Source organism: Equus asinus, chromosome 4 (genome assembly GCF_041296235.1).
Source record: "Equus asinus isolate D_3611 breed Donkey chromosome 4, EquAss-T2T_v2, whole genome shotgun sequence".
In the NCBI taxonomy this organism is placed as follows: domain Eukaryota; kingdom Metazoa; phylum Chordata; class Mammalia; order Perissodactyla; family Equidae; genus Equus; species Equus asinus.
The window spans coordinates 76,376,201-76,448,289 of record NC_091793.1 but is presented as its reverse complement, the minus strand read 5'-3'; the positions used below and the strand labels follow the sequence as shown (position 1 = coordinate 76,448,289).

The 72,089-nt window shown below is 36.0% G+C and overlaps 1 protein-coding gene across 1 annotated transcript; it reads left to right on the top strand.

Annotated features, from left to right (window-relative positions):
- The first annotated feature begins 13,351 nt into the window (after positions 1 to 13,351).
- On the top strand, positions 13,352 to 69,391 carry ACTR3 (actin related protein 3). The gene is made up of 12 exons (XM_014859007.3): positions 13,352 to 13,492; positions 35,880 to 35,935; positions 39,351 to 39,475; positions 46,350 to 46,460; positions 49,465 to 49,560; positions 50,932 to 51,039; positions 56,091 to 56,234; positions 57,988 to 58,161; positions 63,342 to 63,434; positions 63,639 to 63,764; positions 66,953 to 67,036; positions 68,160 to 69,391. Exons 1-12 carry the CDS (start codon positions 13,449 to 13,451, stop codon positions 68,253 to 68,255), a joined length of 1,257 nt encoding a protein of 418 aa, XP_014714493.1. The 5' UTR covers positions 13,352 to 13,448; the 3' UTR covers positions 68,256 to 69,391.
- The last annotated feature ends 2,698 nt before the right edge of the window (positions 69,392 to 72,089 follow it).

Genomic DNA, 72,089 nt, shown 5'->3' with positions numbered 1-72,089 from the left:
TGATGACAATTACAATCTGCCAGGTATTGTCACCTGAGTGTGTGATATGGGGTCCAGTCAGAAATCAGAGCCCAAGGCAGGTAGTTCAGTTGAGGGAATTTAATACCAGGAACTAGTTACAAAAGTGTGGAAGGGCCAGAAAGCCAAACTGGGGAAGGAGGGGCACCCTAGAGAGGAGCAAGAGCAAGAAGCCTCTATCTTCTATCCCTAGGGTTGGACAGACCAACAGAGGAGCTGGGTTAACAGAGCCCTGGAGCCACTGTCCCTGGCTGGACCAAGAATGAGAATCATACAGGAGAAGCAGCCACCGTGGCAGAAGCTCCTTGAATCAGAGATGGGGAGAAATATCTTAATATCTTGGCTTCTCCTCTTCTTCTGCCAGTGTTGCTACTTTATCTTTTTATCTTTCATTGTCCTAAATCCTTTTGGGCATAGGCAAGTGAGTGTAGGAAATGGAGTTGGCAGGAATCAGCTTCCTTCCATACAGAGTAAAAGAAGGGCAAGGAATGAATGGATTTGAGACCAAGTAGACAAATGACCAGCACATTAAGGCTAGTGCAGTATTTGCATTGGGTTTGGGTAGCAAAAGGTCAAAGCAGATCAGAGAAGCCAAAACCAGAGACTGGGTAAAGCCAGTGAGGTATGATGGAAATTGCATATAGAATACAGGGTCATAAAAAGGAGTTGAGTCAATTTAGGGGACTAGCACATACACATCATAAGTTATAAGGAGAGAAGCATAAAACAGTCTCCTGGAGATTGGGGAAACAGAGAGTTATAGAATTTCACAATAATTAGGACATACCAAGGGGCTAGAACATCAACACACACAGGGGAGTAACAAGGGGTCAAATACGCTTAGAGAGGTGCAATTCATTATCTAGATGTAAGAATTCATTCCAAATAACCAGGGTGAAATGGCATTAGAATCCAAAAAATACTTTTTTTGAAAAAACTAAGAGTTTTTGCCAATATCATTGCTATTTTACATTTTTGGTTATCTGAATTTAATATCTGCTTGGTAACTATACTTTGGAATCTCTGATATTAGCTTGCCTACTTGTCATTGCTCTTTATCATGAGAGTAGGTTATAAAGAAAAGTTGCGACTATGTATTTGAGTTTCCTGTTGTTTTCAAACTCTTTAAGTAGGATGTTTCTGTTAGGTACTCAGAGCACCTAAAGTACCTAAGGTACTTAGGTACTTATCTGCAATGAAGGCAAGGATAATGAAGAATAAACAAAAAAGGAATCATCCAATCAATGAACAGAATAAAAGCTTATACATCAAGAGTAATGTAACTTTCAAGTTAGTCTTACACTTTCTGTCCTTACAATATTTGTTTATCTTTCATGGAAGTGACTCCTTTGGGACTTCAGAAAAGCCTCTCTTATTTATTTGATGTAGCATCATATGAGAAAAAGATAAACAGATACTTTAAAGTGATCATACTACTCTCTGGAAAAATAACCTCTATGCATCCATATATGCTTATCTGGATAACTGAACTGAAAATTATTCCTTATCTGTAATTAATTAGATTGAAAGTTCTTAAAATATATTTTTTTTTTTTGGTGAGGAAGATTTGCCCTAACATCTGTCGCCAATCTTCCTCTTTTTTTTTTTGCTTGAGCAGGATTCACCCTGAGCTAACATCTGTGCCAATCCTCCTCTTTTTTACATGTGGGTCACAACCTCAGCACAGCTGACAAGTGGTAGGTCCACATCCTGGATCTGAACCCATGCACCTGGGCTGCCAAAGTGAAGGGTGCCAAACTTAACCACCATGCCAGGGGGCCAGCCCTGAAAAATAATTTTTTATTAATCAAGCTCTTTTTGGTGGAATACAAATTAATATCTGTAGGAGATGGCTGGTTCACTCATTACATAGGCATCTTGCAATAATTAATGTTTGGAAGAAAGCAATGTATTTTGCATACTCTTATTCATCATAAAAATGTGTGTTTTGGAAAGAAATAAAAGAAGCACGTAGAATTACAGAAATACAAGTTTATATAATCACACACACACACAAATGAGGCACAAAGCCCATACTGATATAATGAGGCTGTTGTAGCTGGAATTATCTGGGTAATTAATAAAATTCATTCACCTAGAAATGTGAGCATCAAATGTGTGCAGGCACAAGGCTAGGCTCTGAGAACATAAGGACACACATAATTCCTAGCTTCAGGAAGTTTGTAAGCTAGAGAGAAAGCCTAAGGGCTACTACAGGGGCTATGAGAGATGACATCAGGCAGGGACCACAGGTGGCACAAAGATAGGAGATGTTCCCAGGCAAGGAGTCATCACCAAGTTTTCAACTTCCGGGTTCGAAGATCTGAGCCTCTGCATCTTGGATAGCCCAGTCCCAAGCCTTGGCCTCCTGCCCATGGCAAGCTCCAGCCTGGTCTCCCACCTTGAGCTAACATCACACTGCTGTACACACAGCCACGGCTGCTGCTGCTTACCTCTCACTCCCAGTTCTCAAGGGCACCCTTTACAAACCAGAATTCCAGCCCAACCCCCTCTGCCCCCCTCCACACGCTTCACTTCCCACATCAAACAGATCATCTAGTCCTGCGGATTACATTTCTCAGAAACACCTCTGAAGATTCACCTCCTCTGCACCCCCATTGCCTCTGCTACAGAGCAGCTGCTCGCCTTGTCTTAATTTGTTTTATCACAACGGTCTCCTATCAGGTTCCTCCAACTCCTGTTTGACCTGCTTTACAACATCTTTCCATTGGCAAAAGAGCTATCTTTCCAAAACAGGGTTATTCTCTTTCCCAGAACCTCTGATGCATCCCCATTGCCCACACACAGTGGTTCTCAGACTTGGATGTGCTCCAGACTCACGTAGGGAACTTTTTTTTAAAACAGATTCCTCTCGAACCAAAATTTCCAGAAGTGGAGCCTGGGAAATCTCTATTTTTAGCACGTTCTCCAGATGGCTCTTTACTGTCAGCCTGGTTCTAGTTGGGGGACCAGGGTTTTAGAACTGCAAGATGAAGTCCAAACTTAGCACACGAAGACACTCACACTGACTCTTCTCTTGTACACACCCCATACCACAGCCATAGTGGTAAGCCACTTTGGAAACTCCCACAGTTCTTTTAAGGCTGTGTGTCACTGCACATGTTATTCTTTGCAGAATTGCCTTTCACATCCTTCTTCACCTTGGAAAGCACTCCCTAAGCTTTCTCTGAAGGCTTCCTTATTCTCTCAGCTGAATGAGCTATGAGTCTTCCTCTGCTTCTAAAGTCCTGTGCAAATCCCTTCTCATGCTGTACTGTAGTTTTCACTTGACTGTTTCCCTTACTGCACTTTGACTTCTTCAAGGGGTAGGGCTGTGGATTACTCATCTTTTTAATCTTAGTGTCCAGCCTTGTTTCTGATTCATAACTGGCACATAACATAAATAAATGAACGAATAGACAAACGAATGAGCAGAATTCTAGTTACACAATGATAAAAATTGGCCGGGTATAGGCCATTCTCTTTATGAACTGAATAATTATAAGCTTTCCAATAGAAGTATTAAGTAAAGCTAGCACAAGCTCATCATCGTTTGAGATGAAATGGAAACCAAAATAAACACATGCTACTGCAAAGATATAATGATTGCTTTCTCAGTGCAGGATTGAGGGAATCATTAAACATTTAGATTAATGTAACGTTTGGCAGATATCCAACGTTTTTATTTTTCATTTGCTTTTGTGTTCATTTATGGGCTGACAATATAAACACACACATGCAATGCATCTTTTTTTTCTTGGCAAAGTCAATATTTTTCAGTGTATTTCTATTTTTTCCGCTTTTATGGTATTCTCTTCTTTAGTTTTGTTAATTTTTATTTTTTTTAATGAACATATCATGAACCCCCAACTACCAAGCAAGAAATTAATAGTTGTGTCAGTTTATAATTCAGTGTAAATATAAATGGGATTTTTAATGGATTTTGTGTTTGATTGCCTTACATTCATTACCTCTTCTTGAGTAATAAACACTTATTTTTCCCTTTGTGATCACTCCTTCTTCACTTTCTGTCCATGTGGTTCTTTTAGGGGGACTAATGGAAGGTGGCATGTGACCTAGGCTTGGCCAACTGGAGTCACAGCGAAGTGCTCAGGGAGGACACCTGATCCAAGCCAGCCAATGAGACTGAGACCACTGAGAAAGATGGAATCTCTGCACCGGGGTTGATAAACTGTTAGAACATAAGCCATTTTTGCCACTGTGTGAGTAAAGCTGCCTGAGAATGAAGCCTACACAGTGGCAAGCAAAGCCTAAAGAGGAGGAGAGGCAGATTCTGATATTTTTGAGCCTTTGCATGCAGCAATGCCTGAACCCAATTAGGAATTTACACTGGGGCTTAACCCTTGGAATTTACACCTATTTGAGCTCTACTCACTCTAAAGAAAAAATTCGTTTTTATTCTTAAGCTGGTTGGAGTTTGGTTTCTCTCATTTATTGCCGTCAAGTGTCTGGACCATAAGCCATTATGCCGGATTTTAAAGCAGCATTGAATTTGCTATATTACACAAGAATTGTGTGGATTTTCAATATAGACTTTATCTTCTATGAATCTCTGGAGATATATTTAAGTAGAAGTACTCTACTAGTTTGTTGTGAGACCTTAAATAAGTCACTTAACTCTCTGTATCCCAGTTTCCTCATTTGCTAAACTAGGGAGTTATACTAAGTCCGTTTCACAAAATTATTATTCTGTGGAGAAAACACTGACACTACCTTAGAGGAATTGACTGCTATTTAAGCACCATAATTCCCTAGGGCATAAATGCTGCGATGGTGCTTGGTGTGTGTCAGGGCTGGGGGTGGGGAGAGAAGGCAGGAGGAAAAAGTTTGATAAACTTCATTTTGGACAAACTCAAAACAGTCAAATAATTTATTATTTATCATATTATCATTGTTAGCTTCTTCTATAATTGGGAGACTTGTTCCAGAGAGGCGAGAATTGTCACAGGTTGTCAAATTTACCAAAGGGTAAAAATAGATGTGTCAGAAAAAAACAATCCAGTTTCTTCTCATCAAACTGGAACCGAATGCACAGTTTTAGATTGAGATGAGAAGCCTGAACATTTTTCAAATATGTGTTTTGAAGAGGATGGTAACGACTGAGAAAGAAGTAGAAAAAAGCAATGAATATTTAAAAATTGGAGCTGCTCTAAAACTAGAATCAATTTTAATAAAAAAAAACCCATGATGTTAACCTAAATGCAATGTATATATTGAACCACATTGTAATTTCAAAGAACTAAGAATGTACTTCTTTTTATCTTTTATTTAAAAAATAATCAAGGTACCATTTCCTGAAACATCTTTTTCTTCAACTGGCAGGTGCATATGTTTGTAAATGACTTCCGGGTCATCAACACCTAACAGAAGTCACTGCAACCCACAAAATGTTTGGGTTTTCCCTCTCAAATCTGCATTTTCTAGTTTTAGGTATTAATATTTAAATTAATGACCTGCTCCTGTGACAGACTGAACTCACTCAGATTGAATTATCCTAAAAGCTTTCTATGATTATGTTGTGGCATTTGCACAGGATTTCCAGTTTGGGTATCTTCTCAGTAATTTTCTTCCCACCTTATCAGATTTTTTTAAATAACAAAATTAATGTATATTCATTGTAACAAGACAGAAAATACAGAGTTCTAACACAAAAATTAATCTCCCCCTTGAATCTCATCCTTCTTCTAGGTCTCCATTGTTTCACGTGCAATCTTCCATATAGTCTCTCTGTTTACACCACATATAAATATACATACATACGAGCCCACTCTTCTTTCCTTTCTCCCTCTCTTACTCCTTTTTTGGTGTTTTCCCAAATATTAGATCACACTACAAATCAAATGTCACAAACTAGTGGCCCGCAGTCTAGATATAGTGGGGAAAATGTTTTGTTTGCAAAACACCGGGGAAATTTAACATGAAAAACTGGAAAATCTGGATTCACTTGCCTACATAGTAATGATATTATTGATGCAGTATGGGTTTTGCAATTTAACACGGTCCTCTTCATTCCCTATTATTTATACCTTTCTAATCCACCTTTTTATATTACTGGTTTACCACCTATAAGCATTTGAGCTTACAGCCTTCTGATATTACTTAGGAACTTGCTTTTTGTATTTAACATTATATCATGGTATTATCAATTAGAGTTAGATTTATCTGTGTATAATTGAAATGTCAAATTACAGTGGCTTAAACACTAAGTGTTTTACTCTCATGTAAAATAAGTCAGGAAGTAGGTGGTCCAGGGCTTACATGGCACTTCAGGGTCATAAGTGATGTGAGATCCTTCTATTTTTCTGCTCCACCTTCCGTAGGATTTGGCTTCTAGTCTCAAGATCAGTTAATCATCCATAATGGCCGAGGAGCTCTAGTCACTTTATCTGTGTTTCAGGCAGTAAGAAAAGTGTAGGGCAAAAACCAAAATGGTGCTCCTCCTAACTGAGTCAGTCTTCTTTAAAGATATTTTCCAGAAGTTTCACTCAGCTACTTCCTTTTATATCTCATTGATGCTAACTTAATCACACAGCTGGTGTGGACTCAGCTGCAAATGAGACTGAGAAATGCAGTCTTGTGTCTAGGCACATAGGCACCTGAATAAAATCCAGGTACTGTTATTAAGGAGAAAGCATAAATATCTATCTCTGTTACAAATCCCTGCAGGTCAATAAAGATACATGGAAGAGATGGCAAGTGTCCCTCGAGATCCAGGCTCTCCTTCTTCTAAGTTAAAAGAAACTTGACATTTACCCGGTCACAAAGGAACTTGAAATGAAGGATAATTTCTAAATCTTCAAACTTTTAAATAACTCTTCATGATCATAATCTTCTCTCTCTCCAACATCATTATTTTTATTTTTTTAGGATTCACCAAAATGGGATTCCTAAGACTAATATATACAAATTTTAAGTTTTAACAGATATTGATGGTTAACTTTGTAGGAGGTTGTAGCAATTCACATTCTTAGGAACAGGGTTTAGTGCATGTCCATTTTCCTATACACTTATCAGCACTGGATATCTTTTCTCCTTTTAAATGTTGTGAATGATGGGTGAAAAATGGTATCTGTCATGTTTAATTTGTAGTTCCTTTACTAGCAGTGATGAAAAGCCTCTTTTCCTATGTTAATTGGCCATTTAAATTTCCTCTGTTGGGAGTTTGTGTTAATACCCATTGCCAATGTTTCTGTTGGATTATTTGCCTTTTTATCATCATTTTTAACTACTGGAGATATTAACCTTTGTGATAGGTGATGCAAATATTTTCTTCTAATCTATAATTTCTTTTTTTTTTTTTTTGAGGAAGATTAGCCCTGAGCTAACATTCGCCACCAATCTCTCTTCTTTTTGCTGAGGAAGGTTGGCCCTGAACTCACATCTGTGCCCATCTTCCTCTACTTTATATGTGGGATCCCTGCCACAGCATAGCTTGATGAGCAGTGCATAGGTCTGCACCCAGGATCTGAACCTGTGAACCCCAGGCTGCCAAATGGAGCATGCTAATTCAACTGCTATGCCACTGGGCTGGCCCTAATCTATAATTTCTAAAAAAGTCTTTAGCCAATGGAAATTTAATTGTTTATGTAGTCAAATCTTTCCATTAATGGCTGTGGGTTTCTACTCCTACTTAAGAAAGTCTCCCCCACCTTGAGATAATACAAATATTTTCCTAAATTTTCTTCTAAAATATTTATAGTCTTGTTTTTATTAGTTCACTTATTCATTCAACTAATATTTGTTAAGTACTTATTATGTGCCAGGCCCTCTTCAAATTCTAGTGGGGATGTTTTCTAGCTAGGAAAGACAGACAATAATCAAATAAACCAATAAATAAATGAGGTATTTCACTAGATAATTAAAACATGGTGACATGGTAGAGTGAGGCAGGCTATTTCAGATTGGGTGGGTAGGAAAAGCTTCTCTGAGGAGGCAATATTTAAACTGATTCATGAATAACTAATAATTAGACGGGAAGTCCAGGGAGAGGATGAAGGTGGGAATGGCCTTGGTGTGTATGAAGAAGAGCAAGAAGGCTGATGTGGCTAATTTGTCAGGGAGGGGAAGAGACAAGCTGGAGTAGAAGGAAGGAACCAGGCAGGCTTAGCAGGCCATGACAAGTAGTCTGGATTTTATTCCACACTGAAGATTTGTAGTCCATCTGGAATTTGTTTTTATATGTAATATGATATGTATGTGTGAGAAGAAGTCTAACTTTTATTTTCTTTCAAATTGAGAGTTATATTTATATAAGTTTATACACAAATATAATATTTATATTTATGTGAATAAATAAAAATTATATTAAAATTTATATAAAACTTTAAATAAATATGTTTCTATTAATAGTTTATTCATTTTTTGCAGGCAGTGTGGGGGACAAGGGTGATAGCCCATAGAATTGCACCTCGTTTCAAACACTGTACAGATATTATCACTATATGAATATATTTTCCACTGAAATTAAATATACGAGTCTAATATTTTTTCCCTGGCATGTGGGCATTGAACAAAATCTTCTTAGAACTTCCTTTCTAGAACCATGGTCAGAAGCAGTTCATAAGTCATCTATGAAAACTAGTTATATTACTTCATAGTGACAACAAAGCTTTTGATCATGAAACATAGCCTTAGTTGATCAGCCATTTTATTCATTTGGCTTGGCTCTGAAAAAATGGCTTTTGGCCAATTCTAAAAATCGAATCTACCCAAAAAGTGCTGAGATTGGTCAACGAAGATATTTAAAGGAAGGTGCCATGGGCTCTGAAGGCAAGTCTGAAGGAGACCTTCTAAAGATATTTTGCACAATAGCAGCATTAAAAGAGTAAGCACGCAGGCCCCAAGATAACTTCTGTGAAGAGGAAGACAAGTGTTTGGATATTTTAGTCTGTATAAGTAATAAGTAAAAGAGTCATTGCTTTATAACTAAACCATATTCCTCTTGATCTGTCTGTAAGATCATTCTGTAATTTATAATATGCTTTTAAAAAATTCAAGCTTCATAACAACCCTATAGGTTAGTTATTCCTGCCAATTTTATAGATGAAGAAACAGATTTAAAGAGCTCATACTCAAGTCTCTTGATTCCACATTCAGTTCACGGTCTACATACCAAGTTAGTTGTCTAAGATCATACAACTTGAGAAGGGAGAAGCCCAAGTTCACAGCCACCCCCTCGGATCACAAGGCTATGTGGACATTTTGACCATTTATCTATCTGCCTTAATCAGTGTCCTCCGTGGAACTGATTGGTCTGCTAATTTGCAAATAGTCATCCTGCAGCAAGCACCTAAGTTAATTTTTTAAAAAATAATAATGTTCTCCATTTTAAAATAATGGCGATTAAGTGACGTGAATTTCTTGGACATTTTAAGATTCAGAGCATTTGCCAAAATGGCCTTAAAGCACAGGAATGATCCAGGAAATCTCACGGTAACTGGTAACTAGTATATCAGTCAAGATTAAACAATGTTTGTGGCATTACAGCTAAAGGGTCCTGAAAAGGGGTCAGAATTGGGTTTTGGTCTGCACTGTGTTCCGTGGTTATTCTAAGGTAGTGGGAATATCACAAACATTTTTTCTGGGCTTCTGTATCACTTAGGGTTCTTAAATTTGATGCAAGTAATAGAAACTGATAACTACTAACTTAAGCAAAAGGGGATTTATTGGAAGGATAGTGCAAGACTCCCAAATGCTTGAAAGGTTGGGGACCAGCTTGGAAATTGACAAGAACCAAGCACCTGGTTGACCTGAACTGAAAGGAGATCAGGGTGCTATTAGGGAGGATGGATATAGGGCAATCAAACAAAACACACTCATCCACCACTGCTTTCCTTTTCATATCAAACAAGACAATCTCTAAGAGGCTTTCCTAGCTCTGACATCCTCAGCTTCTCTGCATTTGGAGGAGGGTGAGCAGGAAGGGCGCATATGCAAACAGGGTGGTCAAAAATGCTTTGGCCGGATGTGCATCTGAAGGCTCTGCACAGTTGAGGAAGGCTGAGCCACCGCAGCAGTACAGATGCTGACCAATTTGGCATGTAGCAAGCAGGAAGTGGAAAAGGTCTTAAGCAAGCAAAGTGTGTGGGTAGACATATTATGAGGAACAAGCACAAATGACACTTCTAACAAGTGTCAGAAGCTTCTAAACGCTTCTAACAGTCACAGCCTTTACAGACAAAGACAATCTTGACTATGCAAAAGAGACTATGGTTGAAGGTTTCTTCATGCCCATGAAAGTGAGATATAGTACCTAGTGCCGACATGAGCTTCATATTTGAATGCAACACACAAGTAAATGTTAAACAGCCTTTCAAATCAAAAGTTGAAAACTGGCAGCCCACAGGTCAGATATAACCTTCAAAGAATTAGTTACCAACAGATAAAAACACAGATTTCCAACTATACTCGAAAAAAGGGAGGCTCTGGCAACGCTGGGCCTGCATTCCCGCATAGCAACAGTTTCCTACTGTCATCTGCTGGGATGTGGGCTTGCCACATTGCCATACCTCCCTCATGGCCCTCTTCACTTGTAACGTCACCTGCCTGGACCCTGGGGGCATTCCAGTTTCTGACCCTGAGGTAACTTCCATGACAACCCACCCAAGGCCAGTGTGTGGGCAGCCATCTTGAGGATGTACCAGTGTGGGCTTCCCTGAATGACTTGTTCAAGTTCCTAACCTCTGTCCTTGGGACCCCTTTGGTAGGATCCCTTCCTTCCTGCCTTACCACCTGAAAGGCTGGAAACAACCATTTACTCTACCCCAACCAAGCCACATCTCCCTTTTCTGTCAGAACCAATCTTCAGGCAAATGCCCTCCCAAATGACCTTAAATACCTGAGGGTGGAAAAGGCAGCAAAGAATGCCCATTCAGCATCTTCTAACATGTAGGGGAAAAAAACTATGCATCTGAACGAAGAACCACTTCTGTTTGACTTCTTGGAAGACCATCCCTGAGGAAAGCCTTCCCTGAGGATTATTTATTTATTTATTTATTTATTTCCTGTGAGTAGCTGTGGATGTGCTAGGCACTCATCGATGATGATGATTCCCTGAAGTGAGTCTCCTCCACATATATCTGATGCCTTCTGGATGCTATTCCTCACATAGTTCTATCCCTAAACTACAGCACACAATGCGTGATAAAACCATTTGCTTCACTGTTTACTTTGTGGGATCCATTCCCTACAAAGCAGCCACAACATTTCCTTGCTTAAATCTCTTTGACGGCTTCCAAGTTGTTTTTCAGGCTAAACTTTAAGATGCTGAGAGAAGTCTACAAATCCTTGCGTTGTCTGATTCTTCCTTCTCTCTCAGGCTTCACTTCCCACTGCATCTTCCCTGGCTTACTTCACTTTGACCACTTGGGTCTTCTTTCCATTTGTGGAACAGGCCAAGTTCTTCTTCACCTCAGGGTCTTGACGCTTGCTGTTCTCTCTTCCTGGAGGCCTCCCCTTCTTCCTCACCCTTTCCCCTATTTGCTATATCCTTTAGTCCTCCGCTTTTAAATGCCACTTTGTCACAGAAGGTTGCTCTATCTTCCGCCTCCCTCCCATTCTCCCACCCGTAATCCCCATTTCTCATAGCTCTCTGCTTTCCATTGCTCTTCACACAATTTGTATGTTTCTCCACTAAACTGTAAACTGTATGAGAGTAGAGACCTTATCTATTTTGCGCCTACTGAATATTCAGGGTCAGCCTAGTCTCTGCCATAATAGAGCAGGTGAGCAATACTTATCCGTCAAATGAATGGAAAACCCATAGTCCATCCCCCAGGTAGACCTAACACCACACTAGGTGATCTTCTGGAGTGAATTAGACATCCTTGGTTAGGAAAAATATTTTTATTTTCAGCCTCATATAAGCAAATCCATGAGGTTTATCAGAAGATAAGCCTGGTGGAGAGGAAAGCTATTAACCTTCTCGTTTCCCCATGTCGGGTCCCAGATCACGACCTGGGAACTTGGTAGAAACGAAAATTACCAGGCTCCACTCCAGACCACCTAATCAGAGAACTCTAGGGGTGTGGCTCAGCAATCTGTGTTTTTTTTTTTTTTTAATTTTTTTTTAAAGATTTTATTTTATTTTTTCTCCCCAAAGCCCCCCAGTACACAGTTGTATATTCTTCGCTGTGGGTCCCTGTAGTTGTGGCATGTCGGACGCTGCCTCAGCGCGGCCCGATGAGCAGCGCCATGTCTGCGCCCAGGATTCGAACCGACGAAACACTGGGCCGCCTGCAGCGGAGCGCGCGAACCCAACCACTCGGCCACGGGGCCAGCCCCTCAGCAATCTGTGTTTTAACAAGCCTTCCACAAATTCTGATGTACGCTTAAGTCTGAAAACCATTGCTCTAGGCTTTCCAGTTTTTAACCTTTTTCTTTTTTTAATTAAATTCTTTGGTCCTTAATCCTTGGTATAATCCTGCTAGCAGAATAGTAGAATCTTCAACTACTTCGGAGGGAATTCTTTGTCATCATCCAAAAGCCTTGAATAACGGCCTGTTTGTGTAGAGTATACTACGTAGAATATAGTCCCCGGTTTGCCTTCCTTGTGGGCACAGCCCTGCCTTTTGGGGGGCCTACAATCTAAACAACGTTGTAACAACGCACAAGTATAACTGAATAAAACCACGGCACAAAGGAGGAAGAGCCACGGTGCAAGCCTTTGTCCCTCCGTCCCCGACTGCTCACCCTCGGCCTGATAATCGCTCTTTTCCACATAGAAAAGCAGCAACGCAGGTTATAAGAATGGTTGTGTGCCGCTGACAACCTTTTCACTTGGGCCGTTTTCCCCGGGGCACTGGAGAAGATATTTGTGGCTGCGGGACGCGGTTCCATCCCTTTCTCAACCTAGCATCCAATTAATTGAAACTAAAAGCCCTTTCCACCTTCCAAAGGAGAATGGGAGGCCGGGGCTGACTTCCCCGCCCCTACCTCTAGGAAGACCCGAAGTGGAGTCCTGGCGCGTCGGGAGGGGAGCGGCGCCGCCTGCCGCTCCTCGCTGCGCATGCTCTCGCGCCCCTCCCGCTCGGAGGCGGAAGCGGGAGCGCTGGCGGCCCGGGCCTGGCCGGGGCGTCGGCACCGGCGGCCATCTTGGCTTCCTTGGGAAAGGCGGCGTGAGGGGAAGAAGTTGTAGGGTGGGGGCAGGAGTGAGGAGGAGGGGAGAACTGAGGGGAGGAGGCCGCGGCGGGGCAGGGCGGGGACTGCCTGCCCGCCTGGGTTGCGGAAGTGGTAGCGGCTGACCGAGCCTGCTGCTTTCTCGCTGCTGCTTCGGCGTCCCGGCTCCCCCCCGGACGGAGAGGGCGGCCCGGCCGTGGATGGTCAGATAGCGCCTGCCTCCCGCCGCCAATCCCTGGCCCCAAGCAGCACGGAGCAGACGGCGGCAGCGGCAGCAGCAGGCGAGGAGGAAGATGGCGGGACGGCTGCCGGCCTGTGTGGTGGACTGTGGCACGGGGTAAGGGGGCGCCGGGCGGGGGTGGGGAAACTGAGGCGGAGGTGGGAAAATGGTGGGGAAGGGAAGAGGCCGGGAGATGAATGGTGCGGCTCGGTGCCGCCGCTGCCGCTGCCGGTGTCATTCCTCGTCTGGCCGGGTTGCGAGGGGTGGGGCCCGGACCCAGGGCCTCCCTTGTCCTCTTGCTTCTCCTGTGGGGCCGGGGAGGGGGGCGCGGGGCTGAGAACCCCCTGGGAGCGCCTTCTCCCCGGGCCCTCCGGGCCCTTACCCCCGCGCTGGGCTGCGCCTCCCCAGGAGATGCGGGGACGGTCGCCTGCCGGGGGCCGGCGGGCGCGCTGGGGTGGTCACGGCGGCCGGCGCACCCGGCTCTCCTTTTCCTCCGCGCCCCTTCCTGCCCGTGGGTTTGGGGACTGGGGGCATCGCGCGCTCAGGGACGGGCCTGGCAGAGGAACGAGAAAAGAGAAGCGCTCTCTCCTTGTAGGCTTTGCAAGATTGCTGTGACAACACTCTGCCCAGGGTGTGGGTGGGGAAAGGGGAGACTCGGACTCCGAAAATGGGAACCTAGGTCGGGGCTTGCGACTGACCACCCACCTCCTCTTCCTTTCTGACTCCCGGTCTTTTCCAGCTCCCACTGCGTTTTTACCGGTGAAACAAGTCACATTTTAGTTTGAGAGAGAAAGATGTCATGTGTTAGTTCTCCTGCCTCAAAAAAGTCCCCCAGTGAGCAAGCGCGCTGCAACTTCCTTAGTTTTGTCAAAGCCGCTTCCTGCTTTCAGTCTTTTATACCCTTATAAGGTAGTTTTTCGTTTCCAACCTGAACACTTCTTATTAGAACTTTCAAAATTAAGCAGATTTCAAATAGACTGAGTTACTGGGGCTAGGTATCAATTTAAGTGAACTTAAAAATGCTTATTTGTGTTCCACAGGGAGGGAGGGAGGGAAGCAGCCAGGATAATAAACGAATGTAAGTTGTACACGTTCATTCTCTGACGGTATCTTACCGCGAGAAGGAAGGTATAGAGTTAGAAGGGGATGTGCTTGCTTTTCAAGTTGTTGTTTATCATAGATCTGTAGGGTAAAAAGTAGAATGGCGTTAAAGTGCTTGTTCCTTTTGTATTAATAGGCATTTTAGGGAGTTACACTTTGTACTTAAGTAGAAAATACTATGGATATTTTAATGTAGAATGGCTGCTTTATGTTACAACATTGGAAGTGTTTTGTCTGTCTGTGTCCTGTGCTGATACATTATTACATCTCTACTTACATACAAAATACTCCAATTTTGGGGGGCAGGGGGTGATTGTGACAGCTGGATTGCCAGCCATTTTTTCCCCTCTTTTAAAGTTATTCAGCAAACTATTGTTACTTAAAGGATGGTATGCTCTTCACTCTATTTGCTCTCTGTGAAATTTCCCTAATCTTCATTCTCATAACTTTATCCTAGTGTGGCAGTTTCTAAAATCCCAGCCATGCTTAGGGAAGCAACCGATTTATTAATATTTTACCTTGGAAAACACCAGCCTACTTTAGCATTGGAACTTTGATTTTTTTTGTTTTTTTTGATGGACAGCTCATTAAAGTTATTTTTTTCTTGAACCAGTCTCATTTCTCTGAACTGGTATTTTTTTTCCCCTCTTCCTTCTTAGTTTAACTGATGAGTAGTTTTATGTTTAGAGTGAGTTTTTAAGTTAGATTTGGCTTGAGAAGGAATTTTCAAGTGTGTTTTGTTAAAGTGAAAAATACTGCTGCATAATTAATATTTATGCTTTAGAAATTACTGGGTTTCAATAAAATTAGTGTAGATAATTCTTGCTCTAATAAATAGCATAGTAACATCTTAAGCAGGACGTTACTTTTTCTCTTTTCATTTTTCCCCTTTTGAAATACAGTTTTGATTATTTTTGAGTTAGTATACTAGACATTTCATTGAGGTTAACTGTCCTTAAGTGACCTCTTCGATAGGGCAACCTTGAATTTAAAACACATGCTGAGTGATCAGGAGGTGTGGGGAGAGGGTTCTGTCTATACTTAGGATATTGTTGTTTTGATATTTCAGTTACTACATTTTACATTATTGCAGTAGTTTTATTTCACAGAGAGGTTGTTAACTGGACACTCATTCTGATTTGCATGGAACTGATTAGGATTCCCCATTGCCTCCCTCACTTTCTTTTACCATCTGTCACAATCTGAAATTCCACCTGTAGGGATCCATTTATTTTGGTCTTCAAAAGGCTTTTTGGTCTTTCTTGTTGCCTATTAATGCCACTCCTGAAAAGTTACACCTTCAGCTTTGTTAGCACATAGAGGATAGCTCATTGAAATTGGGCCTTTGATAAGCATCTCTAAGTAAGGCGTTAATAGGGAGTTTTATGTTCCAGAATACTGTGGTCCCCATATTCAAACTGCACCTATAATTTGTGTGTTCCTTTGTGCTTTAGAGAATGCATTGTCTCTTCAGTCTAATTACAATTACCCACTTAATGTAAGTGAAAAATTATCACCTGAATCAGGTTGCTTATTGCATTTCATTATTTAAGTTAGGGAGAGGTGACTGAAAAAAGTGGCCATCTGTGAAACTTGGTAGTCTTAGATAAGAAAAGCTGTAAGTGTTAGGAAACATGAAGCTTAACGTAAAATTAGAGATCCTCCCGCAAAGATCCTTTATCTCAACAGGAGATAAAGAATCACCTAAGCTCAGATCATAAAAAAATAACTCCTTTTGAAAAGAATTTAGAAAGAAATACTTTTTTCATATTGATACCACATCTACACGCTTTTTTGGTCTGTATTGGAATAGTACTGTAGAATAAAATTTGACACAGAGATTCTCATTGATGGAGCTGGTTGCTTAAGAACTAAATTATCAACTCAAACCTGCTACCAGTGGTGAGGAAAACAATTTTTTAAAGAAGCATTTTTTAAAACATTCTGACACTTGCAAAGTTAAGATTATCCTGTTATTTTCTGCATGTTTTCACTCAGATTTCTTCAACATTCAAACCAGATAAAGGAACTCCTCATTTTTACTTTTATTATGTTGTAGCTTGGTTACAGAGCTTTGCATTGTGAAATTTCCTTTTTCTTTACGTCTTTTTCCCCTCTCATAAATACTGCATTGGTAAGTTATTTCCACTGATATGTTAGCAGAGATTAATAGCTTTATTGTAGAATTCTTGGATATCTTCAGATCTAGAATAAATTAAGGAATTTCTCTAATTGACTTAAACTTATTAGCAGTCTTAAAATGTAAGCATAAATATTTTGTTGGAGTCAGTGGATGAGGAGCTTATTTTGTTCATCCAGTGGCCACATTCTAGCAATTAGTACAGATAGGATGATCTTGTTTGAGAGCAGTGGGGAAGAGCTGAGTGGGTGGTGGAAAACATAAGTGGGAAGTTCATGTTTCTTACAGGAATTCTATATATAATATTTAATAATGCTATTTTTTTGGCCATCTCCAAGGGCAGAAACATTCACAGTATGTTGTTGTTACCAAAACCATTTATTAAAATTCTCATTCCTTCATGGGTCACATTTTGCCTACTGTTTGAAGTAAGTGTAACACACATGGTCCTGTCGAGAAGTCAGATTCTTAGACTTACCTAAAATCTCTCTCTCCTTTCCTTCCTGCCAATCTCTTTTCCTGCCTGCCAATTTTGTGTTGAAATGTTGACTTTGGATTGCCTATATATTTTATCTAATAAACTTTCCAGCCTTATTGTAAAACACAGTTCAGAAATTTTATTTTTAAGCACCGAAGGGAAAGATCCATTAGTGGAGGACCTGCTGGCCAGGGTTTTTACCACCTTATCTTGTTTGATCTGGTGACAGCTATTTTTACCTCGTTTTACAAGTGAGAAAACAGGATTAGAGAATTTAAATTACTTTTTTAATGTCATGTAGTTAGCAGATGATGAGAATTGCTATTTGGACTTAAGTTTTTCTAAATACAAAAACACTATGTTTTTTCTGTTGCATCATGCGGAGTCCTGAACCCCTTTTCAGAACTATGGATGTTGCTTTATTTTTATTAATAAGGTTAATGCTATTTATTCTTGTTTAAAGTAATCTTATTGAAAAATTCTAGGCTTATGCATTTAATTTAATTATTTAGAGACACTTTTCTGTGCAGATCTTTCTGATTTGATTTAAATTTTTTTTCTAGATATGTGAATTCCTAGTCTTATTTCCTTGTCACTATGCTTAAATTTAATCTCTAGAAAACATTTACTCTCTAGAGTTTGTTTATTAGGAAATACTAACAGCTAACGTTTCTCAAGAATTATGTGTCAAGCTCTATGCTAAATGGTTTATAATATCTCATTTACTTTTCATATCAACCCGAGAAGTATTATGTCCATTTTGAGACAGGAAAATTTAGGTTTAGAGAAGTTAAATTACCTGCCTAAGGTATTGTAGCAAGTAAGTGTGGTCGAGCCACTACACTATATAATAAGTAGTCTCCCTACATAAAGAATGAGCCTTTAACTTTTTTTTTTTTGGTGAAGAAGAATGGCCATGAGCTAACCTCTCTGCCAGTCTTCCTCTTTTTTTTTTGCTTGAAGAAGATTGTCCTTGAGCTAACATTTCTGCAAGTCTTCCTCTGTTTTGTGTGTAGGACGTTTCCACAGCATGGCTTGATGAGTGGTGTATATGTCCGTGCCTGGGATCCAAATCTGTGAACACCAGGCCACCGAAGCAGAGTGTGCAAACTTAACCACTATGCCACCAGGCCAGCCTCAGCCTTTTACAATTTTGAATCATTTAGATATTTTTGAGAGAATTCATATATGATGTTATAAAGGCAGAAAGTGGTGTTAGTAACTTAAGGATTAGTTGCACAGGTAAAATAAGCAGTAGTGTCAAATCAAGGCTTACCGTATACTTAGCAGCAGGCCAGGTGCACTTGGAGTTATAATGAAAATGTATAATACAATCTGCTCTCAAGAATCTTAGTGAGATGAGCTAAAAATCATTAAAAAAAATTAAGAGAGTGTGGGCCAGCCCAGTGGCTCACCAGTTAACTGCACATGTTCTGCTTTGGCGGCCTGGGGTTTGCTGGTTCGGATCCCGGGTGAGGACATGGCACCGCTTGGCAAGCCATGCTGTGGCAAGTGTCCCACATATAAAGTAGAGGAAGATGGGCATGGGTGTTAACTCAGGGCCAGCCTTCCTCAGCAAAAAGAGGAGGATTGGTGGCAGTTAGCTCAGGGCTAATCTTCCTGAAAAAAAAAAAAAATTAAGATAGTAGAAGACTGCATTTAATCAAATGTTAAGATATGTGCTTTTCCTCCAGTCATAGCAGTTCTGTAGGTTGTAAGGAAAGAACGATGATTGTGGTCAGGAAGAGCTGAGGAAGTTTTAGTGAAGGTAGGCTATGAGGTCTTCTTTTAAGGATTTGGGTAGAGCAGGGGAAGGAAAAGCATATCCAGCAGAAAGGGGGTAGCTGAGTCTTGTGTTTAGCCCTCTTAGTATGTGTTGCACCACTCTCTACCTTATGAATGGAGGACTAGCTAATAACATAATGCAGATCCAGGTTATGTAATGTGAAAAGGAACTGACATTTATTGAGCACTTACTGTGTACCAGGTGTTCATTATATGTCACCAAAGCTTTGATCCAAAATAATTTTACTTGATAGAGAATAAAAATCCTCTAGTAGAGGAGTGAAGTGTTGAAAATAGGACTTTTAGAATACTTGCAGACAGTACTTGGTGTAGGATCAAATGTAGAAGAGGTGTTTGGGATGAAGTAATGGGACCTGGAGTGTAGTAAAAACCCAGATCTTTGTTGAATGAATGAATGAATTAATTAACAAACAGGAATTAGGGGTGTGGTTTAAAAAAACTACATCAGAAACACTCTGTACCCAGTGACTCAGAATCTCAAGGGTTGGGCCTGGGAATAGTCATTTAAATGGGCTTCCTAGACGATTAAGCAGCCCTCTCGGCACCCTTTGCGGAAATTCTGAAATACAGTATTGGCAGTGGGAATGGAGCAGAAGACATAAATTTGGGAATGGTTGCTTCTTTTGTTTTGTTTGTACCTTTCTTCTGGCAATTACATTGTTTTGTATTGTTTATTTATGGTCAGCAAAAGCTTTATAGTCAGAGATGTTTTTGATTTCAAGCTGTACCATTTATTAGCTGTATGACCGCGTACATTTCAAACTCTGCCTGTCTTATTTTTCCCATCTGCCATTTGGAGATCATAGTAACTACCTTATGAGTGTTTTGTTTCAGATGATGCATGAAAATGGTTCAGCACAGTACTTGGCACATAGTAAGAGCTCAGTACATTGTAATTATTATAATTGTCAGTTAGCTCCATTTTTTATTGAATTGAAGTTCTTAGGGGAAGGAACACAGTGTCTTAGGCTTATTTTCTTATCTCCTGCAGTGCTTTGCCTACCACAGTTCTTTGCACAAAGTGTTTTTTGCTGATTTAAGAGTTGGAGGTATAGTTAGGACTTGGCAATTGATTCTAGTGGATTGTAAAAAGGCATCAATGAAGATTTCAAGATTGTGAGTTTGAGTGGGATGATAAGGGAGTTGGTTTTAAGAAGCTGAGTAGAATTGAAGTTTGTTATTGAATATGGAATGATGATCCGTAATTGGAAATGTTCTAGAGGAAGTTAAAAATGCAGGAAGTGTAGGAATGAAAGTGGAAATTTGGCAATCATTATAATTTACAAATTGAAGCTAATAAAATGACAATTTAAAGAGAAAACAAAAAGATTGAATATTAATGTTCCTTGTTTAAAAAAGTCTTGGATATGTGATCTGGATTCTTGAGCATCACGTGGCTTGAAGTGGTGAGTGGTCAGCTATGCTGACAGCCAATCTCCTATCTCATCCCACTTCTTTAAGAGAAAATCTGTAGGAGAGGTAGGGCTAAATTTCCCTCCACAGTATTCCTTCTGGTCCAGCATGCTCCTCCTCCCCTCCAACATGTGGAAACAACTAACTGCTTGGACTAGGGGCAGAAGTGTAGAATGGTTAAAATGTAGCTTCAAGCAGTATGTTTTCTGAAGCAAAATTCCCCTATAATAAAGGCATTTGAATGCTTACCTGTAATTCTATTGCAACTTGTAGCCTCTTTTATGACACTACTGATCTGTAGTAGCCACTGGCATAAAGAGGCAAGAGCAAAGCAGTTAAGTAATAATAACACTACATTAACATGCTTTATAGCTTACCGAGCACTTATAAATTAATGAATTATTAAGTAATGGTGCAAGATAAGGTGATGTTATTGGATTAATGTTTTAAATTTGGTTTGTCAAAATAGGATAATGATTACTTTGTGTGCTAGTTGTTTTATATCTTTATGTGAGCCTTTACGTTATAAAATATATAAAAGATATGTACATAACTTATTTAAACCAGAGCAAAAGGATAAATAACGTCCTGCTTTTTCCAAAGGACCATTTCGTGGAATTTTAGTAATTTTCTTTCAAAATTTTTTTCAAAACCGTTCCAGACTATTGATTTAAACTCAAGTCATTCTTACATACTCCTTGCAAACAGGAAAGGAACAGTCTTGAATTTGTGTGTCATATGTATTCTTTTTCCCTTCTACTCCTCTGTCCTCTCTACCGATAAAACCCACCTCAAAAGAATATCTTCTTTATCTCTTCTGATACTGAACATTCCATCTTTAAACATTCTCTCCTTTAAGGCTTCTTGCCCTTTGTGGAAATGCAGTGTTTTTGAGAAGGGTATCTTTAAGACTTTTTCAGTTACAATATTTAGTATGAATGAAGGGTTGGTACAAAGAGGATAAAAGTCTTAAAAAGGCAAATTATGGTGCAAAACACCTTACAGTTTAGTGTTGGTTTTGAAAATATGTAAAAATATAAACTATTTTTAGTATTAACCTGACAAAACACATTTGCTTACTTAAAGTTTTAGAGCTTAATATAATTAGATACAGTGCGCTTTTCCTCTGCTATAAGCATTTAAAAAATTTGGTTACTTCAAGGCTACAAAAATAGCATGTAATGTGTACTTGTGAAACTTAAGTTAGTAAATTAAGGGAGATGGCTAATGACTCACAGAATTATGGAGCTGAAAAAGACTTTAAGAAATAATTTAATCTGCTGTTTACTCACAAATAAACCAGAGTTGAGAAATGTCTTTCAGGAGTATTCCTAGTTATTAATTGATAGCATTCTTGAATTCTCTTAAGTTTTCTTAGGAGTTCACATTTATGAGTTATAGTAGTTGAAATAACATAATGTATGTTATTTATGTTAAAGTAGTGTTGGTTGAGGCCTGGTGCAACACATGCATCAGAATTCTTTAGTGTTTCTCTTGTAATACAAATGCATGCTATATGGCACAAATGAAAAACTGTAGTTTTATGTTCTCCAACATAACATTTTAAACCAAGTTCAGAAACTATTTGCATAAAATGCTCTTTTTGAAGAAATATACTTTTTTTATTGTTTCAGAGATTTAAATCTTAGATATATTTTAGTTACTGAATTTCAGTCAAAGACTTATTACATGGGATGTGTACAACCCATTTCAAGGCACTCTAAAAGAGTTTTGTTTTTGAGATAATTATTTATAACCTTTTCAGAAACCCTGTCAAGTGGTTACTGTTGTATAATTACCATTTTAAAGATGAGGAAACTGAGGTATAGAGAGCTTAAGTAACTTGCTTGCAGTGGATACAGTTAAGTTAGTAGATGTAGAATTTGAGCCCTGAGACACTCTTAATTCCAGAGCCCACTGTATAAAGCCCCCAGTTGGGTTATATTCAACAAGGGTGGTTAAATTGTCAACCCAGTTTTTGTAGTATTCAAATTTACATATACATATTAAAAAAATCTATTTGTAGAACCGCTGATTTTTAGTACAATTATGAAATACATAGGGAGGTCTTAGTGATCAGTTCATTGAGTTGATTAACCTGAAACATATGCAAGTTAAATGAGAGGATTATTTATTATCCATTTGCATATTGCAAGGACATATATTGTATCTAACGTGGTAAAGCTGATAGTTGCTGGTTAATTCAGGACAACTCAATTAAGGAAATGATGTTTAATTACAGATAACTTGAAAATGAAGGTATACATATTTCTGAAGCTGCAACTTAAGAATTAATAATTGATGCATTAAAAAAGTAATTTCTCATTAATGACTGCATAAAACACAGAAATGAACCTCTTGAACTTTTTTTAATTTTTAATTTTTTAATTTTAATTTTTAATTTTTTTCCTTTTTTTCCCCAAAGCTCCCCGGTGCATAGTTGTGTATTTTTAGTTGTGGGTCCTTCTAGTTGTGTAAACTCTTGAACTTAAGAATAAGAAGAACTTAAGAATATAGGACTATAAAAAAGAAATTTTTACGTTAGGTTCAGAGGAGTTAATATTTGGTATTTGACTCTGAAAATAACAAATAGATTAAGGGAAGCATATGGGTCACCAGAAAGTAGTTTTTTTTTTTTCTAACGTAGAATTAAAGAGATTATCTCTGGAGTATATGATGAATTTGGATGAATTTTATCTAAAAAAGCACACAGAGTGTTAGTAAAAGCTTGCATGTTTTCTGTTTGAAAGTGTTTATTTTAAAATTTTGCTTCATAATAATCTAAAAAGGTCGAGGTAACAGAGCAAAGGAAAAAGACTTTTTTCGGCTTTTTTTCTGTCTTTTCTTAGTTAATTTGTGATTTGTACAAAAGACTAGTTGAGAATTTTATTGCTTCCAAAATGCCTTTCAAAGGGACCTCCCTTGCTTGTTTCAAGTTGTCTTGCTGTTGGGAAAGTTATTTAAAAAACAAAGCAAAACTTGATTTTTTAAAAAAATGTGCAGTAGGATTTAAAAGTGCTATGAAGACTGTGAGAAGTAGCAATGAGAGACATGTAACTTGTGGCTGTATCAGTGAGAAATCTTGGGTGCACACAACAGAATAATTCTAGCTGATATAAGCAAAATTTGTGTAGATCACAAAATTAACAGGAAGGCTGGAGAACCAGGCTCAGAAAAGCAAAGAAACAGGGAGGCCGGGTAGCAAGTCTGTCACTAAAGTCATGCTGCAGGAAGTCTGCAGGAGCCTGCAACTAGACACAAGCAATATGAATTCTAAGCCACCACTTCATCTTGTAGTTATTAAGTCAAGATTCAAAGTTCTGACCTAAGTTCAAAATGGCTAGACCTAGATCGTGTGATGTATAGTAGCTCACAGGAGTGGGATGGGTCAGTGTACTCGCCTTGTGTAAGGAGATGTGGAATTTTGCCTCCTGCCAAGACTTAATCATTGGTGGGACTCTCAGAATAGGAATAGAGATTTGATTCTGGCAGAACAAATGAGTGTCCACTGTGTGGGAAAAGATGGGGATGGGAAAGTATGTTGCCCCTTTTTGTTTATGTTGCCTTAAATTCCTTATTTCGTTTTGATAACTGCTTGATGCGTTACTAGCTAGCAGTTTGAATAACGCATTCTTTTCCGAAGGACAAAAACTTGTGAGTTTCACGCAGTGTTGAATCTAAACATGTGAAACAGCAGGTTTTTTTTTTTTAAAGAATAATTGATGATGGTGTGAATAATATGGGATTTTTCATTAGAACAGAGGTATAATAGTCTAGTAATTGTGGGATTAAAATATTTTGGAAAAATAGGACATACTTGATAATGCAGTGGCTCTTTCTTTAAGGATTTTTTTTGTAAACCAGAATTATAATTTAAAGAATTCGAGCTGCACTCATTTTTTTTTTTCCAGAAGATACTGGGCCATATATATGAATAAAAAAACTAGGAAGGGAGGAGATAGCTTATGCACCCAGTTTGCTTATAGTTGAAGAAATTGGTCTTCAGTAAATATTAGTAAGCATCATCTATGCAAATGGACGTGCAATACTTGTGAGGAATATAAAGATAAACATAAAATGGTGCCTGCTTTTAGCAAGCTTCTATGTACACAAATAATTATGACAGTATGCTAAATGCTTAGACAGGTATAAATGAAACTTTTATGAATCATAGGTAAAGGAAAATTTACGTTTTCCAGGGAAAATGAAGAAAGACTTCCTGGTAGAGATAATACCTGAAATAGGCCTCTAAGGATGGGTAAAGTATCGATAGGCAGAAATAAGACTAGCGTACAATGTGAGAGAACAGTGGGAGGAAACAAAGTGAGGTGAGGAAAGTAAAGGTGGAATTTGAATTTGTTAGGTATGATGTGTTACCAGGAAGTATGATGTTTAATTGGGAGAGAGTAGTGAAATGTTTGATATGGTACAAGGGAGTAGAGAAAGTGTCTGATAGATGGTGGGTACTCTGTAAGTGCTTCTTGAGTTGAAGTGAATTAAAAAGATATGTTGTAGCTGGATTATGGAGGTTTGGAACTCCTTGAATTCTGCGCTAACTTTGGTATTTATGTTTTAGGTAGTATGAAGCCATAATCTATCATAAACCAGGCTTATGAGAGTAGAAAGTATGTTTGATGACTTCATTATGGTGATTTGTGATGCTAAAAGTAATAGCCAACAGTTCTATAGTAGATACTATGTGCCAAGCACTGTTCTAATTGCTTTATATCTATTAATTCCCTTGAAACCTAACCTTATGAGATAGGTACTGTTACTCTTTTACAGATGAAATTGTGACACAGAAAGTGTAAATTACTTGCCAAAGATCACATAGCTAGCATGATAAACTATACTGTTAGTTCATTCTCTGGTTTTATTTTGGATATAACCACTCATGAGTTAAGTTACAACAGAACATTGACTTTGGAGGCTGGTAGATACGGGAGTTCTAGATTTACTATTTCTTTGAAGTGGTTTCTTCTCTGAGCTGTAGTTTCTGAATATTTAAACAGAGATAGAACATCCATTTTGTAGGGTTACAATAAAGGTTGGAGAGCATATAAAGTGCATAGCAAAATAATTGACTATAATAAACACTTAGCCAGCCCTGATGGTCTAGTGGTTAAGATTTGGCACTCTCACCACCATGGTCCGGGTTTGTTTCCAGTCAGGGAACCATATCACCCATCTCTCCATTGTCATACTGTGGCGGCTGCCTATTGCTCTGATGCTGAAAGCTATGCCACTGGTATTTCAAATTCTAGCGGAGTCAACTATGGTAGACAGGTTTCAGTGAAGCTTCCAGACTATGATGGATTAGGAAGAAGGACCTGGCCACCCACTTCCTGAAAAAATTGCCGTCAAAACCCTATGAATAGCAGCAGAGCATTGTCTGATATAGCACTGGGAGGTGAGAAGATGGTACAGAAAGACGGAGCAGGGTTCTGTTCTGGGTTGTACACAGAGTTGCTGGGAGTCGGAATTGACTTGACGGCGGTAAGAGTAACAAAATAAACAATTAATGACAGCTGTAATTATTATATAAGAGTATTGAAAGTAATCAATCACTTATTTCACTGTTGCAATGTTCTCAATTCTATGCTGAACACTATGGTATGTACAGAAAGCTATGGCATGGTTTTATACTTCAGGGTTACAGTTAAGTTCCAGAGATGAAACTAATATACGTGTGATAAAGGTGGCACGTTAGTGTTTAATTGTTTTGGGAGATTAATAAAGGCTGTAGTAGCTGGAGGATGGTTTATGAAGAAGCTGAACTTGATTAAATCCTTGCAAAAGCATAAATAGGATATAATAGATGGAAGGGAGGGAAGACTTTGTCAATGTAATATATGTCAGCTGAATTGAAAGCTCTTTGATGGCAGGATGTCTTTTTTGTTCATTCTCTCTCCAAGTTACACCCTCGTATTAAATACGCATAGTGTTTAATAATCTGTGGTAAATATTTTATTGATGAAGGGAAGGTAGGAAGGAGTTTAGAAATATTTGAAGGAGGGATCAGTTAGGAGTTGCCCTACCTGGAATTGAGGTATTCTCTTGGGAGCTGTGGGACAGCAAGTAGTTTCTTTTATTTATTTATATCCTGCCTTATTTCAGAAGGACTTTATTTTTTATTTATTTATTTATTTTTTAAAGATTTTATTTTTTCTTTTTTCTCCCCAAAGCCCCCCCGTACATAGTTGTATATTCTTGGTTGTGGGTCCTTCTAGTTGTGGCATGTGGGACACTGCCTTAGCGTGGTTCGATGAGCAGTGCCGTGTCTGCGCCCAGGATTCGAACCAACGAAACACTGGGCCGCCTGCAGCGGAGCGCGCGAGGTTAACCACTCAGCCACGGGGCCAGCCCCTCAGAAGGACTTTAAATGGTGCACAATGGTTAGGAGTTGATTTGATGGGCAGTAGATTGTGTAGCTCGTTAAGCAGAAGATTGATAAAAGTTAAATTTACGCAGTGTTAGTTTGTAGTATTTTATTTTATTTTATTCTATTTTAGACAGCGCTTGAGATATCATTCACATATAATAAAATTTACCCTTTTGAACTGTACAATTGACAGATTTTTAGTATATTCTCAAGGTTGTACAACCATATCCATAATCAACTTATGACATATTCATCACCCCAAAAAGAAATAGCTGGATGAAGTCCTTCTATTGGCTGTTTCTGTACTATTTTCTTTGATTGGCATAGCTGACCTTTTGAAAGAACCAGCTAAAATTTTAGCTTGTTAATTTTCTCTGTTTGTTTTCTATTAACCTGATTTCTGCTCTTCTGTTTACCATTTACTTTCTTCTATTTAGTTTGGGCTTACTTTGCTTTCCTTTTTCTAGCTTCTTAAGTGGAATATTAGGGCATTCGTTTTAGACCTTTCTATTTTTTTGTGACATAAGCACTTAAAGTTGTAAATATCTCTAAGCACTGCTTTAGCTTCATCCCACAAATTTTGAAGTTTTTTATTTTCACTTTTAATCAACTTGAAGTATTTTCTAATTTCACATCTGATTTCTTCTTTGATTCATTGAATATGGTTAGCATTTGTTATTTATTTTTAAAAATGTGTTCTTCTTCTCTTTCTATCTTTTGCATTATTTGAATATTTTTTTAGAATTCCATTTTAATTTACCTTTTGGCCTTTTAAGTGTACCTCTGTATTTTTTTAGTGATTGCTTTAGGGATTACAGTATACGTCTTTAAGAAAAGTTACTACTCACTGTTTACTTTGAGTTAATAATTTAAAACTTTATGTGAAGAGTAGAAACCTTGCGTCTCTGTAGATCTATTAACTCTCTTTCCTGCTTTCCCCACCTCACTGTCCTTTTATGCTATAGTTGTCATAGCTATTACATCTACATACATTATAACCTTACCCGATAATATGATTTTTGCTTTATATAGTCATAAGTAGGTTAAAAATTAAGTAGAAAAAAGTCTTTTACATTTACCTAGCTGTTTACCATTTCTGATGTTCTTCATTAATACCTCAGTTTCTCTCTGATATCGTTTCCTCTCAGCCTGAAGAACTTTCTTTAGACTTGATGCAGGTTTGATGGCAGTAAGTTTTTTTTAATCTGAAAAATGTCTTTATTTCACTTTTATTGTTGAAGGATATTTTTGTTCCTTCAGATTTTAAAAATGTTATTCCACTGTCTTCTGGCCTCTAGTTTCTCATGAGAAGGTGGTAGTAATTTGAATTTCTGTTTCCTGTTAATGAGCCATTTTTCTCTGGCTTCTTTCAAGATTTTTTTCTTTATCTTTGATTTTCAGTAGTTTGATTATAAGGTGCTTAGGTATGGTTTTCTTCGTATTTATTCTCATTGGGTTTTCTTGGCCTCTTTAATCCATAAATTTCTGTCTTTCACTAAATTGGGAAAGTTTTCAGTCATTATTCCTTCAGAAAAGATTTTTACTACCCTCTCTTCTTCTGGGACTTCAATATGTCACCTTTTTCATATTGTCTCCCAAGTCTCTGAAGCTCTATTCTTTTCTCTTTGTGTCTCTTTTTAAAGTTTTTTCCTCTCGCTTTTCAGATTGGATAGTTTCTACTGAGCTGCCTTCAAGTTCACTGATTATTTCCTCTGTCACCTCTATTCTGCTGTTTACCTCATCCAGTGATTTTTTTATATGTTATTGCATTTTTCAGTTCTAGAATTTCTATTTGTTCTCTTTATAGTTTTAGAGTTTTTGGTGATACTTGCTATGTTATTAGTCATTACCAGTGTATTTTTCTTCATTGAGATAGTGGCAGTTGCTTTCAAGTCTTTATCTGATAATTCCATCATTTGGGTCATTTTATCTTCTGTTGAATGTCTTTTCCTTGGAGAATGGGTTACATTTTCCTGATTCTTCATATGTGGAATAATTTTGGTTTGTATGAATATACCACTCTTGTTTATTTAGTCTGTTGTTGATGAACATTTGTTTTACATCCACTTTGGGGCCATTATGAACAGTGCTGTTGTGTGGACACGTTTTTATTTTTCTTGGGTGTATACCTAGAAGTAGAATTGCTGGATCATATGGAAAGTGAATGTTTAGGTGGTTTCCAAAGTGGCTGTATCATTTTGTGTTCCAACTAGGAATACGTGAAAGTTGCCTTAGTGTACTTTTAATTTGCATTTTTTTAATCCCATGAAGTAGAGCGTCTTTTTATTTATAGTCATTTCTTTCTCTTTTTCTTTGAATGGTTAATGTCTTTTGCCTTTCCTTCTTCCTTTCCTCACTTCTTTCCTTTTTATTTCCTTCCCTTGTTGTCATCACCTTCTAGGTAATTTTTGGTGTAAAAATTTTTCTCTGTTGGTCATTTTTCTTTTGGCTCCCAAGTTTAAATAGGTTGTTTTTTTATTGTGGTGAAATACACACAACATAAAATTGACTATTTTAACTTTTTTAAGTGTACAGTTGAGTGGCATTCGTTACGTTCACATTGTTAATGCAACTATCACCACCAAACTGAAACTCTGTACTCATCAAACAGTAACCTCCACCACACCCCCATCTCTGGTAACCACCATCCTACTTTCTAGCTCTAGAATTTAACTATTCTAGGTACCTTATGTAAGTGGAATCATAATAATGTGTGACCTTTTGTGATGAGCTTATTTCACTTAGCATTATGTCGTCAAGCTTCCACCATGTTGTAGCGTGTATTAGAATTTCCTTCCTTTTTAAGGCTAGTATTCGATTGTATATATGTATCACATTTGTTTATCCATTCATCTGTCAATGGACACTTGAGTTTCTTCCACCTTTTGGCTGTTATGCATAATGTTGCTGTGAACATTGGTAGACAAATATCTGTTCAAGTCCCTGCTTTCAATTCTTTTTGGTATATACCCAAAATAGTATTGCTGCTGGATCATGTGGTAATTCCGTTTAATTTTTTGAGGAATTGCCATATTGTCTTCCACAGCAGCTGCACTATTTAACATTCCCACCAGTAATGTGCAAGGGTTCCAGTTTCTCCACATCCTCACCTACATTTGTTATTTTCTGGGTTTTTTTTTTTTTTTTTTTTTTTTGCCAATGGCCATCCTAATGGTTGTGAAGTGGTATCTCATTGGAGAAATGTTTACTCTGGTGCTTTGCCTGTTTTTTAATTGGGTTGTTTGTTTTGTTGTTGAGTTTTAGGAGTTCTTTATATATTCTGGATGTTAACCTCTTCTGATTTGCAAGTATTTTCTCCCATTCTGTGGGTTGCCTTTACACTCTACTGATAGTTTCCTTTGGTGCACAAAAGTTACTGATTTTCATGGTGTCCACTTTATTTTTTTTTGTTGTTACCTGTGCTTTTAGTGTTACTTCCAGGAAATCATTGCTAAATCCAGTCATAAAGCTTTTTTCCTATATTTCCTTTTGAGTTTTGTAGTTTTAGCTCCTATTGTAGGTCTTTGATCCATTTTGAGTTAAATTTTGTATGTGGTATAAGCTAAAGGTCCAACTTAATTCATTTGCATGTGGATATCCAATTTTCCCATCACCATGTGTTGAAAAGCCTATCCTTTCCCCATTTTGAATGGTTATGGCACCCTTGTCAAAAATCATTTTTTGATTTTATTTGTATAGGAGAGTCTGTTTCCGGCCTCTCTTCTCTCCCACTAGTCTATATGTCTAATCTACATGTCAGTGCCACACTGTTTCAGTTACTGCAGCTTTGTCGTAAGTTTTGAAATTAGGAAGTGTGAGACTTCCAACTTTGTTGTTTTTCAAGATTGTTTTGGCTATTTACGGTCCCTTGAGATTCCGTATGAATTTTAGGGTAGATTTTTCTGTTTCTGCAAAACGCATTTATTGGAATTTTGATAGGAATTACATGAATCTCTAGATCGATTTGGGTAAATATCTTGCAAATGTGAAAATTTGTTCCAAGTCTGGATCCTACACTAAATGGTGTTATCAAAGTGGCAAATATAAGAAAAATCTAAGCCATTTAGTTTTGTGTTTAAAACTTAATGGGAGGAAATGTTATCAAAGTATCTACTGAGCTTTCTGAAGGAAGAGTTTGTGCTGAAGGCAACTTAGAAAGATTTTAGGGTGTGTGAATGCTTCTTGGCAGGTTTGTTGTATAATCTGATTAACTATTGTATTCTGAAGTTGCTTAATTATATAAATGACTTTGAACACCCAAAAGAGCTTAATAGAAATTGCAAGGGTTGTGGAAAAATAAATTAAAATGTACTGACAGAATTTATTAATTCAAAACAAAAATTCACTTAGGAAAAGTAGGATAAAAATGGTTCACTGTGCTCTTTGGTCAGTATATTAATTTTAATTCTAAAGAACGTTGTTATAAGTAGGAGAGGAACATGTATGTGTGCTTAGAGAAATTCTTAATAAGAAAAAGCTTGGTTGATTTGAAATCTATTTTCATTATTACAAAAAATTTGAACTTTGCACGTGTCAGTGAAAACCACGAGCTTTTAGTTTAAATGAAGTGATCACATCCTTAAGTTACAATTTAAAGAGTTCAAGTTATCAAATGCCAATTAATTGTGAGAAAGGAGTTTCTTTTAGTCAGAGAGAAAGTGAGAGAAACTCTTCTGCTGTCTACTTGTACAGTTTCTTCTCTATGATGACTATCAAGAATTTGGAGGCCAGCCCAGGTGGCCTAGTGGTTAAGTTCAGCACGCTTTGCTTCAGCAGCCCGGGTTTGGTTCCCAAGTGTGGACCTACACCACTGTCAATGGCCATGCCTTGGTGGCAGCTCAGATACAAAATAGAGGAAGATTGGGCACAGATGTTAGCTCAGGGCGAGTCTTCCTCAGCAAAAAAAGAAAAAAAGAAAGAAAAGAATTTGAGAAGTTCATTGTAAAAATGTCTTAATCAAATTAGCCATTTTATGTGTAAAACCTGATAGAATTAAGTTAGATTAATGGCAGCTAGTTTATGTTTGGGAAGTTTTTATTTGGAAGTTTTAAACAAATTTAGTATTTAATATCTTTCCTAATAATTTATATTTTCTTTTTCTTATAGAAAGAAAATTTAAGTGAAGTTTTCAAGCAAACCTCTTATAGCTATACCCAAATCCCCTCCAGTTTATTTGAATATGTTCTTCAAATATTACCATATTTTGTGTGCATTGATATGTAAAGGGTTGGAAATGTATTACTGTTCCAGCTCATCCTTTTAGACTCAGCTCCACAGTTCCTTCAGATCTCCTTCCTAGACTCGATTTTCCTCTCATCTCTCCTTCTCTTCCTACTTAAATGCTTTTTTCTCTGCTCTTATATGAGCATTAAAATGTTTTTTATATGAGTGTTAAAATGTCTTTTTTAAGTCTGAGAGTTCTACAGTCCTATTCTGATTTTTTTTCTTGCAACATTTTTTTATATACTTTCTGAACTTTGACTCTTGTGAATTTTTTTGAGTATTTTCAAAAACAACTTTTTGTTTGCTAATAGCATAAAGAGTGATTTGAAAGAGTCAGATTCTTAATGTCATCTAGTACTTTGCTCTCTCTCTACAAGAGAAAATGTGACCTTTTGAGGATTTAGCCTAACTTAGAAAGTCTTTTCCAGATTTTAGGATATAACGTTTTTAGATTGTGTTCTGTACCGCGAACATTTTTCTTTAAGCTGAGAACCAAATTAATTTTTAGAGGCTAAACAACTTTTAAAGTTAAGTAAACTATTTCCCCTCGTGTTTCTTAAAAATTGATGAAAATATTGTCCTCTATGATTAATTGTCAAATACTATAATTTAGTGGTCTATATCCAGTATGTCTAGACTTTACATGGTTTTGTTCTTTTGGGATATTATTTAAGTTTTAAATCCAAGGCGGTAGAGCATAGTAATATATTTGGCTGTTGACCCCCAAAATTTAGCAAATTATTTTCCTATGGTATTTTAAATATAGTAGAAATGATTAAATGTTATGATTTATTCATACAGTTGATATTCTGTATGTAGTTATTTTTGTGTTTGGGGGAGGAGCATCATTGTTTTGATTATGTATTGACTATTTTGTGTTAAGTTCATTACAGCCTCCTTCTGGTGTTTGTTTTGAAGGTAATTTATTGCTGAATATGCTCAACTTAGGGAATTTGATTTTGACCAGGAATGCAGTATTGATTAATCTGGTGAACTTATTAAATGAAGGTTTCTTAAGAGAGTTTCCACTGTAATGTAGTTTCTACTTTAAATATCTTACTATTGTATTTGGGAGATAGTATTTACACACACAAAAGTAACAATGTAGGCTTGTATGCATGTTCAGGAGTGGTTGAGGTAAAGAGCTTATTGAAGGAAGGAATGACTGATAGTTAAAATTTCAGGAAAGATTTCATGGAGGAGTCTTAAGTTATGGTGAGAGCTTTTTGAGAGGATGCAGTGTAAGCACAGATAACATGTGAAGGGGAAGTGTGCAAGTCATGTAGGCAAAAGTGAGTAGCAAGCACAGTGTGCTTAGAGCTGGGGTTATGGAAGCAAACAATGGGAGACACTCATAAAGTTAAATTGGGGCTTATTATAGAGAACCTTAATATTCAGCGGAAGGAATCAGAATCATAATTTTTTTTATCTGAAAGGGACTTTAGGAACTATTTACAACGAATCATTTTATAGAAATGGAAACAAGTTTGTACTTAATCATATAGGCAACAGAGCCTCACTTGAAGGCTTGTTTTTGAATTAGACAGTAATTTTTAGGGAGATTATTCTGTTCTCCCCTGTAGGAGTCATAGAATTAGAAGCCAGGCATTCTGTTAGGGTATTGTCGTGTATAATGCCTTGAACTGCTGTGGTGACAAATGAGAATAAAAGTGGAGGATTAGAGAAGGAATAACTAGGTATTAGTCCTTACACTAAGTGTTGGTCAGACGGTAGACTTTTAGGGTATTGTGACTCAGACAGATTTAGACTGCCCTGTTTTAAATAAGTCTTTGTTTTGGTAAGACATATTCAGTTCCATTTGTCCACTGTGGGGTGCAGCGAAGTATACTGGGCCTTCTTCCTCTCAGTGCCACTATAGCCTCTCCTTTTTCAGGTGCTGTTTTAAATGATTCTGCACTCTTGTTTCAACTAGGTTACAGTTAGTTTCAATGAATTCAATAGGAATAGATTATTCATATCAGTTGATGGTGGTTTTTGTGCATTTGAGTAATTAGTTCTGATTTTTCTGTCCCCAGACCAGGGGAGTGTGAGCTATTCAATCATGCTGACCTCCATCTGTTCCAGGAGTTCTGTTCTACCACACTTAAAAGTTTTGCATTAATAAGAGACTTGGATTTGGAAGAATAAAAAAAATTTGGCAGTGGAAAGGTGATAAAAGTATCTCAGATATAAGCTATAATCTGAAAATCTTCTACAGACTGACTTTGGTTCCTGGATAAAGGGATAATTTGTATCATTACTATAAGCGTTTCAAAGTTCAGGTATCTGCATGACCTTTAGCTGATTATTGGAGGAATGGAAAATTTGGAGAGAATGAATGAAAAGAGTAATTAGAATTGACATGTATTGAGTGTGTATTCTGTGCCAGGTGCTGTGCTTAATGCTTTATCGTGTTCTCTTATTTAATACTCTGAACAATCTTGAGTTACTTCTCCTTGTTTTACAGATGAGGGAATCAAGACTTAGGAATTATTATTAAATAATACTTGTACTCACAAGGGCAGAAATAATTAGCTTTCTGGGAGGTTATGAGAGTTTTCATATAGAGGCAGTCATACTTAACCTGAATTTTGCAGGATGAGTAAGAGTTTAGCAGTTGCATCCAGCGTTGAAAGGAGAGCGTCTCTTGTAGTTGGCACAGTGTTAATAGTGGCTCCGTGGCACGAAATGAGTTGGTCTGTTCAAAGACTGTCAGCAGTTTTTGTGGCTGGGGAGTCTGGTGTGGTATTCGGGTCACTGGGAGAGGTTGTCAGGAGCCGAATACTAAAAGGGCTCTTTTGTATGCCTTGCAAAGAAGTTTTGTTTATTTATTTTTTAAACATGGACTTTGGAGAATCTTTGAAGGGATTTAGTCAGAAGAGCATTATCACATTTTGAACCATTTATGTTTTCCCCTTATTTTTAATGATTTAGTCTATTTGGCACTCTCAGTTCTTGAACTTGGTTTGGGGGCTAAAATATCCCGCAAAGAGAGATTTAAACCCTTTTATATTAAAAAAAAATTTCTGCTGATATTATTAGAATCCAAGAAGGTGACAGCATTTTACCTGCCTACTATTTAGTGGGTTTGAATATGGAATAATGTAAAATATTGTTACTTTCTCTTTAAAGCCTGCTCATAGTTAATAATAATGTAGGTTTTCCCACATAGCCAAAAGGTATCCAGCTATATAGCCCCCAATATGCTGCTTATCAAAGCTCAGCTTTTACAGTTTCTTATCATCATTGTTGTTACTTTGTTATTGTGACGGTATAGGCTGAATCCACTGTGGCAAAACATTTAAAAAATTATAGTTATTTTTGAATAGTAATGCATTAAAATGGTATGAAATGATATGCAATTAAAAAAAAACTCCTTCTTACCCCTGCCCATCACCCACCCAGTTCCCTTCCCTGGAGACAATCAAAATTACTGATTTCTTTATACTCTTCCAGAGATATTCTGTTAACCTATATAATCAAATATATTTTATATGTTTTTACCCCTTGCTTTGTTCAGTTAACAATACATTTTGAGGATTGTCTCGTATCAGTACATAAAGAGCTTCTTCAGTCTCTCTTAATAACTGCATAATATTCCATAGTATAAATTTACATATTTGACTAGTTTCTCATTAGATGGTTATTTAGGTTATTTCCAGCCTTTTGCTCTTATAAGCAAGACTGTAGCAAATGGCCTCATTATATGTTATTTCATACATGTATGGATATCCTTGTAGGATCACTTTCTACAGGTGGAATTTCTTGTTAAAAGCTGTGGGTATTTATAATTTTGATATAACTTTGAAAGTAGAGATGTTTAAATGAATTGAAGCTACAGAATTTTGTATATTATTTACCCACAATGGACTCTCACTTCATAACAAATGGAAAGCTAAGAATTAAATTTATAATTTTAAGATATTAGTAAAATCCTTATATAATTCTTTTTGTATTGCAGGTATACAAAACTAGGATATGCTGGAAATACAGAACCACAGTTTATCATCCCTTCCTGTAAGTATTTCTTTTAAGCCACAAATAAGCTGATTTAAGGATCTTTTGCTTAATAATTAAAGTAAAAGAGAGTCATTTCTCACACTCTGTAAGATTTAGTCCTTGAAAAACAGTTTGCCTAGTGTGGCGTCATTTTCACGCCTCTGAATGTTCATTTCAGCTTTCTGTTTAGTTCTTCATTTACCAAATCTACCAGATATCTCTTTTTAAGGACAAAAATGAATGAGCTGATAATTAAACAATTTTCTGCTTTGAGGATATTGCTGTTAACGATCTGTGGGTGTAACTATTAAGTAGTGCACCCCCATCACACACCTATGAATACTATCTTTTGGTTTGTGGATGTGATTATTGTTGACAGGGCCTGTCCTTGTTGACATCCCTGATGAGAGCCCATGTTTCAAAATAAGGACAGCATCTCATCTTAGGAGATGTTGACTTCAGCTGTTTTCTAAGATCTTATAACCATGCTTACAGTGTTTTTGTTCTGTTTTTGTTAACTTCGCTTTTGCTGACCATCAACTTTCAGTAGTTTGTCTTTCATGAGTTTTTAAAAAATACTCTCACTCTTGGTTTGTTAGTTTTCTTGTTTGTTAGCATGGGTTATGTATCTGGTCCTTAATGGACATACTTTTGTACTTTTGACTTTCAAACAGTTCACCGTTTGTACGTTATACAGTAACACCTCTGACCTACTTGTATTAATTCCAAGATAAGACTTTAGCATATCAGATGACAAGCCTTTTGAGCTATTGCTTGGTGGTCTAACTCCTAGACGGTTTAATTTTTGGGAGTGTCATTAGTTTTGCACAGCAGTAGTTACGCTATTGTTTGAATATTTTTGTGTATTATCTTCTTATTGATTTATGAATATAAGGAAATGGAAAAATAAACACGCAGAGAGTAGTGAAAGCAGCTTAGGACTCAAAATTAGTGAAGTTGAGAACAAGGTAGAAATTATTAGGCTCGCCAAAAACTGTAGATCTTTAGTCTCAGTTGGGCACTCATTGGACATGAACAGGTCACTTGTTTTGTCATTTGTAAGCAAGAACAAAATTAAATGTGTGAGATATGAGAAATAACATTGTCAAAATTGTACTTAAAAGGGAAGCTTTTATATATTTTTTCCATTTTTTGATTTTTGCACTTCTGATATATTTTTGGTATACTTTTTAAGGAATTGATTATATAAGAACTTAGGCTACCACATAAATCTGATTCTTTAATACCTAAAATGGGTTTTAGGTGACACTGATGAAATAGCTCATTCATGTGAGTATAGTAGTCTTAGTTTGGTGGTAGTATTGTCTTTTTCCTTAAGTTTTATTCATGCATGTTTGTTGTTTATGCTAAAGGACAGGTTTGCTTTTCTTTACTTTTTCCCCACCCTTATGTATTAGTATATTGATAGTTTGTTAAGTTTAAGTATTTGATGACAAGTATTGGCTCTGTTGCTAACATAGAAGTACTTTTGTGGACTGGTACTTGACTTCAGTTGTATTTGAGTTTAGTGTTAGATGATTGTGTATGCTTGTATTAGTTTCCTAAGGTTGCTGAAACAAAGTACCAAAAACTGGATGCCTTAAAACAAGAGAAACTTACAGTTCTGGTGGAGGCTAGGTCCAAAATCAAGGTGTCGGCAGGGCCATGATCTTGCTGACAGCTCTAGGGGAGAAACCTTCCTTGTGTCTTCCAGCTTCTGGTGTTTGCTGACAATCCTTGGCTCTCCTTGGCTTTTATATGCATCACTCCAGTCACGTGGCTGTCTTCTGCCTATGTGTTTTCACATTGTCTTCCTTCTGTGCATGGCTGTCTATGTCCATATTTCTGCTTTTTATAAGTACACGAGTTTTACTGGGTTAGGACCCACACTAATAACCTCATTTTAACTTGGAAGACCCTATTTCCAAATAGGGTCGTATTCTGAGGTACTAAGGGTTAAGACTTCAGTGTATCTTTTGGAGGGGCACAATCCAACCCATAAAAGGCTGATTTTACCCCTTCTCTATTTCATCTCTTTGCCAAAATATGCAGTTTTAGTTTCTGTTGTCAGTCTTATGAGAAGTTGGATCATGTTAAAAATTCATTTGCCTACTAAAGAAGAGTTTTGATTTTGGAGTTTTTTTCACTCAGCCTGTTTTAGTGCTGCAAGTGCAGTGTTTATAATCAGCAGATACAGTCATTGCCACTAATTAGCATGGATATTTGACCTGGAAAGCCTGTAGATATGGTTCAAAGTTATTTTCATATATCTTTGTTTTCTAGGAAATTTATGAGCCATCTGGATGTCTATGTACATTATAAATAAATTGCTAGAGCAGCTGTCTAACATATAGAAGGAGTAGACTGGATTGGAATCTCTTTCAGTATTTTCTACCTGCCTTATTAAAGATATAATTGTTATTAAATGAAAGTGTAACAGTTGAAATGCCAGATCAACTTAAGAGCATTTAGATCATTATTTTGAATGAAGGACTGAATAATTGGAAGGATTCAGAAACTTACAATTTAATTAAGAAATATATAATAAGTTTTAGATCTAGAACTATATGCTGCATTTTTGGAATTATGTAAGGGTATTGTTGTGGATTTTACCTAAATAGTTTGAAATTGCCTTTTGTGAATGTGATCAAGGTTTAACAGATCCCTATGCCATTGTTATACTTAAATTACTAGCCCATAATAGTTAGTGCAAATAGGGTAGAAATATGGAGAAAGCTTTTTTAAAAAAATTCCCCTTGAAATTTTCCTATTTTTGTTTGTTACTGTTTTTAAATTTTTTCTTTCTGATTGTCCATCAAACATATGTTGACTTGGTGGGATTAAAATTTTACTTATATTAGGGTGCCAGCCCAGTGGCGTAGTGGTTAAATTTGTACATGCCACTTCGGCAGCCTGGGGTTTGCTGGTTCGGATCCTGGGGGTGAACCTAGCACCGCTCATCAAGCCATTCTGTGGCAGCATCCTACATAGAAAAACTAGAATGACCTACAACTAGGATATACAACTATGTATTATTAGGGCTTTGGGGAGGAAAACAAAATGAAGATTGGCAACAGATGTTAGCTCAGGGCCAATCTTCCTCAACAAGAAGCATGCAAGGAAAAAAAAATTTTACTCAAATCAAAATAGATCTTACATAGTTTTTAAAAATATAACTGAAACATTCCCATAGTAGTACTTCTTTTTTTGGCTTTTTGCATTTGAAGACTTGTCTCTGGGTGGAAGTTGAGCTTTCATTGTGTTAAATGAATTTTGTCATTGGTTTTAATGACTTTTGTGCTTTAGTTTGATAATTTAAATATACTAGATCATGGTTTGTTAATAACACTTTATAATGGAAGAAGTATAAGTTTAAAATTTGTCTCACTTGAAAAAAAATTTTTGACATGTATAAATAACTTTTATTTTAAAGGTATTGCTATTAAGGAGTCAGCAAAAGTGGGTGATCAAGCTCAAAGGAGGGTGATGAAAGGTGTTGATGACCTAGACTTCTTCATTGGTGATGAAGCAATAGAAAAACCTACATATGCAACAAAGGTATATTTTTATGATTTGTTATAGATAACATTTTCTTTCAAAAAATTAGTTTGTTCAATGATTGTGCCATCTAGTATTTCACTCAATTACAGGCCTAATACCTTCAATCTCCTCACAGTAGAAATTCTTTTTTCCCTGTGGTCCCTCCTAATCTTGCTGTAACGCTGTTTTTTTTTTTTTGCCCAAGAGTAAAATTTTAGCCCAATAAAATGAACAGTATTTGCTTTTCCGTACCTGCTAGACCTGAGAACGGTCAAAGTGGTTGGCTTTCTCTTACCTCCACATTGACCCCCTTTGAGACATCTCCCTCTCATCTTTATTCAGACCAATACCATTTCTCTCTTTTTTGAAGCTTATGTCATCTGGAATTGCTGCTCTCTTTTCCCATTTTTCTCTTCTTCCTTTCTCATTCTGTACCCTTCTTCCTCCCTCTCCCTTTTAGCTGAGGTATATTTATATATGGCAAAATAGGTAAGTCTTAATTATACAGTTTAAAAATTTTTGTGACTATAATCATAAAAGTTCAGGATATAGAGCAAATCTAGTAACCCAGATGATTTCCTGTGCCTACTCCCACAGTTACTACTTCTACCCAAACCAAAAGGTAAACAGTGTTGTGACCTTTTTAATCTTAATTTTAGACATTGACTTTGCCTAAATTGCAGATTTCCTCTTTTGTACCTCTTTTCTTTCCTTTTCATAATTTATTCATTAATGAACAACTACCATGTGTAAAAAGCTTGAGTGCTGAGAATACAATGGTAAATAAGAAAAATGACTTTCTTGACTTCAAGGTTATTATAATGTGGTGGAAAGGGAGACATTGAAGAAATAATTACAAGTGTTATGGGAGTTAGAAAAAGGAAAGTACAGGATGCTCTGGGAATATATATTAGGAGTAGCTAACCTAGTTTGTGAATTCAGGAAAGTCTGAGGAGTAAATCTTTCAAGCTGAAACTTGAAGAATAAAATATGAGTTAGCTGGGTGAATTGTGTAGGCAAGTTTGTTTTAGCAAAGGCTCCAATATTCAGGAAGACTTTAAGGTATGAGGCAGCCTGGAACTGAATGACCTATTTGCCTGAAGCATAGAGAATGAGGTGGAAAGAAGTGAGGAGGGTGGACAGATAGACCAGGACAAGATGGTTGAAAGTGTTGTTAGGCCATGTTAAAGAATTTGAACTCTGTCCTATAGGTAACATTAATGGGTTTAACTAAAGGAATAATATTAGTGATTAAAAGCACAAATATTGAAGTCTGTCTGCTTGGGCTAGAATTCTGGCTGTGCCACTTTCTAGCTTTGTGATATCATTCAGTGACTTAACCTTTCTGAGTTTCAGTTTCTTCATCTGTAAAAATGGAGGTATTATTAATACTTCAGGATTATGGGGGAGTTTAATGAGATAATGCATATAAAGCAATTATTATGGTGCTTTGAACATAATGAATACTCAGTATATATTGATTGTTTTTATTATTTGTGGGCATAGAATGATTCTTGGAAGTCTAGACTGTTGTAAAAGCTAAGGCAAGGAATATTAGTGACTTGGACAACTGTGATGGCAGTGCCGATAGAAATGGGAATCATTTGTGTATCTCTCTCACACACACAAACACACGCAAACATTTAACTTTTATCATGGAAAACTTCATATACAAAAGGAGAGAAAGGAATGTAATGAGCCCCCACGTGCCCATCATAGAGGTTCGGCAGTTGTCAGCGTATGACCAACCTTGTTTTATCTGTACTCCCTCCCTGTTCACTGGATTATTTTAAAGTAAATCCCAGGTATTATTTTACCTACCAGTACTTATCTCTTAAAAAATAAAGACTTTTCAAAATATAAATATCACACCTAAATACAGTACTCAACTTCTTGAAATATTATCTAAAATCTAGTGATTGCTCACATTTCCCTGATTATTTCCTCTATTGGTTAATCTGTTTGAATCAACGTTCAAATAAAGTCTGCTCAATGAATTTGGTTGATAAGTCTCTTAAGACTCTGTATAGATTCTTTTCTCTGTGTGTGTGTGTGTGTGTGTGTGTGTGTGTGTGTGTGTGTGTGGTTTTTTCCCCTTACCTTTATTTATAAAAAAAGTTTGGTTGTTTGTCTTGTTAAATGTGCCATATTCTGGATTCCGATAATTGCATCCTTCTTGTGCCATCTAACATGATTGTCTACTTTCTATATTTACTTTTTTGTAAATGGTAGTTAAATCTAGAAGTCAGATTGAGGTATGCAAGATTTTTTTTTTTGCCAAGAATCAAAAGTAGATATTTAAGGAGTAACAGAAGGATTAACAAGATATTGGTGACGAACTGGACATAGTTATTGAGGATAATTCCCAGCTCCTGGATAGTCTTCTTGCCCCTTATCTCTTGAGATTGAGAACATTTAAGGAGAAACATTTGGGGTGGTTGGTGTAAGGAGGAGAGAGTAATTTTAGTTTTGAACACGTGTTTGAGGTACCTGTGAGGCATTTGATATATTGTTAGACAAATATTTGGCTCTTGGAGCTCAGAAACAAGACAGAACTGGAGACAAGTATTTGGAAGGTATCAGTTACTTCTAGAGCGGATGAGATTACCTAGGGGAGTGAATAGTGGGGAAGAGGCCTAGGACAGAGCCTGATCAATGCACCATTTACGTTTGGATAGAAGAGGAAAAGCCTGTAAAGGAGACTGAGTGGGCATAGTTAGAGAAAGAGGGGTAAATAGGAAGGAGTGATAAATAACAGGTAAGCTAGAGCCTATACATTATTTGCTCTCTTTAGCTACAAGGATATCATTTGTAACATTAATAGAAATAGTTTTAGAAGAGTAGTTAGGCTGGATTAAAGTAGGATGAATGGTGAATGGTAGGCCAGGAAAAAATGACAATAATATTCAGCCAGGTTTGACTGTCATTGGGAGGGAGAGGTAGATGAAAAGACAAGTAATGGAGTTAAGATGAAAGAGATATTTAAATGCTATGAAAGAGCCATTAGAAAGAGAGATTAAAATAACAGGAAAGAAGGAGTATAATCCAGGTCTTTGAGAAAGCTAGAGGAATGGGATCCAGAGCACAGGTGATCTAATCGATACATGGAGGATCTCTTACATTATAAAAAAGTGAAAGAGAAAAAAGGATGAGTATAGAATCAGTTTTATGGATTTGGTGAAGGGGAGTTGGATTCCTGACTGTTGGCTTTTACTTTCTCTGTGAAATATGTGGTGACATCATCTCTGCTGCCCGGGGAATAGGGGAGAAGGTGAAATCTGTGTGATAGGGAGAACATTTAAAATCATCATTTTGGAGAGTAAAGATGAAAACATTAGGGAAATAAAGGCATACTAGACAAAGTTAGGTCCATTTGAGAACAGCAATTATGAATTCTTAGTTTTATCAACCCAGTTATATATGTTTCTTCAGTATAATCAGCATTCTGGGTATAGGTAAGTTTAGGGTAGGATCATGCTGTGTTGGATTTTGTTAGGTGGAATGCCACAGGGAACTAGGAATAGTCAAAGTGATGGGGCATAAAATCTAAACCGTGTGTGTGTGTGTGTATATGTGTGTACTGACGGGGAGGGGGGCGGGAGGGAGAGATTTCATGGCTAGGAAATAATTATAACAGCTAGTGGACTGCAAGTCTAATTGTGATCAAAAGAGATATAGTGAGATGCTAGAGTATGCAAGAAGGATAGGAGGTTGTGATCAGAGAGGGATGTACTTGCATTTCAGGGATTTAGAGATGATAGTGACGTAAACTGGTCAGAATGGAAAAGAAATCTTTGAAGGTGGTGCAGTCACTGAGCTGAGAGCCCAGTGTTCCGCTGTGCTGATTCTGTTCTGTTAAACACATTTTCAAGTCTTCCAAATGTTACAGACAAACCTAAGCAACAAAATTTGTTTCAGTCCTTATTCCTACCCTCTTTCCTCAGCCTTTTAGCTCTTGTTTTATTTTCCTCTTTCCTTTTCAAACCAAACTTCTTATTTAGTCTCAAATTGTTTGATAAGCTGTTTATTAAATCTAGTTGTATGTAACAGTTTTCATCCTTGGTTTGTCTTTCATCCTTGATTACTCTCCTGGTTCTCTTCCTAACATGAACTGTTCTTTTTATTTGTTACTGGGTTTTTTTTCTGTTGTCACTGGTTCCTCCTATGTTGCCCACTACTTAAATATTAGTAATTCCCAGGTACTGTTCTTGATTCTCTTTTATTTCTTCATTAAAGACTTTCTCCAAGTGATTTATCAACTCCTTTGTCTACAACCACAACCTAGATTTCTACTTCCAATTCCTTGACTACATTCCAGCTGCCCACTGTCAATTACCTGCTGCCTGGGTCTTGAGTTTAATGTCTCCAAAACAAAATTCATTATATATACTACACCCTTGCTTATTCCAAGACAAGACAAAACCCAACTTTTGTGTCTTGATGAATAGATCCTCTCTATCCCGACTTCAAAACTAGAAACCTATTGATATCTTTGTGTTTTTTCCTCATTCTTACTGACAGAAATCTTGAATCTGGCCTGACATCATCCATACCACACTTGGGGCTCTTATTCTCTCTTACTTGATGCTTTTAAGATTCATTTCAGCTTTCCCAAAACTGCTATAATAATCTTCCTAAAAATCAAAGCTGTTCTCGTCATTCCCCATTCAAAATTTTACAATTGCCCTTTTTCTTATAGAATAAAACCCAGATACAAGGCAAATATAGTTTTTGAGCAGCTGGTCCCCTTCACCTAGAACTGATCCATCTCTCTACACCCTTTCCCCTAACCGTTTTGACACACATATTTCTTATTGGTAAATGCAGTGTTTGTGTATTGTGCAATTTTTGTCTTTGTATATATCTTTTTCTATTCTCTACATATTCTTCCTTCCTCCTGCCAAGAAAACAAAATTGACAAGGTTGCTCCTTTAAGACTCAGGTTAGATATGACCTCCTCAGTCAGATAGGAATAGGAGTCTTCCTGTTTTCCCTCAGAAGCCAAGCTGGTCATCTTGTCCTACATGCTTTATTTCTTAAAAAAGTTATAATGTAATATTTCTATAATGTAATAGTCTTTCACTAGACTGAGCTTCTTGTGGGCAGGATGTTCATGTCCTTAGCATTTGTGCCAGTGGTTCACAGTAGTGCACAATAATAATTTATGAATAAAGGAATAAATGACACTTAGCATGTTGAAATATGCAAACTCGTAGTAATGTTATAAAATGAATGATGTAGTAAAATACATTTTTTCCTTGCCTAAAGTGAACTGAGGAGTAGAAATCAATTTATAAGTATAATGCCTTAAAAGATTTCTAGAAGGCTGGGATGAAATGTAGATTTGGGGGATTAATAGATAGGATGTTTAATGATTGAGTAAATGACTGTAGGATGTTTACTCATTCATTAATCTGTTCAGCCTCAGGGATTGACTGTGTACTCTGTGTGTGGAACTATGTTTGTTTTCTGTTATACGTTTTAGGTTTTTTGCCTAAATTTTTAAGTTGCTTGTTTAAGGAATTCTTCCTATATTCAGAATACTAATCTTTTGTTAGTTGTATGTGTTGTGGAACTATATTTGATTGCAGAGATTCACTGACTTTTTCACTGCCTTTAGTGTCTCAGTAAGATTTTTTTTTGGTAAGGAAGGTTGGCCCTTAGCTAGCACCTGTTGCCAATCTTCCTCTTTTTGCCTGAGGAAGGTTGTCCTTGAGCTGACATGCATGCCAGTCTTCCTCTAGTTTATGTGTGGGGCACTGCCTCAGCATGGCCTGATGAGTGGTGTGTAGGTCCATGCCTGTGATCCGAACCTGTGAACCCTGGGCCACTGAAACGAAACGCATGAACTTAACCACTACATCACTGGGCCAGCCCCACAATAAGATTTTTTACAGTGCCACCTAGAAGAAAAGAGATATCTGACAGTTCTGTTTATTAAGTAACTGGGTGTAAGCAACTTAGTAGCCATCTGAAAAAAATAAGACACTTGCTTGAAAGGAGAATATTGTTGTTTAATTGTTAAATAATCACAGTTACTATTAGGATGCACGTGCCTCTTAGGCACTTCACAGTTTCTCACACTTGGAATCAGGTTACACACCACCACTCTCATTTCTTATTTCACATGGGTTTTTGGGGGGAGGTACTTAGCTTTTATCTTAGCAACTGCTGGCAACCCAGCTTCTCAAAGCAGTGATGTTATTGAAAGGATAAGATAGTATGATCTAACATTGAAACTGAACTATCTTAAACTAGGAGGTGTGCAGTTTCGAACTGATTTCGAGTATCACTGTATTTCCCTGGAAAATTTAAAATACTTTGTGGTATCTTTGCGAATTTGCTGCATTACCCTGGGGCTCAGTTTTGGAAGCATGTTTCCAAATATATACAACTTTTCTTACAAAATTTTACATACTTCATTTATGAGTATTCTTGTTATATACCTACCAGTTGTGTTTTATGCATTAGGAACACAAATATTTGTGAAAGAGCTAATAAATTAAAAATCAAGGAAATTGTAATACACTAATTTTCATAGGCTTAATTTTAATGGGTTAAGTTTTCTCATTATTAGAAAATTTTCAGAAATCCAGATAGACTGGTACAGTGACCTGCCATCTAGATTTAACAGTTTTTAACATTTTGGCATATTTGCATTATGTTTTTTAATTGAACCATCTGAAAATATATTGTAGAAATAATTTTATTTATCTCTACATAGATGAGTATTTAGCTGCTAAGAATGATCTACAGTATTACTATCATACCTAAGAAATGCTTTCCTCATCTACTATCCACTGATGATCTCCTTGGGTTTTTCTTTTTAGTAGTTTTATTTATTTTTGATATTAATAAGATTTAATTTGCGTTGTTTTTTTTGTTTTAATAGTGGCCAATTCGCCATGGTATAGTTGAAGATTGGGACTTGATGGAAAGATTTATGGAGCAAGTGATTTTTAAATATTTAAGGGCAGAACCTGAAGACCATTATTTTCTTTTGGTAAGTATAAATTATAATTTCACTGAGGAAATTTTTGAAGAAACTTAATGAGAAAGTTTTCATCACATCTTTACTCACTAAGGCATACTTTATTGTTTTTTAAATTGTCATGTGTCTAAAAGACTTTGTTAGAAAGCTGCATCATCTTTAAGACCATATAGTACTGGGTTCCAATAGAGTAGTCATATGTTCAAGCACCAAAGTTTAGGCACTTAAGAAGTTCTTTTCATAATTGATATGTAATCTTTATGACAGGAACAGTAAGTAAGGTTAAGAAGAGAGTTGGAAATGTGGCACTTTACTTTTTTTTTAATAGCTAGTCTTATTCATATTTCATTATAATGCTTGGTAACAAAAATACAATGTAATATAATTTTTAAACTTTTTTCTTTTAGCAAAGCAATGCATATTCATAACTTAAATAAATTAAATGCTTTGAGATGTAAAACAAACATATAGCACTCTCCTTCTTCTCCTCTCCCAACCCTTGATTTGTATTCTCTAGAGGCAAATACTTTAAATTTTTAGAGTTTTTCCTGATAATAATCTCATAAATGTAAACATGTTTATCCTATTTCTTGTTTGTTGTTTTAAATATTAGACACTATCTACTAACTTCCTGGTAGGAAAGATGAGAATTCTGTTCTTTTCCTTTTCTCCCCCCTCCCTTAACACAAAATTCCTACCTTTTCCTCTTCCCTGCGATAGAGTTATATCATAATTTTTGGTTAAATCAATATTCTATATTATGGTGATTTGTGAATATTATTTATGGCTGGACCATAAACATAAAGTTGAAAGAACTTTACAATGAACAACCTAGACTCAACAATTAATTTTACTGTAATTGCTTTATGACATCTGTCCATCTGGTGATCCATCCATCACTCCATTTTATCTTTTTAATCACTTCAAAATGAGTTGCCAATGGAGTCTTCTCACCTCTTGATACTTTAGCATGCATACCATCAGCTAGAGTTCATTATTTGTTTATAGTTTTTTTCTTTTATATGAAATTTGCATTCTATAAAATACACAAATATTCACCCTACCATTCCATGGGTTTTGACCAGGTGTTGGCATAACTTCTCTAAATATTTTCGGCTTTGTGGGCCATATGGTCTCGGTTGTAGCTACTCAGCTCTGCTGATGTGGCAGGAAAGCAGCCATAGACAATACTTAAATGAATGGGTTTGGCTGTTTTCCAGTAACTGTATTTACAAAAACAAGGGGTGGGCCGGATTTGCTCTACAGGATGCATGATGTAGTTTGCCCATCCCCTGGTTTAGACAGATGCATACATCTGTGTAACCTAAACCTTTATCAAGATATAGAGTATTACAGGCAGCCTGGAAAGTTTTCTCACACCCTTTCCTAGTTAGTCCCTACCCCCATGTCATAGAGGCAACCACTGTTCTGATTTTTTCCAGCACAGGTATTTCACTGTATAGATTTGCCTAACTATTCATTTTCCTCTTGATGATCACCTGGGCTGTTTCCAGTTTTTGACTATTATATGAGTATTTTGGATATTGAGAACCTTTTATACAGGCCTTGGTGTGGACATGTTTTCGTTTCTCTTGTGTAAATACTTAGATACGGAATTGCTGTGTCATAGGGTAGGTGCATGATTGATTTTATAGGAAACTTTCAGAACTTTTTCCAAGGGGTTGTACCTCTTTACACACCCACCAAGAATGTGTCAGTGATCTAGTTGCTCTACATTCTATCCAGCATTTGGTGTGCCAGTCTTTTTAATTTTAGCCATTCTGGTGGGTGTATAAGATTTCTCATTTTGGTTTTAATTTGCATTTTCCTGATGACTGATGATGATGTTGAGCACTTTTTCATGTGGTTATTAGCTGCTTATATATTTTCCTTTGTGAAGTCCTCTGATTATTGTATATAAAACTTCTGTTTTTCTTGGAGTTTATAATTGCCTTGGTTTTTTAGTTTGCTTAATTTTGTATATACCTATCACTAGTTCTTGAACATAGTTCCAAACTCTGCTAAATAAGTTTAAACACATTTAAATAGTAGTTAAAGTATTAAAGGTTTTACATATGGAAAAAGTCTGCTCCTAGTGGTTTTTTTTTTACTTTATAGTGTCTTTTGAATTTAAAAAATCATGTAATTTGTAATGAATTGAAGTTTTATCAGTCTTTCCCTTAGTAATTTGTGCTCTTTAAATTTAAGGAATCATTCTTTACCTCAAGGTCAAAACAATAATTCTTCTGTATTTTTTAAGTTTAAAAATTTTGCCGTTCGTGTTTAAATATTTGAAATAACACAAAGGATCATAAGAACCAGAAGTCTTACCCAGTTTCAAACTGTAATAATTTAAACAATTCAGGTAATCATGAGACACAGTCAAAACATGAATTCCATGATTGTGAGTGCTGTTCCCTAGATCCTGTCTAGGATTTGTTCTGGCCCAGACATAACCCATAGGTTTCGTGATGTATGCACATAACTTAAACTGAAGAGAACTATGTAAACATCTCCATTTTATACTCTTACCAGTTATATAACTTCTATAACATTTTCCAGGAAGCTGTGCCATAAATTTGTAGAATCTTGGCATATTTTCTGTAATTGTAGACAAATCAGGTACATCCTGCTAAAAGCATTACGTAGATGAGGATTTTTCCACTAGAAAATATCATTGGTATGTTTGCCTGGAGGCCTGTCATTATCATGGTTTCTTTACAAGGTCATGTAACTGGGTCTTCTCCCTTTCTCCCTCCTTCCTTCCCTTTCTCAATGCTGAATCCTTCTAAGTGGTGTGACAGGAGTTGTTTCTTTTTTTTTTTTCATGTGAGTAACCATATTGTTTTCATGTGTGTATAGATCTCTTTGAGTTCTGTAGTTTTTCTTTGTGGTCTGTGTGTCTATCTTTGTACCTCTAACTTTAATGACTTTTAAGTACATTGTTTGAAATGAATTATTTCTCACTTAAAAATAATCTGATATTGTACATTTAAAATGTTGTTCAATTTAATAGACTGAACCTCCACTGAATACTCCAGAAAACAGGGAATATACTGCTGAAATAATGTTTGAGTCCTTCAATGTTCCAGGCTTGTACATTGCTGTGCAGGTAAGCAAGTTAATAAGTCAAGGTAAGCTTGACTCTTAAATTTTCATCTAGTTTAATTCACTCCTAAAATATATTTTTTATTCATAACCTCAAAGCATATTATAGTTCTTTCCTGAATCGATAATTTAGAAATCATATTGTAGTAAATGAAACTGTTTACACAGTGAAAGAGAAATGTTAAAGAAAGTAAGTTAATGGTCTTTGGATATTTCAAGGCCTTTCATAGACAGAAATAAGGGAACTAATATTGAGTGTTTACTTCATGTCAGGAACTTTGTATACGTATTCTTTTATCCTGGTAATATTCATTGTGTCCATTTTTCATAGTCTGTTTTGATTGACTTACCTTTAGGTATTTTTGACCACCCTTTCCTTTGTGCCCCTCTGTATCCCATGTATCATAAATCCTTGTAATATTTTATTGCACTTAATTTGTATATATATATCTGTATGGAACAGCTTCTCTCCCACCCCTTGGATCAGAGCTCACCTCTTTCTTATTTTTTAACCCCATAGCAAATGTGATATCTGGCATATCACAAATGCTTAGTTAAGTATATAAACTATTGTATAGTTCTGTTAGCCTGCAATGAGTATAGTGTGATACTGCGTTAAAAAGGAAGATGGCCTAGATATCTTTCTAGGTCCCTTTCTGCCATTATATTGTAAGTAGGTAAAATAAAGCCAGTTTAGCTCTGTTTTTAATTATTAATCATACATCTTGTTTGAGGCTTGGATTGTATGAAATTTAGTTTTTTACAGAAGAACTAGTGTTAATTTCTTAATTTTCAACCTTTAAAAAAAAATTCTTTTTCATAGAAAAATGTTATCTTTGTTTCCTAATTAAATCATAGTATTTGGAAGTGTGCATTGGCTTTTTCTGTGGTTAAATCACTTGTTACATATTCCTAAATGCAGACTGCACTTAAAAAATTTGGAGCTGATCTTATGAGTGATACTTGTTTATAACCGTCTATGTATTGAATAATTTGGGTGGTTTGTGTACTTCTCTACCTTACTTTCACCTTACTTTGTTGTTTGTAAGAAGCTTGCCCATATAAACATAGTTTAAGTCCTGGCAATCTTAGTACTGTAGTATTTTGTCTTCTACATCTTTTTGGCTTTAGGAGAAAAATGCCCCTCATTAAAACATGGAAAATTTATGATTATGCCCATAAAAGCAAATATAAGCCTGTAAGTTTGTCTTAATAAAATGTAGGATGTGAACAATTTAATATTGCATAATATAAATTAATTTTGTGTATTTTCTTTCCAAAGATATTACATTAAAATTGAATAAAGTACTCCAATAATTTTTTTTTCTATGTCTTTGTTTTTATTTTTTGCGTATCTTATTTCTTTTTGTTCAAGGCTGTTCTTGCCTTAGCTGCATCCTGGACCTCAAGACAAGTAGGAGAACGAACGTTGACTGGTACGGTAATAGACAGTGGAGACGGTGTCACTCATGTCATTCCTGTGGTAAGGATATTTTAAAATTACTGAACAGGGCATCAGATAACACATCTGGCAAAGTTAAGTTTTATGAATTAATAACACTTTTTAAGAATTTTAGAGATTACACTGTAAAAGTTTGCTGTAATTTGGCCATTGGTTTAGCTATAGGTGTATTTTGTTCAAATTATTATTAAAATATTATAAATATATTCCAAAATGTTTCGTCTGCTATAGGTTTGCACTGCAGTTACAAGATAATTAGAAAATTATTTGAAATAGTTTCTAATTCATAATGAGGAAATCATGAATTTCAGTATCTGAAATGGGATTGTATTATTCCTTTCTTTTCTTAAGCATGGAATTCTGTTTTGCAGTTTGGATGTGTCTGTGTTAGCCAGTTGATAGTCTCTCTTATCCTTATTTAACAGATTTCAGACTGGTACATAGGTTAACTAAATAGCAGTTAGTTTTAAGCACATGTCTGTTAATGACTTTTGGGGAATTATTTTTTTGAATAAAAAACTCCAGTTATGATTGCGCTTTATAGTTTATTTAGTGAAAGCATGTTAAGAAAAATGCATCAGATTGGATTGTTGTCAGAAATAGCATTTTTCTGCCAAGGCCTATGTGTTTCCAATTCTTAATGATAAATTAGGTTTTTGATTATGCCTAGTAGATTCAAAATGACTACTCAAATTCATACTAATCATTATTAGACGGGTATATATAGAAAGATTTATTTTGTAAAATAATTTTTATATTATACTGAATATCATGTAAGGAATGAAATTATTTTCAACTTTTATTTCTTCATTATTCTCATGCCTAGTTTTAATGCGTCAAGCAACCTCTGTTGAGGATTACATCCTCGGAGTGACTATGTTTGGATTAGATGTCATAGTCCACCCTCCTGATGTCATAATAGTTTTAGTAATAATTGCCTTTTTTTACATAACAGCTTTCTTGAGATATAATTTATACGCCATACTATTCATCTATTTAGAGTGTACAGTTCAGTGATTTTTTTTTGTATATTCAGAGTACATCCATTACCACAGTTAATTTTAGAACATTTTTATCATTCTGAAAAGAAACCCTGTATCCGTTAGCAGTCACTCTCCCCCTAATAACTTTAGCCCATGGCAACCATTAATCTACTTTCCATCTGTATGAATTTGCCTGTTCTGGATATTTCATATAACTGTAATCATGCACTATGTAGTCTTTTGTGGCTAGCATGTTTTACTTAGCCTATCATTTTCAAGGTACATCCATATAGGATGTATTGTACTTCATTTCCTATTATTGCCAAATAATATTTCATTGTATGGATATAACACATTTTATTTAGCCATTGGAGGATATTTTAATATCTTAGCAATTAAGATGTATCCAGCGTTTGATGGCCTTTTATAGTTTAGTTGTCAGCATATTTTTCTTAGTGGTACATAAAGATTCTTGAAATTTTCATTTAAAATTCTCATTCAAACCTCAAAATCTATGATGTAGATTCTATTATCCTTTGAGGACCTCAGTTTACTCGTTATAAAATGCAAATAAGTGAGTTGCCTAAGATCACCAAATAATAGGTTGTGGGGCTAGAATTTGAACTGGTTCTCTCTGACGTCAGCCTTTTCTTAACGTCTACACAACTAAGCAGTAATTTCAGTATCTTGAGAATTAATATTAGAATAGATAATTTGCAAATAGAAATTAACATAAAAAAGAAAAAATGAATTTTAGTAAGGATATTAAGAATTGGGTATTCCTGTTCCTTTTTTCTTTGCCTGCTTTCTTTTAGGGAATCAATGGAATATTTTTGTAATTCCATTTTATCTTCTTTGTTGACCTATTAGCTGTACTGTACTTTGTTATTATCATTTGTTTGTTTTTTGTTGATGGTGGTTCTAAGGTTTATAGTAAACATCTTTAATGTATCACAGTCTACAAATAACATTTTACTATTTCATAAATAAGGACTGTACAACAGTATATTTCCCCTCTAGTCTGTACTATCATTGTCACTCATTTTACTTCTGTATGTTAGAAACTCAATAGTACATTACTAATTTGTTTTGTTGTGATAGTTTTTTTTTTAAAGATTGGCATGTAAGCTGACAACTGTTTCCAAACTTTTTTTTTTCCTGCTTTTTCTCCCCAAATCCCCCCAGTACATAGTTGTATATTTTAGTTGTGGGTCCTTCTAGTTGTGGCATGTGGGATGCCACCTCAGCATGGCTTGATGAACGGTGTCATGTCCGTGCCCAGGATCCAAACCGGTGAAACCCTGGGCCGCCAAAGCAGAGCGCGCAAACTTAACCACTTGGCCGTGGGGCTGGCCCAGTAATATATTAGTTTTGCTAGGGCAGCTGTAACGAAGTACCACAGACTGAGTGGCATAAACAATAGAAAATTAATTTTTTCACAGATAAGGAGGCTAATCTGAGATCTAGGTGTTGGCAGGGTTGGTTTTTTCTGAGGCCCCTTTCTTTGGCTTGTAGATGGCTCATTATTCTCCCTGTGTCTTCACATGGTCTTCCCCCTGTGTCTTATGTCCTAATCTCCTTTTTTACATTAGTCATATTGGATTAGGGCCCACTCTGATCACCTCATTTTAACTTAGTGACCCCTTTAAAGACCTTATTTCCAAATACAGTTACATTCTGAGGTATTGGGGGTTAGGACATCAACGTAGGAATTTTGAGAGGGGAGGGGCACAACTCAGCCCATAACATGTAGTCATCTTTAAAAGAGATTTTGAAAAAGAGATAAAGTTCTTTTATAGTTACTCACATACCATTTCCAGTGCTCTTTATTCCTTTGTATAGGTCCAGATTTCTATCTGGCATTTTTTTTCCTCCTAAATTACGCCTTTTAACATTTATTAGAGTGCTGGTCAGCTGGTGAATTCTTTCAACTTATGTAGATCTTTTGAAAAAGCCTTTATTTTGTCTTCATTTTTTAAAGATATTTTTGCTTGGTATAGAATTTTATACCAAGTATAAAATATTTTTTCTTTCAGTATTTTAAAGATGTTACTCTACCATCTTCTGGCTTACCTTGTTTCTGAAAATGTCTGCTGTCATTCCTGTGTTTGTTCCTTTGAATATAATATTTCCTATTTATCTGGCTGTCTTCAGGATTTTCTCTATATATTCCTGGTTCATTAGTTTTCAGCAGTTTGATTGTGATGTATCTAAATGTGGTTTTCTTTATTTCTTCTCTTTGGGGTTTATGGAGTTTCTTATATCTCTGGATTTGTAGTTTTCATCATATCTAAAAAGTTTTTGTCTATTATTCACACAACTTTTCTCTCTCTCCTTTCCCTCTTCATCTTTGGGGAATCCAGTTACATGTATATTAGGCTGCTTGAAGTTGTCTCATAGTTCACTGGTGCTGTGTTCATTTTTTCTTAATCTTTTTTCTCTATCAATTTGGATAGTTTTTATTTCTTTGTCTTCAAGTTTACAATTTTTTCTTTATTGTCTAATCTACTGTAGTCGCATTTAATGTATTTTTTATTTCAGATATTTTTCTTCTTAGAAGTTCTGTTTGGGTCTTTTTATATCTTCCATTTCTCTCTTCCTCATATTTCCATTGATCTTCTTGATCATATGGAGTATATAGTAGCTATTTCAATGTCCTTGTCTGCAAATTCTATCATCTTTGGCATATGTTTCTTTCTCTATTGATTGACTTTTCTCCTGGGCAAGTGTTGTATTTTTCTGCTCCCTTGCATGCTTATAATTTTTGACTGGGTACTATATGTTCACGTTGTAATGTCCTGGATTTTTGGACTCCTTTAAATATTTTAAGCTTTTTTCTGGGACATAGTTAAGTGACTAGGAATCAGTTTGATCCTTTCAGGGGCTCCTTTTAAGCATTACTAAGCAAGTCCAGAACAACCTTTTCTCTAAGCCGACTTTGTTCCCACTCTTGAGGCAGTACTGTTCTGAGGACTCGATGTCATGTGTTTGAGGTCTTACAACTCTGGCTAATGGGAACGTAAGGTGTTCCCAGTTATGTGTGAGCTTTGGAGCTGGTTCTGCCTACTCTTTTCCAGAGGTTCTTTCTCTGTTCTTGATGTTTTCCTCACATGAATGTCATGATTACTAGTCAGCTAAGATGTTACTCTCTTCAGATCTCCAGAGCTCTCTGTCTGTGCAACTCCTTCCACTTTAGTAGTCTTAGTTGCAAACTGTAGCCACCTTGACCGTCCTGAAATCTAAATCCTGTAGCCTCAACTTAGTGAGACCACCAGATTCTGTTTGGGTTCTCCCTCCGATTATTGCTGCCTGGCAGTGAGATGGGATGTTTGTAGCACTCACCTTACTTGTTTTCCCTTCTCTTAGGGATCACTGTCCTACTCAGCCTGTTGTCTACTGTCTGAAAACCTTTATTTCATATAATTTGTCCTGTTCTCTCTTTGAGGTGAGAGGATAAATCCAATCCTTAATATTGTCTCATGACCTGATGAGACTATCCCTAATATTTTTTGTTAATGAAATTTAATTGTGCTGCATTACTTTACTCATATCAGTAAATTTATGAATTCTTTCTTTAGAATTTAATTATTTGGCATTATGATGGTGCTTGGAATGCCTTTGGCTTATGAAATAGATACCTACTTTATTAGGTAAAATGATAGCTAGTTTGTGCATTAATGATCAAATTTCCTACAATACAGTCTAAATTTTTTAGTGAAATTATAAAATATTTAAAAATAATATCTGAAGTCTCCTATCTAAAACATTTAAGATTTTTGAAATCTATTATTTCTATGTTGTTGAGTCATTTCAGTCTTGGTTATATACTCTTGTGAGTGGTAGAATAAATCTAAGTATGTGGTCGTTCTGGTTTATAATATCAGTACAGTATTATGAATTTTCTGATAAGTAAACTGCGAGGAATACAGTTGAGGAATAAAGACTAGAAGAATACTCCTGAGAAAAAGCAATACTAGAGAATGCAAAACACTAAACTGAGAAATTGGTCTTTCTTAATTGTTAATTATTTAGCTTGTATTAATTTTCAAAGCATTGAAAGTAAATTTGACACTTCTTTTTTCCATCTAGGCTGAAGGGTATGTGATTGGTAGCTGTATTAAGCACATTCCAATCGCAGGACGAGATATAACGTACTTTATTCAGCAGTTGCTGAGAGATCGAGAAGTAGGAATCCCTCCAGAGCAATCCTTGGAAACTGCTAAGGCAGTAAAGGTAAAAGTAATGATGAGAATGTAGTTCATTTAGAAATTGAAATCAAATTTATAATATTAACGTGAAAAATTCTTAAGTGAAGAACAGTACTTAAAAAAAAACTTGGTAGCCTGTTATGAAACATTACTCAATTATATTTGTGTTTTCTCTATATTACTTGTAAGGAAATTATTGGAGATTAACAATCCTTTGCCTGTTCTCTCCACATGTCACATTTATTTGAGAGAACTAACAGGTAACATTTATATCAACTGACTTTAACATACATTTTTGTCATTATTCCCGAATTTTAGTGAAAATAAATAATTAGTTCACTTGAGAGTCCTCACATCTCAATTTCTTCACTGAATTCTTTATTTTAATACTAACAGTTTTCTTTCACAAAAATTTTTTTGATGTAGTTGATTCATTTGGCTATTAGAGATGACGGTTTGCTCAACTCTTATGGCAAATAGACGAAAAATGTGAAGGCTGTGTAAGGTAGTTTAATAATTTGTCTGCTTTATAAGTCTTTATTATGATTCCTACAAACTATCAAAACACTTAGCATTGCTTTTGAAATTTATCATTTGCCAACATACCTAAAAAATTTCAGTGGGTCTCTCACGTATGTTTTGAATAAGTAAAAGCTAGATTGCCCTGGCAAAAGTAACTTCATTTATTTGCCTATCTTTGCACGATTATAGGATTTTCCCTGGCTCTTCAAAGGTTAGGAATGAAAATGAATCTATTGCTTCCTAGAAAGTAAAGGAATTAATAAATGGCTGCCAGAGTCACCCCAAGTTTGTGGCATCAAAATTAAATACGTAAAAAATTAATATGAACACTATTGTTTCAACATCTTTGGGAAATCTGTAGAGTTTTAAAACGTAGCAGAAACTCCAAGGATTTAAATCTGTTCTTGAGAATACTGATACTGAGTCTAAATGTCTTTTAAGGATCAACATTTCCATCTTCCAAAGTTTGCATAAAGAAGACCTAATACAGCATAATCAGATTGTCCTTTGTTTTCCAATATTCTTTCACTTTGTCTTTTATCAGTTATAATTGCATGTCTCTGGGATATAATCCTTATTGTATAAAAATATGTGAAGTGTATGTTTTTCTTTAAAAAGCAATATGAGACTGGCCATCAGGAGTCCATAAATTGCACGTAGAATGTTGTAACCCATAGCGTTTTAAACTGCATTTTTCATGGAAACTTTTACTTAGGGCATATAATCAAATATGCAACAGTTCAGCCTTGTAGGTGGTATAGTGAAAATTAATATTTTATATCTTCAGCCTTTTTTCATTTGTTCATTTACTTAGACCATAATCACTTTTGTTCTAAAAAAGTCATTAAAGATCTATAGTATTTTGTGTGGTTGTATCAACTATTTATTCTCCAGTTCTGTGTATTTGTTATGCTCTCTCCTCTCTAGAATACAAGCTTCATTAATTACTGAAACAGTGTAAAATGTTGGATGACATTAATGAATGTTTTCATGAAATAACATTAAAATAATAGAAAACTCTCTTCATCAAATCTTGCTCTAGTCATATATGAAGCCAGAAGTTATGTGTAGGAGATGGTCTGTTTATTTGTAATGCACATATGATAATATCCTAACATAAAATTTTTTGCAGCTTAATTTCCTAATTTTATTTTCTGAAGATGTATTTTCATTTGATTCTAATTTACTGAAAATATGCCATCCTTTTTTACTTTTCCTAAAACAGGAGGGGAAAGTGACTTTTCTTTTTTTTCTAGGAGCGCTATAGTTATGTCTGCCCTGATTTAGTAAAAGAATTTAACAAGTATGATACAGATGGAACAAAGTGGATTAAACAGTATACTGGAATCAATGCTATCTCAAAGAAAGAATTTTCCATTGATGTTGGTTATGAGAGATTTTTGGGACCTGAAATCTTTTTTCATCCAGAGGTAAGTATTTTTAGATGAAATTGTTTTGAAATATTCAGCAGAAAATAACAGTCAGCTATAAAATATTCAAAGAGAATGAATCTCAGGAACTTTCTGTTTTATACTGTAGTGAGTCATATTTTTCAAGAAAAAGAATGCCACTGTTAAAACAGGCTAAACAGTTAATATTTTTCATAAATTTAGAAAATGAGACTTTTGCCTGTTTGTGGCTTACGTAGGATCATGGAAAGAGAGGAGCTTTTAAAATTTATGATCATTTAAATAAAATATTTTGGGAAAGGTTCTAGAAAGTCATCCTCCCCCCGCCTTGTGTAAAATGATGATTATGCAAAGAACCTTCAGTTGACTACTGTCATAACAAAATATTAAACTATTAGCAAAATAGCCTTCTGTCTCCATGAAATGTTAACAATATACAGGCTGTATTAAATTAATGAAATATGTGCTTTTAATAATGAAAAATTCTTCTAGTAACTTAGTATAAGAAATTTGACTTTATTAATGAACTTATTAAATGCGTATGCTATTTAGCATCAAGAGCAATTATTTTTTAATATTGTGTTTTTACTCTGCAAATAGTGAATATAGTTTTCATTGTCTCAGTTTAAGCATTGACTAGTCAAGATGAAAAATTATATTAGTTTGCTCTTATCGAGCTCAAACAATAAGAGATGAGTATGTAAACAGGTAGAGTTGCTCTAATGAATGCATGTATTTGGTGAGGGCATAACAACAAGGAGCGTCTAAGTCTGCTTAGGAGAACCAGGGAGACTCCTTAGAAGAGATAACAGTTGAACTGAGACTTAAAGGATGAATGTGTTTTCCTCAGGCTGTTATGTTAGGGGAATATATATATCTGGCAGAGGAGATAAGCTTGGTAGAGGTCTGTGATATGAAAGAGCTAGATAATAAAAGTATAAAGAAAGGGAGTGGTAGTTAGATGGATCCCCAGGTGGGGGTGTTCGTGGGCTGGATCATGAGGGACTAATATGCTGTGCAGAGGAGTTTGCTGGATTCTGTACTTGGGCAGATATCTTCAGCATGGAAGTGGCATAGATTTATGTATGGTATTAGAAAGGCCACTGTGGCTGCACTAAGTTGGATAGAATGGAACAGAGGTGTGAATTGTGTTGGAAACAGGTGAGTTTATTGCAGTTTTCCAGAGGAAGGATAGATAATGTCAGTAGGTCAATGAGAATGAGAAAGGAGCTGAGAGAAAAAGACTAAAATCAACATGACTTACTGATTGCTTAGATGTGAGGGGAGTAAGAATATGAAGAATCTGTAATGATTTCCAGGTTTGTAGCTTGAGTAGCTAGATGTGCCATCCACTGAAATTAATACTGAAGGGAAAGAATAGATGGGATAGAAACAAGAGATGAGTTGATTATGCATCTTTAAAAAGGTTCAAAAATGAACACTTGGGTTCAAAGGGTTGTGAACTGAGGTGTGTATCCTGGAGTGAGAATAAATGTGAAGTCGTCCGCATATATGGGGCAAAGGAAGAGATTGGCTAGGGAGAGGAGGTGGAGTGGGAAGAAGGGGAAGAATGGAGCCCCAGTGAACAGTGCGTTTTATGGACATGAAGAGTAAGAGAAACCTGCAAAGAATACTGAACACGGAAAGGGAGAAGACAAGCCAGGGGACTGTGGTCTTAACGTTGAGAAAAGTGAATGTTTCAAGGAGAGAGGTTAAATAGTGCCAGTTGCTACAGTGAGGTAATAGAGGAAACTCGAGAAGTACTCATGGGTTTTTAGCATGCAGAGTATTGGTGGTCCTAGGGGAGCATTTCAATGGAATGGTGTGATAGAGGCAGTTTGTTGAATCAGTGAAGGTTTGGGAATTGACAGTGTGGACATCCTGTGAGGTGGCTCTGAAAGAAAAACATAGTGGCTACTGGAAACTGGTAAGAAGTCAACTGCAAGAATAATGCTGAGGTTAGTATTATTTTTAAGAGAGGTTACTCCAGTGACAGAGGTAAGGAGTTAAGTACGGGTACAGGAAAATGTGGGAAAAAGCTGGGAACGGCAGAGGGGCAGCCAGGTAGTTCAGGAAATTCATCATCATAGTTCATAGTTTTAATTTTTTCATGAAGTAGCATCAAGCTGTTGTGTTGGGGGAAGGGATTGGATGTAAGGTTGAGGGCTGGGAGAGAATAGTGACTTTTATAATCCCTAGAGAGGAGAATTGAATGGGTGACTAGGGAATGCATATTAATAGTAGTGGGGCACCACTGAAGTAGATAGCCAAAACTTTTAGTCATACAATATTATATTATCCCCCAGGCAGTTCTGGGAAAGGAGCAAAGGATTTTGACAAGGCAGAGGTTAAAGTGTTGCAGAATAGAGAAGAGAGGGAATCCGGAAGGCTGAGTTACTTAGAGATAGCGGGGGATGCAGGCAGGTATTGGCGATCATGGTGAATTGGCATATAGTCATAAATTGGGAATATGCATCAGAAGGATAAAGCATTGTGCAGGTAAGTGTATGGGAGATTTTAAGATTTTAGACAGCACATTTTCTTTGCAATTTTTAAAATAAAACTTAATTAAAAGGATATATGCACATAGTTTTGGAAGTCAGATAACACTAACAGGCTTAAAACAAAAACCGCAGCTCCTCACCTCCTGCTCCCTCTCCCTTACCCTTTTGTGTTCTGCAGAGCAATCACTAGCTCTTACTTAGCCATTACTCTTCGTGATTGCCTCCAGATTTCCAAATACTGTGCTTGTTCTGCTGCTGCTTGATATATCAATGTACATAGTTTGTCTACTAACCTCCTTTTAGGTTAGTTGATTGTTTTTCTAGACCTTCTTTTCCCTCAGCCTGTCCATATGTTATGTTATACTTACTGGCTAAATCAATAGTATTATATAGTATTTATAGCATTATACCTGTGAATGTTGTTCACTTTTGATGCAGTAGTGTAATGTGATTAGTTTTTCTCTAAAAACTTATCTTTTTCCTATATTTTTGTTTTGTTTCTTCATTTGTGTCATTTTGTTCATTTATTCTTCCTTTCATTTATTCATGGGGGTTTTAATTAATTGCCTGGTTATACAAGGTATGGAAGGGAACCTGGGGGTCTCACTTATTCCATGTAGAGAATTTTGATGATTTCTTTTTTTAAAGTCTTGTTTTGCCTTTCTTTGTGTGGTTTCTTTTATGTTCAGTTTCTTGGAGTTTTGAAGGTTCTACAGGGTGAATTCACTTAACCAGTATGCCCCTCTGGAAGTACTTAAGATGTAACATTCCCTTTTTGTCCTGCAAACAGCATTGAAATATTTTATTCATTATTTCCTTGCCGCCTCTTTTTGTCCTTTGGCATTTACCTTTCCTTTTACTTTCCTCTGTCATTTCAGTGGGTATTCAAGAGGATGGAGAGAGAGAGAAGCAACCTCATGTACCTAGAAGTCAGGGCAGATTTTCTTATGGGGCCATGTATATGTGAGTGGCTTAAGTAGAAGTGGATTAAAGGTCATTCAAGTTAAGGAACCATCAGTTGTTTTGAAGTTGAAATGTTAGAGATATTAAAACCCCAAGTTAAGGACAGGAATTAAGGTATTATAGAAGATCCTGAACCCAAATCCTAGATGAATAGGATCATTACTACAAGATAGATAATAGTATGGAAGATAGGAGATATCTTGGATTTTAAAGGAGGAAGCATGAGTAGAATATTCCTTTTTTTTAAGATTGGCACCTGAGCTAACAACTGTTGCCAGTCTTTTTTTTTTTTCCCTGCTTTTTTCTCCCCAAAGCCCCCCAGTACATAGTTGTATATTTTAGTTGTGGGTCCTAGTTGTGGCATGTGGGACCTCCTCAGCATGGCCTGATGAGCAGTGCCTTGTTGGCGCCTAGGATCTGAACTGGCAAAACCATGGGCCACTGAAGCAGAGGGCGTGAACTTAACCACTTGGCCACAGGGCCGGCCCCAAGTAGAATATTCTTTACAGATGTCCTTACCTAATGCCTTGACTGTTTTAAAAACCCTGAAACATTATATGGATTTTGTGTTTTGAGTGTCACCTTATTTGGAAACAGTTTATTTTGACTATGGAATGAGTATTCAGCTCATTTTTGTTATTCGCAGTAGATGTTCTATAAAGTTACTTTGAACACTGAGTTAGCAACTACTGACCCATTTTTCCTAGGGGAAATACAGGGTTAGGTTCCTGTCAGCCTTGGGTAACAACATTTTTGTCAACCTTTGGATAGATAACCTTGTTTTGTGTGTGTTTCTGTTTAAAGACACGTTATTTGATTTATATTGTCGGTTGATTAGCATTGGACTTGTGGCCAACAGCACTATAACTCATGCCTGAATGAAGCTTATAACACATACATTTTCTCTGTCAGGCACATCACAGCTGTCTTGTGTTTAGGAACAGTAGACAACACTTCAGCTTGGGTGCATTTAAAGCAGCAAAATCACCCACAAAATGAAAACTGGCACTAAATAAATTGTCACAAGGACATATATAGTGTGAAATCTGAAACGAGAAGGCAGAGCATTGGCTTGTTTGACCTTGGCTGTGAATGTGCAAGTCAGTCAACTCAAACTTTCACAGCTCTGCACATGCACATACCCATGAATGACTGAAAACACTACTAGTGTTGAGTTTGGGCTTACAAAAAAATTTTAGCGAGTAGGCAAATTTGCAAATACCAAATCCGTGAATAAGGAGAATTGACTGTACAACATTTTATCTATTTTGTACTCGATTGATGGACTTATGGGTTGTTTTTGCTCCTATAAGCAAAGTTTTTATGTAACAGCACACGTATATGGGAGTTCCTTTGGGGTTCTAAGAAGTGGAGTTAATAGTGTGTACATTTTAGATTTTATTAGATATTGCCAAGTTGTTCTCCAAAATGGTTACAGCAGTGTATCTTCTTATCAGCAGTATGAAGAATTGCAATTTACCCAGATTTTTGCCAGCTCATGGTATATGTGTGGCCTTACATTTTTGCTATTCTGATGGTTATAAAATGGTATATAACATCATTTTAATTTCTTCTGAAATCACTGATTTCAACGTCTTCAGTTTGAATCAGAGACCAGAATTTATGGTTTCTAAAAGTCCTTTGTTTTTGAATTGAAAACTTTTTCAATTTTTTATTGTGATATTAACTCAGTAGTGATCTAATCTCTGTCATATATCCAACTTTACTTTTCAGTTTGCTAATCCGGACTTTACTCAACCTATCTCAGAAGTTGTAGATGAAGTAATTCAGAATTGTCCTATTGACGTCAGGCGTCCTCTCTACAAGGTCAGTTTTTACAGCAAAATTGTTATTCAAGGTCATACTTTAAAAAAACTTTATTTTCTTTCTATCGTTAAATATTAAATTTAAAAACACCTCTCTTCAAAAGGATATAATAGGATTTTAGTACCGTTTCCTGTATCTTTAGAATTTTTCTTCTTTCTCTTTAAATAAATATGATTATTTATTTGTTTTTCTCCTCTAATATAGAATATTGTCCTGTCTGGAGGTTCAACCATGTTCAGGGACTTTGGACGTCGCTTGCAAAGAGATTTGAAAAGAACTGTAGATGCCAGGCTGAAATTAAGTGAGGAATTGAGTGGTGGTAGATTAAAGGTTGGTTTTCTCAATTATCGGTGGGAAGGTTGAGGGTGCCTTGATTATTGTAATAGAGATGGGAAATGTCTGCCAACTTTTGCTCTTGTTTAGGAAGAAAAGAGGAACCTATTAGATATTCTCATGGAAAGTGGTTAATGTTATAAATTTATGTCCACGATATTCTTGATCATTTGATTCCTCTTGGATATTACCTCTATTTCTGGAAAGTATCCTTAGTTATAGCTGTGAGAAAGATTTTTTTGGTATTTCTCTATACAGATAACTTATATATAGTAGATTCCTTTCATATTCCAGGGATAATATTCCTTATGGATCCATAAAATTTTAAATACTCCTGTAGAAGGGACAATAAAGCAGAGTTGAGTGAGAGATGCTGATGTTGGGTGGTCAAGCCTGCCTTCGCAGACTGACTAGCTTCCCATGTAGCAGCCTCATAGTTGCAATCAAATTGGTGGTTCAGCAAAATAACCTTTCTGTTATGTCCTAGACTTTTGGGCTTGCTATCAAAAAATCAAAATTAATTTTAAATTCTCAGATGTCTGCTTTATTTTTATGAGGTAAATTTTCAATAAATTTTATGTTTTATCCTTGTTAAATGTAGAATATTGAAACAAAACATTCATCCAGAGGATATATTGCTAAATAAAACACATTTTATTCAACTTGGAAAATTACCAAGAATGAGGGCTCCATCAGAGACTACCACAGTCGTTCAAAATTACTTAAAAGTAAAATACAACACTCTAGGGTTTGCTGCTTGTTGAAATATTACATGACAGCTGACTGTTTTCAGCTCTTAAATTTTGATTGTCTTAAACCTATCCCATAGAGTACAGTAAAAAATATGTTTAAGTAGTTGTTTAGTTTGTAATGACTCATTACAGATTCATGAAATGAAAAAAGAAATGCTGTTTTTGAGTATAGTGTTTCAATAAAGTAAAAATGTTTAACATACTTTTAAGCTTCTTGTACATTTCTAAATAAGAAATGAGGGGTTTTTTTCCCCAGTGATGTCAGCATTGTACTGACATATCTAACTATATACAAAAAACCCTGTATGCTAGAGGGCTCTGCTTCCTTCCCTTTTATTTTATTTGATAAGTTGTTTTTATAAATCTTTGTAACATGTTAATATATCTGTATCTAAATCTGGCTTTATTCTCTTTCAATTTGTAATTTTTAATTGCAACCAAATAGCTTTTTCTAACAACAAAAAAAGCCATATCTTTTTATGACATGCAAGTTTTAAACTTTTTGTTTTGAAATAATTTCATACTCACAGAAAGGTTGGAAAACCTCATAGAAGGAATTCCTGTGTATCGTTCATAATTCCTAGATTCCCCAAATATTAGCATTGTATCATATTTGCTTTATTATTCTGTTTCTATAAATATATGTATATACACAAATGTACACACATACCTACACATGCAAAAACTGTTTTTTTCTGAACTATTTAAGAGTGAGTTGCAAATGTGATGACCCATTACCCCTGAAAGTTTTATTGTGTCTTTCCTGAAAACAGGACATTAAAATAATCAAAATCACAAAATTAACCTTGATACAGTATATTATCTAGTTATAGACCTGATTCAAATGTCACCAGTTCTCCCATTATTGTCCCTTATAGCAAAAGGAAAGAAAATACGTATTGTTTCTGGTCTAGGATCCAATCCAAGATGACATGTTTAAATTAGTTATCATTTCCCTTCAGTATGGATCAAGTAATCAGTCTTTTTTGTCTTTTATAACCTTAACATTTTTTGAAGATTACAGTCCATTTATTTTGCAGAATGTTTCTCAATTTGTGGTTGTCTGGTGTTTCCTCGTGATTAGGTTCAGATTACCCACTTTTGGCAGTAATAGGACAAAAGTGATGTTGTATCTCCTTTTTAGTACGTTATATCACTAGACAGATGACATGATTTGTCCCATATGTTAACTCTGATTATTTGGTTAAAGTTGTGTCTGCCAGGTTTCTCTACTGTAAAAGTTCTTTTTTCCTTTATATTTAATAAAATTCGTATGGGGAGATACTTTCAGACTACGTAACTATCCTGTTTCTCATCAAACTTTCAACCACTGGTTTTAATATCCATTTTTCTTTCCTAAAATAGTTATTACTGTGGTAGTTGCCAAATGGTATTTTGCAAATCCCATCATTTCGTCTGTTTTTTCTTTTCAATTTACTATAAGAATTTTCCCTTCTCTATTCTTTTATTCATTCAGTAATATCTGTATGAACTCCAGATTTCTCATTTATTCTATAGGCTATATCATTAATATCATTGCAGTATGGTATCAGTTTATGATTAATACTATTAATTTCGTTAATTTTGATGCCCAGATTGTCTCAGATTTGGCCAGTGGGAGCCATTCATGGTGGTTTTTATGTCCTTTTGATGTGGCCCCATTATTTTTGAAGCACTTCCTTACTTTCTGGCACAGCAAGATGTTCTAGGCTCAGCTTGCACTTTCTCTTCTCCAGTCTTGGAATCAGCAATTTGTCTTTCAAGGCACCTTGTTCCTTTTAGTGGAGAATTCTATTAAGTTTAGACACTAGGTATATTCCTTGCTACTGGGTAGTCACTGCTTCTAGGCCTTCTTGGTGCACACACACACACATCTATGTCTAGTTCTCAATATAAATTAAAAACCATGAATTCATACTGACACTGCCAGTTCCAGAGTACCAGAAGGTTTATTCTAGCCTTGTACCTTTCCATATTTATAATGACAGTGAGAAACCTCTGACAATGAGAAACCTGGCTTCCGTTATCTGCAATTGTGTTTGCTCAATCCTGGAATATGTATATAGTAGTTTCAGGATTGTTAATCCATACACTGTGAGAAATAAACCTATGAAGTACAGTTCAGTATTTGCTTAGTTTTTGTCTTAAGCCTGAGGGCATAGTCATAATGCTGTGTTCACAGGTTACTTGGCTTACTCCCTTCCCCTGCTTCAGTGTGGTTATGCTTTTTAAAAGAAATAAAATTAGCTTAATTTGTTTCTGTTGTATTCTGTTTTGTCCTATGCACCTCTTGCATCTTTTAAATTAAATTTTTATTTATTTATGTTTGAGTATGTGAAATATTACATATTTATGTGTGTACATTTAAGATTAAAAGATACAGAAACTGTTATTTGAATTTACTGTTGAACTGATCTTACCATGTCTTTTTAGCCAAAACCTATTGATGTACAAGTCATTACCCACCACATGCAGCGATATGCAGTTTGGTTTGGAGGATCGATGCTGGCTTCCACGGTGAGTCAGATGAAGCTTACTTTTAAAATTTGGGGGTTTTTTTAGATAGAAGAATCTATCAGTACTTATACAGTTTAGAAGAACAAGGAAAATTTCTTTAAATTTTATTTAAATATTGCATGGGAAAATTTTAAAATTAGATACATATGTACATAGTATTTTAAAAAGTGGAAGTCATTTGGATTTAATGTTCGTGTTTTTCTTTGCTTGCTAGACATTGTTTTAGAGTGAGCATTTAGAGCTTTCAAATTTACCTGTAGGGAAAATTGTTTTAACCCTGTGGTAATACAGATATCAGAAGGTCATTGGTTTTTTGTGTAAATATTTAAAAGCATTAAGGTAAGAGTTATGTTTCATTGCACAGGAAGTATAATGTAAACTGAGTAAAGGGAGTTGTTCTAAGCCCTCTTCCCAAACCAAAACATCTTAAAGCCCCTTTAAAAGATAGCATAACGTCATTAGCCTAGTGAATGTTGCTGCTTCATCCTGTAGTCCACAGAATATTGAATAAAATGAAGGAAGTTTTATCTGAATTATTGAAAACTATACAAACCTGGATTTAAAACCATTTAAAAATAAGAGCTAGAAGTTACTTTCTTCCTTAATTTTAGTCGTCTTCCGTTGTGCCATATAACTTAGTTGAGTTTGTAACTTTGCCCTTTGAGAAATGAGATGAGAGGGCATGAAATAGTCTGTCTATCCCAGAACTTGAGTGAGGAAAGCAAGTTGATCTAGAAGTTTCTGTAGCATGACTAAGTGTAGTTTATCTTTACATTAGATTAATGCTGCTTCTTAAAGATCATTGATTTGATATATGATGTGGGAAAGCCTCAGCAGAATAGTCTGGGCATTTGAAAATCAATCTTCCACTCCTCAAAATTTCAAAATCCTAGGAGAAACATGTTGAGGAGGGGCATGAAGGGGCGTGAGTTAAATGCTCATTTTCAGTTCTGATACAGATTTTTAGCTGACTTTAAGTCATGGTTGCTAGAATCTCAAACTTCATTTAAGTACCCTGGATGGACTAATAAAAAACATTTTAGGTTTAACAAATTTATTTTAAAGCATATCAAAAAGTGCTCGATTTTTGACCTTTATAAAAATACATGTTTTTTATTTTCAGCCTGAGTTCTACCAAGTATGCCACACCAAAAAGGATTATGAAGAAATTGGACCTAGCATTTGTCGTCACAATCCAGTGTTTGGAGTCATGTCGTAAAATTGACTCATAGTTACGGGGGTTAGGGAGGCGGGGAAGAAATAATCTTTCTGATTACCTGTTTTGTCTGGATGGCTGGTTTTGAAGTTTTAAGCCTGACTTGAAATAAGAAGACCAAACGTAATTATACAGGAATATTTTAATAAATATATCAACATGGGAATGTAGAGGAGAGCCAAAATGATTAAGTTTTTTTTTTTAGATTAAATATTTGAATCTTATGTGTAACAAAAAGAAGTGGGTTTTAGTTCTTTCTGTGCCCTGATATTTTGTATATTATTGAATTATCCAAGATTTGATGGGATTTATCGGTATGTAGATAGCTCTATAATGCTTGAATTGTACACTTCTAAGTGGGCAATGCAAGAGCTTGTTTATATTTCATACTTTTTATACTTTGAGGAAAAAAAGTCAAAGAAAAACTAGTATTTGAGGGAAAAAAGTGACCAAGTAAAGGATAAATTAAAAAAATAGCCTCATGAGACTTGGCATACACACACACTCATGGGATTCCAGTTATTACGAGTTGCTTCTATCCCCCGTACCCCCACAATGATTTTCTTTGCAAGTGCTTTTGGAACTAAGAAGCTAGTATCTTGGATTAACTGATGCCTGCTTAGTGCTTTCTGATTACTCGCATTCTGTTTCTTGCTTTAAAGGAAAAGTAAAGACAAGACTGTTGGATCAGTATTGCAGTTCTGTAGTGTCATTTCTTATTAAAAACGAATAATTTGATTACCAAAATTGGTATGTTTAAAGCCTAACACCATTCTAATAAAGGCACAAATTTCTTTTTAAGACTTGTTTCAAGCTCTTTAATCTCTTTATAAGTTAACTAATAAATCTATTTTCTTCAAACTTCTGCAATAGTTCTTTAAAATCACAACAGTTGGTTAGCAAGCTGACTTTTTTATGTGCTCTAAACAAATAATTGTGAACTTTTAATATGTTGAGTGCTTTCATTTTGATAACTGGATCTCCAATTGATATTTTCATTTGTATAACTCATTTGCAGTCTGGAAATTTTTTTAGTGCCAGTCCCTGACATATCATGGAAAGTTAATTTTCTTTGCATTTTAAAATATCTGGATCATGAAGAAAACGTGATGAAAATAAATTAAAACTGAATTACCTTTTCTAATGTTTTTTTTTTTTTGGAAGCAGTGTCATGTGTTTATGTATTTTATATGATTTCTGTTTCTATTGGAAAAGAAGGATTCATTGGAATCTGTATAATGTGTATGGTAGAAAATTTCTTGTGAACTGGAAATGTTACCAGTTTATAGAAGACTAAAATGGGGAATAATTTGGGCTTTTCAGAACTTAAACAGTAGTACCAGTGAACACTTGAACTTCCTTATCCATGAAAATAACACATAGGAGTAGTATACCTCTATCTAAAAGTTAAAGAACAATTAAAGTGTTTTTGTTGTTTGTTTTTAATGTAAAGATAGAATTGGGGACTAAACTTTAGTTTTTATTTAGAGTGCATCTGGATATTGAAAATTATATGAATCATTTATGTGAATCTTAATTCTTTGCGGGAATAAAGAACAAACTGTATGCCCTGTGGTGGTAGTAGTATCAGTATCAAAGATGTTTTTTTACTTGAAAAAGTATTTCATGAACATTGTAAAGAAACTATTCAAACAGTACCAAAGAATAGATGGTGAAACTAGGTTTCTTTCTCAACCTAGCCTGTCTCATTTTCTCTTCATTACACTGTTAGAAGTGTCTTTTGTGTCCTTGTAATTATCTCTGAATATGGAAATGACTATACCTCCTTATTTTACACAAGTAAGAGATTACTCTATATACTCTTTTGCACTTTGCTTTTTCAAAGATCTTTTGATATAGAGCTAAATTGATAAACCTTTAAAGATTTCATCCTCCAGGCCCAATAAAGTGTTATTAGCATTGTTGTAAATACATCTTTTCCATCTAGGATGGTTGAATAGTAAACAAGCTCAAAAGACGTGTTTACAAAGCTGCAGATTACAATCTCATATGTACTTATATGAAGATATTCTTTTTTTTTTTTTTGAAGATTTTATTTTTTTTCCTTTTTCTCCCCAAAGCCCCCCAGTACATAGTTGTATATTCTTCGTTGTGGGTCCTTCTAGTTGTGGCATGTGGGACGCTGCCTCAGCGTGGTTTGATGAGCAGTGCCATGTTCTGCGCCCAGGATTCGAACTAACGAAACACTGGGCCGCCTGCAGCGGAGCGCGCGAACTTAACCACTTGGCCATGGGGCCAGCCCCTATATGAAGATATTCTTACCTGTTTGATATGAAAGTGTGAAGGTCAAGGATTCTCTTTTAAGCTCATGTTCATTTGGGGAAGCAAGAAGACTCCAACCTTTTCTGTAGGTTTTCTGATACCTCTTTTGCTCTGCTTTTTATAGGAGTGAGCTATAATATGATAGAAACAGTCCTCTTATTTGTGTACATCTTTCTTGTCATTGTATATCATTTCTTCAGTTTATAGCACTTTTAGTTGTATTTGTGTAGAGGATGGCCAGAGGAATCAAAATCTTTACCACTGATTTGATGTCAGGCTACAGTGTGAGCATAGTGTATTGAAAAATCACCAAATTGAGGCCAGTGATTGAAATTTTTATTCTGGTTCTACAAATTGGTAATATGACTCATTCCACTGTGATTTTTGTTAAAACGTAGAGAATATATTTGTATAATCTTGGACAAATTCTTTGAACTTTCTGGACCTTATATATAATTAAACTTATATATAAGGTAAGAATGTTACCTGGATTAACACACAGTGCACTTTTTGTAAGTTGTGAGAATATAACCTAGCTTTGACAGTTGATTCATTGGTGGTAGTAAAGATTTTATCTAATGTCTCCCTTTTAATAGGCAGGGCTTTGATCAACTGGGAAATATTAATGGGCAGAAATAAAATAGATGAAGGTTATCAAACTTGATGTCTACTCTTTAGTAAGCAAGTTTTCACAGTTTAACCCTTGTTTAAGGGTTAAACGGCATTAAATGATATACACTGCAAGTAATCACCCTCTTCTGATCTGTCTTCTGAGATGAGAGAAGGCAGTTATCTATACAGATCTCTCAATATAATTTTTTGGTTTGTTTTCAAAGCTACTTTAACAGATTGAAATAATTGTTCTTGCAGTCATTTCTAGAAATATCTTCAGAAATAATAATCTGAACTATAGGGATGATAGGCTATTATGTTCTTTATTCTTAATTTCTACAGAGAAGTCCTAGAGAATATAGCTATAAAAATAGGAACTTTGGGGCCGGCCCAGTGGCACAGCAGTTAAGTTCCCACGTTCCGGCCCGGGGTTCACCAGTTCGGATCCCGGGTGCAGACATAGCACCACTTGGCAAAAGCCATGCTGTGGTGGGCATCCCACATATAAGGTAGGGGAAGATGGGCATGGATATTAGCTCAGGGCCAGTCTTCCTCAGCAAAAGAGGAGGATTGGCAGTAGTTAGCTCAGGGCTCGTCTTCCAAAAAAAAAAAAAAGAACTTTCTTCTCTCATAAAAAATAGTACAAGAATGCTTGTAACATTATTGAGGAAATTATTTGTAGTGTAAACGTCTGTTTGTACCATTGTAAGGAGTGTTGTTGTTCCTCTAAGTACTGAACTAATCTGTTAATAATAAAGTCCAGTGTGTTTCTGTACCAGCCCAGCTTTGACGCCTGTGATCCCCTACTCCCTGATCTTTTGTAGTGTGCAATCACTAGGCATGAGTACCTCAGATAGCCCTCTGTAGTCTCTTCTTTAACTGTTAGCACCCAGATTCCCAACTTAGGTTAATGGGCACTAAATATATTAGCTAAAATATACA

Coding starts and splice junctions, on each gene's coding strand:
- ACTR3 (XM_014859007.3), top strand. CDS start 13,449: ATGGCGGGACGGCTGCCGGCCTGTGTGGTGGACTGTGGCACGGG. Junction 49,561..50,931: donor GCTTGTACATTGCTGTGCAG/GTAAGCAAGTTA, acceptor TTTTTGTTCAAG/GCTGTTCTTGCCTTAGCTGC. Junction 67,037..68,159: donor GATCGATGCTGGCTTCCACG/GTGAGTCAGATG, acceptor TTTTATTTTCAG/CCTGAGTTCTACCAAGTATG.